At 37.1% G+C, this 64,425-nt stretch overlaps 5 protein-coding genes and 1 long non-coding RNA gene across 7 annotated transcripts; 1 reads left to right on the forward strand and 5 right to left on the reverse strand.

Moving 5' to 3' along the window:
* Positions 1 to 1,321: 1,321 nt before the first annotated feature.
* Positions 1,322 to 4,106, reverse strand: LOC126586071 ((3S,6E)-nerolidol synthase 1-like). Its single transcript, XM_050250772.1, has 7 exons — positions 3,890 to 4,106; positions 3,499 to 3,775; positions 3,011 to 3,389; positions 2,682 to 2,900; positions 2,457 to 2,595; positions 2,075 to 2,323; positions 1,322 to 1,856 (listed from the first exon to the last, which is right to left on the reverse strand). The coding sequence occupies exons 1-7, from the start codon at positions 4,049 to 4,051 to the stop codon at positions 1,578 to 1,580; spliced, it is 1,704 nt and encodes a 567-aa protein (XP_050106729.1). The 5' UTR covers positions 4,052 to 4,106; the 3' UTR covers positions 1,322 to 1,577.
* Positions 4,107 to 14,335: 10,229 nt separating this feature from the next.
* Positions 14,336 to 23,996, forward strand: LOC126586075 (uncharacterized). Its single transcript, XM_050250778.1, has 3 exons — positions 14,336 to 14,536; positions 15,025 to 15,142; positions 22,347 to 23,996. Exon 3 carries the CDS (start codon positions 22,604 to 22,606, stop codon positions 23,684 to 23,686), a length of 1,083 nt encoding a protein of 360 aa, XP_050106735.1. The 5' UTR covers positions 14,336 to 14,536; positions 15,025 to 15,142; positions 22,347 to 22,603; the 3' UTR covers positions 23,687 to 23,996.
* Positions 23,997 to 37,286: 13,290 nt separating this feature from the next.
* On the reverse strand, positions 37,287 to 40,556 carry LOC126586072 ((3S,6E)-nerolidol synthase 1-like). Of its 2 annotated transcripts, none has more exons than XM_050250773.1 (7): positions 40,410 to 40,556; positions 39,433 to 39,688; positions 38,879 to 39,239; positions 38,579 to 38,797; positions 38,249 to 38,414; positions 37,906 to 38,160; positions 37,287 to 37,807 (listed from the first exon to the last, which is right to left on the reverse strand). In XM_050250773.1, the coding sequence occupies exons 1-7, from the start codon at positions 40,458 to 40,460 to the stop codon at positions 37,484 to 37,486; spliced, it is 1,632 nt and encodes a 543-aa protein (XP_050106730.1). In that variant the 5' UTR covers positions 40,461 to 40,556; the 3' UTR covers positions 37,287 to 37,483. The 2 variants fall into 2 exon arrangements, with proteins under 2 accessions (XP_050106730.1, XP_050106731.1); XM_050250774.1 differs by having other exon boundaries at positions 37,528 to 37,807; positions 37,883 to 38,160.
* An 8,564-nt stretch (positions 40,557 to 49,120) lies between these two features.
* On the reverse strand, positions 49,121 to 54,187 carry LOC126586066 (uncharacterized). The gene is made up of 3 exons (XM_050250769.1): positions 53,813 to 54,187; positions 53,024 to 53,189; positions 49,121 to 52,932 (listed from the first exon to the last, which is right to left on the reverse strand). The coding sequence occupies exons 1-3, from the start codon at positions 53,924 to 53,926 to the stop codon at positions 49,412 to 49,414; spliced, it is 3,801 nt and encodes a 1,266-aa protein (XP_050106726.1). The 5' UTR covers positions 53,927 to 54,187; the 3' UTR covers positions 49,121 to 49,411.
* Positions 54,188 to 54,783: 596 nt separating this feature from the next.
* On the reverse strand, positions 54,784 to 58,914 carry LOC126586067 (uncharacterized). The gene is made up of 6 exons (XM_050250770.1): positions 58,488 to 58,914; positions 57,248 to 58,244; positions 56,959 to 57,146; positions 55,995 to 56,031; positions 55,825 to 55,892; positions 54,784 to 55,729 (listed from the first exon to the last, which is right to left on the reverse strand). The coding sequence occupies exons 1-6, from the start codon at positions 58,583 to 58,585 to the stop codon at positions 55,261 to 55,263; spliced, it is 1,857 nt and encodes a 618-aa protein (XP_050106727.1). The 5' UTR covers positions 58,586 to 58,914; the 3' UTR covers positions 54,784 to 55,260.
* A 3,349-nt stretch (positions 58,915 to 62,263) lies between these two features.
* LOC126586084 (uncharacterized) lies at positions 62,264 to 62,801 on the reverse strand. The gene is made up of 2 exons (XR_007610738.1): positions 62,683 to 62,801; positions 62,264 to 62,552 (listed from the first exon to the last, which is right to left on the reverse strand). It is a non-coding gene; the product is annotated as an uncharacterized LOC126586084 (long non-coding RNA).
* Positions 62,802 to 64,425: the final 1,624 nt, after the last annotated feature.

The raw sequence follows: 64,425 nt of genomic DNA on the forward strand, positions 1-64,425 counted from the left end.
ATATAGACATTGCCTCTTTTTTTGCAACGGCTAATAGTGTGGTTAATCATGTTGGAGCATCTTGTAAGCGGCGTGATTCACTTAGAGGGCAACTTCAAGAAGAGCTTGTGATAGCTTTTGAAAATGATTGTCTTATAACGGGGCGAGGCTTAAATCAAGAAACAAGTCTCAAACGTGCCGGTGACACACGATGAAACTCACACTATGGTACCTTGATTAGCATCATTTCTATGTTTTCATCTATGGTTCATGTGCTTCAAATGGTTATGGATGATAATCCCAATGACAGTGCGGCTGAAGCAAATAAGTTAATGAGAGTGATACTTACTTTTGAGTTTGTGTTTCACCTTTTCTTGATGAAAGTCATATTGGGACTCACAAATGATTTGTCACAAGCATTGCAAAGGAAAGATCAAGAAATTGTGAATGCAATGGCTTTGGTGAAATCATGCAAGGAAAAGCTATATTGGATGAGGAATAATGGGTTCGATGCATTGGTTGATGAAGTATCTTCTTTTTGTGAAAAACATCATATTGATGTTCCTAACATGGAAGAGGCATTTATACTTCCAGGGAGGTCAAGGCGTTATGCCCCAATAAAGACAAATCGTCATCATTATCGTGTGGAGCTCTTTATTTATGTCATTGATGAGCAAATTACGGAGTTAGAGGATCGCTTTAATGAGGTAAATACCGAGTTGCTTATTTGTATGGCATGTTTGAGTCCGAAAGATTCATTTGTAGCTTTTGATAAATCAAAGTTACTTCGTCTTGCTCAATTTTATCCTCAAGACTTTTCGGATGAAGATCGTTTGGCACTTGAAGATCAACTTGAGATTTATATTCATTATGTGTGTTCCAGTAGTGATTTCTCTCAATTGGAAGGGATTGGTGATCTTGCAAAAAAAATGGTGGAGACAAGGATGCATCAAGTATTCAATTATGTATATTTGCTCATTACATTGTCTTTAGTTTTACCAGTTGCAACTGCTTCAGTGGAGAGAGCATTTTCTGTCATGAATATTGTTAAGGGTCCACTTAGGAACAAAATGGGAGATCAATGGTTGAGTGATAGCTTGCTTGTTTATATTGAGAGAGATATTTTTGCTTGTATTGAAAATGAAGCTATAATGCTTCGTTTTCAAAATATGAAACCTCGTCGTGGACAATTATAGTTTGTAATATTATTTCCATTATGAATTATGAATGAAAGTACTATGATTTCATTTTCAATATGTTTTTCCATCCTAAATTTTTATTTGAACTTTTACACTGCGACCCCTTGGGGTAAGATTCCTGGATCCGCCACTGCACATAATAGTTTAGTTTGTAACAAGTTTAGCAAATCTCGGCCCTTCAACAACTAGGATATTTTTTTCTTTCAGAAAATAAAACAACTGAAGAGCATCAAATTAATCTCTTCATTTTGCATTCTCCCTTCCGGTAGCGATTCACATGCCTTGCACTTATGTTCTAGTTGTTTATTCCTTGCTCAGTAGGATATTAATGTATTATAAACTAGCTAGGGTAATTCTATTTGTACCCATTGCACGTAAGAAATCGAAATCAAACCAACTTCATGCATGAAGCATCGATTTCATGTACTCGTCAAGAGATGGAAGGCACTGGTTGTCGTCGTAGCTATACATCAATGGCACCATTCTTGCGAGATTTAGGGAAGCCTTTGTGAATGCCGCGGGAAGTGGATTAGGAGACACCAATTCTTTGTTCAGCTTCTTCCATTCTTCTGAAATCATATTTGTAACATGTTCTTGTGCTTCCTCCATGGTCTTGCCTTGATGTTCATTTAAATACAACTTTACATATGACCCGTCGTCCCCATCTTGATTCTCATCCTACAATCAGTACGACGATAAGAAAATCTGACGTGCTCTATGTGCGTATATATACATGCATGCTACAAATTTTGATGGACAAATATATATATAGCTTTTGTGTGATGGAGTCGGCCAAGACATCGACCACGCATGATATAGAACCTCATAAGCAGGGATGAATAGGCATTTAGTTACTAGGGTGCTTGATATAAATGATACTATAAATATGTAGTTACCTTGGCACTTCCCAAGTCGTCCCAAAGCCGAAGAATTGCTGCCGTTGAAGATATAATGGCTGGAGTGCCATTCAAGAACTCCACACTTTGATTGGTTATACCTTCACCCAACAGAAAGAAAATGTGGACCATCACCACATTCACCCCAGAAGAAATAATTCCATTCTTCAAGTACTCTTCAGCCATAGGCAAGTGCCCAGATTTGAACCATTTTGCTTCCACTAAAAATGCATTGCACAGACTAGCCCACTGCACGCAAACAAACAGAATGAATTAAGCTATAATTAAGCCTTTCTTAATATGCTAGTATATAATTTTCACGACATTAATCCAGTTAGATAGATATACTTAATAATAAGTCAATACTACAGTGTATATATACCGTCTTCTTTAGCGAATGCAATGGGTTCCATCCGTGCTTTTGATAGACCTTACAGCTGATTTCATTCGTCATATCGTAAAGAGCCTTGAAGCATATCTTCATGTAGTCCGGTAAGTGCTCTATAGAACCAATTTCCCATCTGTAGCATAACAATGTTCTTGTCAGTTCACTGTGAAAACTAGTGAAATTAATTAAGAAGTTACGGGATGTTTTAATTATTGCTACCTATTGACAACCTCCGTGAAAAGAGTGAGTTCATCAAGCGTCCCGTAAACGTCAAAAATGTCATCAATCAAATAGATAAATGAGATAGGTTTTGTGAGCTCAATCCTCTCATCTGACAAGTTTGGATTTGTTAGGCAAGCCATGGACCAAATGTACCATTTAATAGGTTGGTCTCTTGCAAACTTCAACTCCTTACACAATCCCAGCTCTTTCCACCATCTAATTAAGTTAATTGAAACAAATAAACATTGATTAGCAACTGGTTAATTTATTAAATATAGAGACAACAATTGAAGATTAAGGTGCTATTTTCCAATAAAGTTACTTACTTGGAAACTTGAGCAACTTCTTTCTGGTGAAGGGACTGGACCATATTTAAATCTGTTTTTGCTACAGTTTGTAATATATTTAGCCATCTATTATTTGTTCCTTGGAAGCTAGAGACAAAAAAGTTCTTGGCCATGAATGGGGCCAAGCTTTTGTGATGAGGATTTCTCAATGTGTTTCCAACAACTCTGGCCTGGTGATGATCGAGATGTGACAGTGATGAATTTAGGAAATGGCCACTAAACTTTCCAGCTTCTTCAAGTACAACTTCACCCTCTATACTTAGCTGTGAAGCTTCATACAAACTCATCAACCCCTTGATGTCTTCCCTTAACATTTGATTGAAATTTCCTTCTCTGTTCTTGAAGTTGTTAAACACATCTATATTCACACGATAAACACACTAGTTATCAAAATATCGAAATTGTATTGAGTCAATTTACTGGTACCGAATACCAATCTATATTACTGAATTATAGTTAACACTCACCATCAGAGACGAAGTAACCATGCTGCCTGAGTAGTCGAAAGCGGAGAGCGACTTCATGTAGGTCGGTGGGATGGTGAGCACCATGAGCAGTAGTACTAGATATTATATGTTGCTTTTGGAGAATTTGGTCAATTTCTTCTTCAAAGTGGTAGTCTAGACCTAGCCGTTGAACCGCATCGATCATGTCCAAACTTTCAACTGCTTCTCCTCCCACTTTTATCAATGCATGCCTTAAGTCGTCCAGTTTTTGTTCATTCTGGAAACAAATTATGCCATCCTGCGGACAAGGAATTGAAGAGAGTCGATTTTCAACCATGTATGTACATGTGTGTGTGTGTGTGTGTGTGAGAGAGAGAGAGAGAGAGAGAGAGAGAGAGATGATTTTTCTTACCTTAGATGAAGTATACTTCGTTTTGGAGTTAAGCGGTTTTAAGGGAGTAGAAAGCAAACTGTGATCTTCGGGGATGCTCCATTTTTGAGAACTAAGGTGTTCCGGAGCAGCTGGAGTAGAAGACGAGGTCGCAAAGGAGGACTGGGAAATAGAAAATTCCATATTTCTGTATGTGTAATCAACTCCCAGAGTAGTAGAAGGCGAATAGAGAAAATAAGATGTTTTTCGCTCTTCTTGATCTCTCAATTTATAATCGCCATGAAAATCGATTTTCGCTATACTTCGAGAGCTAGCACACTTTGCACGTTGATTTAGAGTTTTTTTATTCGCGCTTTTGTTTTTTGTTTTTTTTTGTTTTTTGGTTGAAAAATCAAACGTACTAGGAAGGGTCCAAGAAAGAATAAAAAGTATACCAAACGTGAAAGTTGTGCTGTTCGGCAACTGGAAAGCGGATTCCTATTATTATGAAACAACTTTTAATTCCTTAATACCTAGGTACTGGTCACTAGTGAATATTTTATGTACTCATTTTATTTATTTGGCTTAATAAAAAAATATTGCGTGGGTTTTGTTTTTCAAAATAAAATAAAAATAATAATGAACATATCATTATATTTTAATCACTAAAACAGTATACCCAAGTATTAACCAAGCATGTCTCAAACCCTATAAGGGCATCAATATTGATGGAAGCCTTCAAACACATTTTCCCATTATTAGTGACCACAAATAAATAAATGAATAATGCTCAGATCTAGAACCTTTTGGTTCGGCAAACTTGTGCGGATATCAACTCTATCTATCTTTTCTCTATGTTTTCAGGTAAAAAATTTCCAACAAACCAGAAAGCCTTAATGTCCTTGTGCAACATTGCGTAGTTTATTATAGGGGTATGATATTCACACACCCTATTTTACTTCTCACACATCTTTTTAATTTTCGGTCGTCGGATCGGATGAATTGAAGAAGATCAATGGACAGAAATTATCAAAAGGTGTGTGAGAAGTCAAATAAGGTATGTGGATAGCACATTTCTTATTATATAATATATACTATTTAGGGAACTCTTTTGGTTGAATATAATTTAGTGAGTTCGACGGACGCAAGTCAACAACACCTAATTATGACCAAACTATTGTTTATGACATTTTTTTGTCACGTGTCAATTGTCCTCTTGTAAAAAGAGTCTTGAAAGCATTTTATATTTTGCCAAACAAAAAGATTCAACAAATATTAGATGGCAAGTGAAGTAATTTTTGTATACCATTTTTTTCATACATTCTTTATTTCAGTTTCTTAAAATATACAGTGTCTCGTGTTTCATATGAGTTCACATTTGTGTGTGAGACATTACATTTTTTTTTCTTTCATACTTTGTTTTAGTTTTTTAAAACATACAATGTCTTGTGTTTCATATGAGTTTACATTTGTGTGTGAGACATTACATATTTTTTAGACGACGTGTTACATGTGCGATATAATTGATGTGTCGTGAATTCAAGGATAATTTTTAATAGAAATATTAGGAAAATCCAATTTTAGTTTACCACATTGTCCCACGTCTCTTCAATAAAAGTGTGATCTCGTGGTGTACCCTAGCATAAATATTTTCTTTTGGAACAAACGATATTGACTACATTAAGGGGGAGAGGGGGGAGGTGGGCTTAGCCTCACAATGGACTAGCGATAATGTGGTTCAAATTCTCCTTTGGCGAGAATCGAACCTAAGATCTCTCATTTACAAGTGAAGAGAAAAATCACTAAATTGCAGTATTAATTGGTTTCCTAGCATAAATTGTTAAGCATTAATGTAATGCACATAAATATGGTACCTCTAGCATCACTCGATCTCATTTTTGATCCACCAGTCGTAATAGTAAATGACATGATATAACTTGTATAACCCATATCCAATTGTGACCGTGGATAATACAAGTTTGGTTGATAATATTGAAATCAAGGTTTTTTTTCCCCAATGATTAGGTTAATAATGTTGAACAATGTAAAAAGTCTCATTTCGAAAACTTGATAAAATTAAATACAACTTGCATTGAGTGAAGATGTGAAATCCTGTCCCCATATTTCACTATTTAAAATTACGTATTTTGTATTCTTAGTTTTGACGCGTTTATAATTATGGCATGTAGTTTTTTTTTTTCAATAAGTAAAAGGACAAAAATGCCCTTAATGAACTAAACGTACCAATCAGGATGAGAAGAAATGAGGGAAATGAGGAAAAAAGAAGGAGGGAACCCAGACCCCCTTTCGACCCACGACCCAACTATTGACTGCCAACATGCAATCCGATGCCTTCTCCGGCCATTTTCTGGTGAATTGCGATGAGGCAACACTTGAGAACCCATCCATGATCTCTTCTTTTCCATTTTCACTTGAAATTGAAGGAATTTGGCCTCGGTTTCTTCTAAAACATGTTGACAGGCTCCGTGGGGTGCATAACAACAATCTGCCTTTCCTGCATGAATCACTGTCAAACACCACCATCAATTAACTCCTCTTGGGCCCAGGAACAAACCCCAAAAAAGTTTGGCGGCGGTGGAGCACCGGAGAAGACAAATCGAAGTGCACCCATTTCAGGGGTTTCAGGCGGATATAGGCGATTTCAAGCATCTTCCCGGCCGAATTGGACGTAGCCCAAACCTTAGGGTGAACCACGATACATCTTGTGTTATTTACTTTCTTGCAGATTTACGGTTGGATTTACGTTGTTCCAAGACCCCTTCGGTTTTGTGCATCAACATTTGGCGCCGTTTGTGGGAAACGACACAAAAAACTATGTCGGTTCTCTTTCATTTTTTCACCTCCATCGTGAATCTGCAAAATCTGCAAAAATCCAACAACCCAAAGCCTTCCAAAAAAAAAAACCCAAGGAACCAGTCCACGCTCACTGTCTTCCTTCCTCGTTTCACTTTCTCAAGGCAGGCAGAGTGGGCAACAGCAACCAACAAGTTAAACCAAAATGACTGATATTCCAACGCAGCAGTGGATAAAAAAAAGGCATATGTAACGATGGCCGGGACGATTAGTGCAGAGGAAGCTACCGTGAACCTCTCCTTACCCAACCGCAGCACCCCCATTCCTTCCGGCGATCAAGCCGTCTGGGCCGACGTCTCGCCCCTCCTCGACGCCGCCTGTAAAGATCTTCAAGATGGCCATTTTTTTAGAAGCTTCAAACCAGTTCCCGTTTCAAACCGTGAGGCAAGAGAAACAAGAAAAGCCGAGTTGACGATCGGAAAAATGCTGGTTTCGACGGTGGCTCTCTTGTGGGTCCTACTCCTCTTCGGCACTTTGGTCTTCATCCTAACTCGACTCGGTGACGACATAGCTCTTAACGAGCCGAATGTTGTCAAAAGCGAGCTCCGAAAGGATTTTCGAGCACTTTGCACATGGGAAAAATGAACTGGAATGAGTAGGAAGCATCTTCACTACAAAGGCAGTACATTTCATAGGATTATCCCCAGCTTTATGATAGAGGGAGGTGATTTCACTCTCGGTGATGGACGAGGTGGAGAATCAATATACGGTGATAAGTTTGCAGATGAAAACTTCAAAGTACAACACACCGGGCCAGTCTTCATCGTCCCTTCCTCTTCGACATCACTTATTGCCTGAAGAAGTTCCAACGGAGTAGCTGCAGGATCTAACTCCCGACAAGGCGACAACTCTTCTTCCAAAGTATCTCATGTCTCTTTGGATCCAAATGCGATCAAATATTGTCGTAAAGCTAGCCACTTTCACCAAGAGAGTTACAAGTACACCTTGGTCTTCACTGAAGTCTTCAATGGCGTCGACCATATCATATTTGTGTACAATGTCTTGGATTGTCAGTTCATTCCAATCGAGAGACCAAATCCTGAACAGTACCCAGACTTCTGCATTCCCTCGATGAGAGTAACTTACATAAACCTTGTACACTATCTGCCACATCCACCGGCCCAGCAAACTCTCTGCCATGTCCACAGGGTTACAGAGTGACAGAACGGACACAGGATGTTTGGTGTGAAGATGAGCAACCACAGGGAGTCCACCATCCCACTATCTCAAAAATCACTCATAAAGAAGAAAAGCAAAAACACTGACAAAAGCAATGTTATTGGCAGATTTATATCAAAATCCACTGCACCTACGCAGAAAAAGAAAAAGAAAGTGAAAAGAGAAAGCAAAAGCAAGTACATGTGAGTATGTCTGGAGGTGGAGAAACAGAGAGGCGCAGTGAAAATATAATATTTCAAAAGCAAAAAAGAAAAAAAAAAGAAAAAGAAAGGCTGCATGTGAGTATGTCTGCAGGTGAAAAGAAAAAGCATGCATTTATCCCCCAGCTCAACCACTCCCACAAAAGCAAAAGCAAAGCAGAAAGCAAAAGAAGATAAAAAGAAGCAGACATAATTGCAGTGATGATGGCATTATGGGCGTGACCCATTGAGCAAAGGGTCGAAACCTTTGTTTTGAATGATGTAATTTATTTTTCTTATCTTTTGGAGACATCTGTATAACCCCATCAGAGGGTAATCATAAAAAATAAAAAATAAAAATAAAATATAAAAAAAAACAGCAAGCCTAAAATAATGGGCCGCAATGTTATGTGGAGGGCGAAGGCCCATATGCCCAAAAGAGCCAGACCCTCTATTATCACCAACCAGGTGATCAAAAGTACGTCCAGTACTACAAAAAATTATTCGGCAGCCTGCCGCTATTACCACCAACTAGGTGATCAAAAGTACGTCCAGTACTCCAAAATTATTCGGCAGCCTGCCGCTATTATCACCAATCAAGTGATCAAAAGTACGCCCATTACTCCAAAATTAGTCGGCAGCCTGCCGCTATTATCACCAACCAAGTGATCAAAAGTACGCCTAGTAATCTAAAATTATTCGGCAGCCTACTGCTATTATCACCAACCAGGTGATCAAAAGTACGTCCAGTACTCCAAAATTATACATGAGCATTACTCATGTCAATCATACATAAACATTTCATGAGCATCACTCATGTCAATCATACATAAACATTCATGACCATCATTCATGTCAACATTCATGAGCATTACTCATGTCAACATTCATGAGCATCACTCATGTCAACATCCATGAGCATCACTCATGTCAACATCCATGAGCATCACTCATGTCAATCAACATAAACATTCATGAGCATTATTCATGTCAATCAGCTTCAAAAGCTTCATTTAAAGAGCTCTAGCTTCAAAAACTTCATTTACAAAGCTCTAGCTTCAAAAGCTTCATTTACAAAAGCTCCAGCTTCGAAAGCTTCATTTACAGAGCTCTAGCTTCAAAAACTTCATTTACAAAGCTGTAGCTTCAAAAGCTTCATTTACAGAGCTCTAGCTTCAAAGCTTCAACTTGCAAAGCTTCACTTACAAAGCTTCAGTGCATGGTATACAAATACCGTCTCCGAACAACCGCCAAAAGACTCTCTTGACCGAAGACTTGAGGGACTACATTATGTACCATATATTGGGCCTCAACAGGGCCTCATGAAAAATACTTGGGAGACTTAGCCCATTATTTATGTATTGAGGAGCGAGCCCTTATTCTATAAAAGGGACTCCCTCACTTTCATTAGAGAGCATCCATTATTCATGTACTGATGAGCGAGCCCTTATTTTATAAAAGGGACTCCCTCACCTTCATTAGAGAGCATCGCCGCCAACTGAGCAACCGCCTCGCCGCGAGCATCACTCATAACCCATCACTTATGTATTGAGGAGCGAGCCCTTATTCTATAAAAGGGACTCCCTCACCATCATTAGAGAGCATCGTCGCCTACTGAGCAACTGCCTTGCCGCGAGCATTAACTTTAGCCCATAATTTATGTATTGAGGAGCGAGCCCTTATTCTATAAAAAAGACTCCTTCACCTTCAACGCCACAAGCCGAGCCAACCAAGGCAACATAAACCACAAACAGAGCAGCCTCGCAACATGTGCTACTTCTAATTGAGCATCATTTCAGATTGGGCAACGCCTCATATTGAGTATCAGTTCTAGACGACATCTAGTTACTTCGACCCACACATGGATTGAATTTCAAGTCTCCAACCAAAAAACTATCTTGACTGAAAACTTGGGGAACTACTGTTTGTACCATACTTAGGGCCTCCGTATTTAGACCTCGTATAAATACTCGGGGGACTCAAATGTAATTATGTAATAAATTGAGGGGCAAATATGTAATAAGTGAAGAGCCCTTATTCTATAAAAGGACTCCTCACTCTCCTCATTAAAAGAGGCCATTTCTTAAGCCTCCTCACATCCCCTAAGCTTTAAGCTCTCCCAAAGTTCTCACTCTCATATGCAGAGCTCTCTCTACCTCATAAATACAATATCAGTGTGGACGTAGCCCAAACCTTGGGGTGAACCACGATACATCTTGTGTTATTTACTTTCTTGCAGATTTACGGTTGGATTTACGTTGTTCCAAGACCCCTCCGGTTTTGTGCATCAACAAAACTAATTGTTGACCGCCACCTAATTCTAACAATTGGCGGAGATCCGACCGTTGAATCGTTCCAAAATTTTAAGATATTGTTCTAGAAGATAAATGAGACTCTTTAGAAATTACAGATCGAAAATCTGTGAGTGGATATTTCGGATCGAATTACGTAGGGTTGTGGACCCCATCATTGACTGAGAGTTGACTTTGGGTCAACATGTCTCGAATCATTTTAAATACTAAAATTAGTACTATTAGAGACTAAGTGAAGTCTAGTGGGCTTACATTGGTTAGTGAGTGACTTTAATAAATGTGATATGGTTATTACCTTGGTTTCGTATTTAATATCCTTTGTGGATATAACTTGGTTTATTAAATGTGATTTCTATTAAAATGTTTTTTAATATTTGGCCATCGATCTATTGTTATGAAATGTAATTCGTGGATTGTAAATATTTGTGAAATGTGATTTGAAATACATGTTGAATTGTTTGTGAAATGCGAGGGTTAGTAATGGATCATTAACCCATTGTCATAGGGATTTGTTTGCTTCGATATTGTTTTATTTCTCGCTTCGTTGACCCATTCTAAATTTAGTACTTGTGCTTTGTTTCATTTCGTTAAGCCTTTGTAAATTGAGCAAATTGATTCATGTTTTGTTTCTTCGAGCCGTTGTTATGTTTCTTGGACTTCCGCTTGGTTCCGTTGAGTGGTCTAGAATTGGGTTTCACTGGGGTTCTGTTGAGTGGTCTGGTTCCTTGCTCCGTTTGGATTTCGTTGAGTGGTCCGGAATCCCTCGTGCTCCGCGATTCCGTTGAGTGGTTCGGAATCGTATCCTGCTTTGGATTTCGTTGAGTGGTTTGATATCCATTGTACTCCACAATTTCGCTGAGTGATTCGAAATCATATCCACTCGTATTCCGTTAAGAGGTTCGGAATCACTTCTACTCCGAAATTCCATTGAGTGGTCCGGAATTGTATCTTGGTTTGGACTCCTTAAAGTGGTCCGGAATCCCGGTTGGTATTTTGGTTCCATTGAGTGGTCTGAAACCCAATGTTGTTGGATTTCGTTGAGTGGTCTGAAATTACATTCTTCAGAGATGTAGGCTTCGACCGAACTATATCACTCTAGCCCTCATTTTGGTGTATTGGATGAGTTGAATTGACGTGATTGTAGAATGATATTGGAAGGCATATGTGTGTGTGAATGGCAAGATGACAACTCTTGTTTGGCTTATGGTTGATGTGTAGTGTGGTACCCTATGTTTTCTGCTAGGAAGTGTTTTATGAAAAGTTCAGAGTTTAACAAATGGTGAACTACGAATGGCTTGATCCCGTCGGAGGGTACTTAGGCAGTCTAACAAAAAGGTTAGATGCAGTCATAGAGTAAACGAAAAATCACTACACAATTCGAAGTTTGAGTTGTGCTTTGTTTGTACCCCAAAGGCGAGGTATGTTAAATATATGGGTACTTTGTGACGTCACATGTCGATCCTGGACGTACGTCGGGATCAAGGTGTGACAGAAGACAATATCAATAATAGTTCACTTATGTCATAGGAGTAATCTTATACTTGTGTCACATGGTCAGTGATAAGTGGACATGACAAAAATCATGTAAAGTGTAACAAAAATTAAATTTCGAGTTAAATGGAAAAATTTGACACTGAAGAAAAAAAATGTATTAAAATCAAATTTAAGGAGGCATAGAAACAATATGAATGTTTTAATATCCTTTAAAACTCAGTCAATACAGTTACACCATCATTTATCATTTTTCTTTTTTCTTCGTTCCGTAACTTCATTTCTACTGAGAAAATGCTCCATTTTCATGGCTCTTTTTTATCCTTTCTTTGTGTACTCTCCCTTACGTTTTATCTAGTTAAAGAGATTATTAAAGATGGAAGATCATTAGCACTTTAGTTAGCAAGTTATCAAGGGTGTTTGTTCATTAGCGGATTCCCCTTGTGTTCATTAGCAGAAAGGATAATATATAAGATGAATAATATATGAAAGTATATATACATCATGGAGGAATACTTAGAGTCAAATTGGATATAGAAGATGATAAATTAAGTGAGTTGAACTACACATAAATGCATGATCATTGAATTACATTTGTAGCCTTACTCTCCTCCGCTAAAGCGAGTAAAATGAAATTTCCTAATAGTTTACTTTAAAGTACTAAAGTTCTTGAGCAGCAGCATATAAACTGTTTAATTCGTGACCTTCATGAAAAAGGAAACGAAGGGTGCAAAGAAATATCGTGATCAAATATATACCATAAACGGATCTCGCAAGGTTGTTCTCTACATGGATTATTAAATATTTCGAAACAAACCAAATTCCAATTAATTATTGTAAAGTAGAAATTGAGATGATTGATTTCATAAACTACTTAAATTAAAAACGAATTAAATTAATACAAGTAAACTAATCTGCAATATTAAAGATGAAAGAAAAGGAACCAGTTTTGGAGAAATCAAATTAAGAAAGCACTAGGGTTCTACCATCACCTAGCAATCCTATGAACTTTTACCAATTACTTATGATCTACACATGCCATTTTGAAGGTTAGATTTTCCTAATTCATATTCTACTTGGAACCTCCAACATAGAACGTATATCTAACATGCAACCCGTTCGGACGTTCGGATCAAATATGAACATGAAAGATTCATTATGCTTTATGAAAACCCTTTGAAAAACCAAGCAACCCTTAAGACGTGGTATTCATCCTAAGTGAAATTACAATTATTAATCACAAGAAGCCATCGTCAATTTCAAGGAACCTTCCGACCAAAATTGCATCAAATTACTTTTCTAAATATCCTAATGGTGATCAAGCATTAAGACAATTAGATAGTTTTAATCATGGTGATTAATAATTCAAAGTGTGCATGCAATCAATCATAAGCAATTAAATAAAAATCACATATTCATACTAAGGCTCAAGGCTTCGCCCTAGCAAAAGGAATTAGTTACGCATATTCATAATTAAAATCATAGAAAATATTATTAAGAAAATGATTGATAACACCTTAAAGTAGAAAATCTCCAAGAACCCTAGCAAAGTTCTTTGTCTCTGAAAAACTGTAGACGGCAAAGCAATATATCTGCTAAGCCATCCACAAACCCTAAAACATAGGTCTCTTATTCCAATTAGGAAACTAAGAAAAATAATAAAATATCTTAGAAAATAAAACCCTAATTAAACTAGGAGAATCTACCAAGTACTTGTCTAACCACGTTTTAGCCTCATATCTCCTCCAAATCCAGCTCAAGATAGCTTCTTTTAAAGATCAAGACGTTCTGAACACATTTCTAGAAGGCCATGAAACCATCCGAGGTCATCTTGAGCTCCAAAAATGCAATTTAAGCCAGAAACGTCATTTTCAAGCACCGCGCATCGCTCCTTTATTTTATCACCAGAAAATAACCGTTTGGTGGAAAAATCCCAAATTTTGATATGATCAAGCTAAGTGACTCACGAACGTCCTCCAACTAGAATTGCTCCAAAATTAGTCCATTTGACCACGTTTTGCTCCAGAGGAAATCAAAAGTCCTATATTAGAAATACAATTCAAAATATCAAAATTCTTCCAAAATATTAACCAAAATATACTAAGAATATGGTTAAATTTATAATATAAAATCTACACATCAGTTACTACCAAACCTAGATTTGGAACTTTCACTACAAGAAAAATGGACAAGGAACACAATTGATTTGTTGTTGTAATATAATATATGGATGGTCGACATAAATAGTTCGCTGCTATTCATCCAAAGAAAAATCAGATGAATTATTATTCATATCAAGAAAAACGGATGAGTTACTATTCATGCATAGTATTTCACTATTTATTTGGCGAAAGTTTGTAAAGTGAATACGAAAGTTATCATCCAAAGAATAGTGTTATAGTAATTTTTTGCCTATAAGATGAGAGGAAACGAAGGAAGGAAGAAGTGAGGAGAAGAAGAAAGAGAAGAGAGAAAAACATACAAAGGAAAGAAAGAGGAGTTATGGAGAAAAATAAAGAGAAGACAGAAGAGGGATGTGGAAGAAATTACTAGTGAGTCAGGCTAGGGAGAAAAGAGAAAATAGTGAGAGTTATTTTGTACTCCTATTATTTCAGATAATGAAATAAAATATTATTGCTGCCCCAAGAACTTAGGTAAACTTGCTGAATCTCGTAAATATTATGTCTTATTTACTTTATTCCACTACACACTGTCAATTTTACAACATTTATATCCTTTTTTTAAATTTTATTGAACATTATACTATCTCAAATGTGCCCCCCTAAACAAAAAGTACATTAGTTAGTGCCCAAAAAGAAAAAAAATGATGTATTTGTGCCAACTAAAATTTGAGCACGGTAGTTCGCGCCGATATTTAAGGCACAAATATGCTGTCAATAGTGCCCTAATCTTTGCGAACAAAAGGCCATAGTGTATCTTATGACCAAAAAGCACGTTTATAAAGAGCACATAAAACATTTTAATTGCTACATTATTGCTATTGACATAAGGGCACATATGTTAGTGTCCTTAAGCCTCATGGCACAAATAACTTTTTGTGCTGACCATGTATTTTTGTAGTGTTTGATTATTTAGTACTGTTGGGAATGACACATCATATTCGTATATTTGTGATCTTCAGATATTATCACGATGAATGTGTACGAGACTCACGTGGAGCATAATTCTATGTGGCCACTTAGCCCCACTTTCCACACAGCCGGAAAATCGGCAAGACTTTCAACAAAAATGAGGGGACGGTACAACTTCTGTAACTTTCATTGTGTGTTTTTGTTTTTTTAATTGAATGGTTATGGACTACTTATCGTACGAAGAACAACAAACCTAAGCCTACTTTCTCACGTCACATTATATGGTGTACTAATATACTATAACAAACAAATAATTTATGTATGTACAATTCTCAATTCAATGAATCAAGTAATTAATGGTCCATCATAAAAAATAAAATAAAAAAAGAAGGATAATACTAGGAAGATTAAAATTTTAAATTAAATTTACAAATCAAATAATATGTCATAAATAAGAAATAAGCAAGTTAAATGACACTTAGCAATAATCCAATAATAAACTTTCACATAATTTGATTTACAAAATTTAGTTTAAAATTTTGATCTCACTAGCATTAATAAATATATATAAATTTTCAGAAAAATACTAAAAGTTGGGGTCATTGCATGATCGAGCCGGTTAATTGTACGTTGAGAGTTTGAATTTTATTCATTATCAATTTGCTTTTTCATCGACAAATCACATTCTAACATGATAATGACTAGGGTCAAATCATGGCCATTCAACATGTCACATCCCGACCCAGGGCGGATCACTTCACGGACCCGTTCCACCATCGTAGCACGATATTGTCCGCTTTGGGCTTACCATTCCTTCACCGTTTTGTTTTTTAGGAACTCACGAGCAACTTCCCAATGGGTCACCCATCCTGGGAGTGCTCTAGCCTCATTCTCACTTAACTTCGGAGTTCCTACGGAACCTGAAGCCAGTGAGCTCCCAAAAGGCCTCGTGCTAGGTAGGGATGAGAATATACATTTAAGGATCATTCCCCTGGGCGATGTGGGATGTTACAATCCACCCCTCTTAGGGGCCCGACGTCCTCGTCGACACACTTTCGACTAGGGATTGGCTCTGATACCATTTGTCACATCCCGTCCCGAGACGGATCACTTCCCGGGCTCATTCCACCACCGTAGCACGATATTGTCGCTTTGGGCTTACCATTCCCTCACGGTTTTGTTTTTGGGAACTCATGAGCAACTTCCCAGTGGGTCACCCATCCTGGGAGTGCACTGGCCTCATTCTCGTTTAACTTCGGAGTTCCTACGAAACCTGAAGCCAGTGAGCTCCCAAAAGGCCTCGTATTAGGTAGAGATGATAATATACATTTAAGGATCACTCCCCTAGGCGATATGGGATGTTACACAACAACTAAGATATTTTCGGATCGAATGGGGATCCTCTTTGGATGTTTTTTGTGAGAATTTCGAAAATCTTTCAATTATATCCATTCATCATAATTTGTGCGGTCAGTTTTCGTCAGGTATTGTTTATATTTAATTTTAAATAAAAAAATTTACAATAATTTCTAACTGCAAGATGTATAATGAACGAATATAATTAAAAGATCGGTAGAATCCTCACAAAGAGAATCCGAAGAAGTTGCTCATTCTTTCGGAATGGTGAAAAAATGAGGATACTTTATGGGTGTGTTTGTTGCACCGGACTAGCTCAGACTGGACTAGCTTCAAGGACTAAGCTGAACTATCTTTGTGAAGCGTTTGATGCAGTGTTGGACTAAAAAGCAGGATAATGAAAATAATAATTATTAATTTTTTTTTTCATTTTCATTTTCTGTTTCTTGTTCTAGAACACTCTCCCTGGACTAAGAAACCTCTCCCTTCCCTCAACCTTTTTTTCGTCCAAATTCCACAACTCTGGACTAAGAATCTATCTTCTCTCTCCTTTTTTCGTCCAAATTCCACAACTTTCTCCCTCCATTCCAATCAATAAAGCTTCCAAATCACAAAGCGCAACACAATCACGAAATTCAATTGAAATCGAAATCGAAATCGCAGCTGAATCTCCTGTATTCACGAAGGTGACGCTCTGATTCTGATCCCCACTCAAGTCTAGGTCGCGAACCAAGACCGACTAAACAAGAATCTCATCTCCTTGAGCTTGGAAATTACTAGGTCAGGTCAGTTTGTGCTTGGTCTGGTGGTGTGATTTCACAGGATAGAGGATAGAAGAGAAGACACGAGGGAAGAGGGAAAGGACGCGATTTTGGGATGCCAGCATCCATGGGAGAATGAGAGAAGTAGATAGAGGAGGTGAGAGCAGAGTAAGGCGTCTTAGCTAGTCCCATGGTTTTGGAGGGGACACACTTAGACTAGCTAGCCCCGTTGTTAGTTGAGGCGAGTCCTCGCTAGTACCACTAATGTTAGTCCCAAGAGCAAACAAACACGGATTGTATATCTTTAATCCAATCCAATCCAGTGAGAGCTAAAGAAGGCAAACAAATGCCCCCTATTTTTCTTGATCTTACCTTTTCTCTCTTCCGGTCCGGATCTAGTAGCAATTTGCATGCCTTGTACTTATGTTCTGGTTTTTTTTTTTCCTTCTTTATTCAACTAATCAATTATTATTGCGAATTTTAACGAAAAGCTTTCAGTATTGTTCACTTTAATGAAAAACCAAAATTTTATACTAAAAAATCAATTCTGATACTATTCATTTTATCCTTTATTTTGTTTTTATCGTTAAAACTTAAGATTTTCAAACATTTTTATTAGTTTTCCTATTATTATCTCTTCCCCTCCCCCTCTTTCTATATTTACACCCCCAATTAAAAGTAAAAGAGAGCAAAGTTATTTCCACACCATTATTCCTAAAATAGCCTCAACAGTCCAATATTGTTTTTTCCTTGAATCCACCCAGTAATCCCTTCGTTAAACTCAATATTGAAGAATTTATTGGTAAGTTCATCGCTTCTCAATTTCGCAACCTTTTGAATCAATAAACTAAGCCTTCAAGCATCTAATTAAAACAAACAAACAAAACCAGATACAATTAATCTTTTGCTCTTTGAAGACCAACTTTAGTAAGCTTTTTTATGGTTTATTAAACTCTTATCTAATTTTGTCGACCAAATCACAAAACCCATCTAAAGAGTACCTAAATTGGTATCCGTGCTATTGCCGACAAACCCAAAGTTTTAATTTGTTACACGTTTCTCACTATTTGCGTTTATATCATGAATCCCTTCTTAAATTCAAGAATTGTATAATATCTTTGCTCAATCGAATTTCTCTTTAATATTAATTGTGATGTGAGTTGCAAACACCTAAATGAAGCAGCAACTTAAATCCTAGATCTTTTGCTTGATTTTGAGTTGGGTTGTGAGAACCGGTGGTGCATCGGAGAGAGAGAGACGCAGAGCTGCCTACGTCACTCTAGTCCCCAAAAAAGCTCTTTCTTTATATTTTATTATGTCTCCTATAAAATTTTGCCATAAGGTAAACTTGTTATTGTTATTAAAACTTTCATTAAAACGTGTGTGGAATAATAGACAATGAGTGGCGGGATTGAGATCCTTGCAGGATGTCTTTTCTGCGGGTTTGACGGACCCTTAAATCCTGGTCGATCACGCAAATCAAACGGCCATAAATAAATCACGAAAACGACGTAGCACCACCCTTTTCTTCTATTCACTTATGCTCTCTCGTCTTTTTCTTTTTTTTTGGCCGGGGCGACCGCCGGGGGTGGGAATAGTATGCTCTCTTTCTATCTTTGTTCACTGCCTCCATCTCCAACCTTCTTCCTGGATTTTGTTATCATTAATTCCATGGAGTTCTTAATAGGAAAAAAAAATGCAAAAATAGTTCTTGGGGCTTTTTAAAAAAAAAAATTCAGAACCTAGACATGAAGAGAGGCAGGGAAAAATTCTAAAAGCATAGCAGTGGCAAATTGCAATCAAAGGGAAAAAAATAATAAAGAGAACAGAAAGAAAAACAGTGAGTTATGAGTCTTGATTACTAATATCCATGGCGATGGTGCTACGAATAGAGAGAAAGTGAGCATAAAACGGAACGGAAGGAAGAAACTAGAAAGGGGTGTGGCTATTAATTACATTAGGAAAGAATCAAAGAGCAATAAGGATTGTAGGAAAATGAAGAACTTGAGAGAGAAATAATTGAGAGAGAGAGAGAGAGAGAAAGAGAGAGAGTAAACTGTATGAAGTGTATTTCAGACTTGATGAAATGGATTCTCACAATTACAGAGCTTTTGTACACACATATATCTAGCTTAAAACTTCATTCTTACACTTCTATAAGACTAACTAATCTTTTTAATAGACATGATAGCCTCATTAACTAACTAATGTTAAGCTGCCATTTATTAACACTCATCAGAGGCAACATTGTTTCGTGCAAAAAAAAAAAATATATATATATATATATATTTCTAGTCGCTTGATTTGTGTGAACGACTAAGATTTAAGGATCTATCGGATCCGCATAATTAAAGAGACATGGAGATGATCTGAGTCCGGGGTGGGCATAATTATGATTATTTTATTTATAAAAAAAATTCAGATAATTTGACTACATTTGAACTTTCCAAGTCATCCCCTAGCCGTAGAATGGTTGCCGCCAAAATATTTCGCCTAAGGTAGTGTTGCACATGTTGAATGTTTGTTGGATAGAAAATAATACCTCTAGAATTTCATACAATTTTTTTTTGTTGAACGAACGATGTTATCTACTCTAAGGAGAGGAGATAGGCTTATTTACGAAATTGCCACCCCTTCAACCGTGCACGTGTCGACCATGTAAAAAGGGTGGGGATGGAAACGCACTACGTTTTTGTTTGCTTCCTGAAACCCGAAGCTCCGATTGCATCCTTAAGAGAGTTGGGGAACGAGTGTCCATTGCAGAGAGATGGTACTAGCTGAACAGAGTTTCTCTCTGCAACTCCTCTCCCATAGACCTGAACCTTAACTATGGAAACTCGCTTCTCTGTCTCAGATGCTTCTCTTCTTCTCCCCATTTAAAACCTTATCTCTCTTTCTCCTCTTCTTCTTCCTTGCTCTTCGAAAGATCCCATCTTCTGGGTTTAATCCCCATTTCTCTCTCATCCCTAACGTGTGCATGTCAGATATCCATCCCAAATCTTGGCCCAATAACACTTCAGAGGTAAAGTTCAACCTTCGTCCCGTTTAGTTCTTGTCCAAAATGCAGATTAGATAAAGATGAATAAGAAATGTCTCATATATGTCTATTCTCTATGTAAGGTACCTCGATTGACAACGATGATATCAAAGAGCGACTCAAGCTGAAAATGGACAAGGATTGTCTGCTCTCCACTTCCGGTGCCCTCTCTGTGCCCTCCTATTTTGTGTGATCACGGTTAAGCCATGTCAACATTTTATATTGTTTTTAATAGATATAATAAGACAAAAATGAATAGTAATATAAAATGTTGACGTGGCTTAACCGTGACCACACAAACAAGAGGGCACGGGGAGGGCAGCGGAAGTGGAGGGCAGACAATCCTTGTCCCTGAAAAATTGTGCGGATACCATGGTCCGAAATGCCGATAATATCGGCGATATATCGCCGATATTATCGGTTTTTAGGGGAACCGAAATTTTTTTCACTATCCAAATGGTTTTCGGGATAATATCGGAATGGGAATACTCGGAGAAGAACGCCAGAGCTGTAGAAGCTCCGACCGACTGTAAAACAGGACCCTAGACTCCGATCTAGGTATGAAAATGAAATAGAAGACGAGATGAACGTTTTTATATATGAAGTTTGCCGTGAAACGGTCAGAGGTGTTCGGAAAGTGAGTCGACACCCACGGCCTCGCCGGAGTTCGCCGAGTTGCAGAGACGAGAAGGAGAGGGAGAAAGACAAGGTTGCTGATGATGATGGGTGTGCGTGTGTGTATGTGGGTCTTGGACCCTTGGTGCAAAGAGAAAGGAGAGAGACCGCGGCGACGAAGAAGAAGCAGAAGCCGATCTGCCGATGTGGGTCTCTGTGCGTGTGTGTGGGAGAAGGATCGAGAGACCTTGGGTCTCTGTGCGTGTATGTGTGTGTGGGAGAAGGATCGAGAGACGTGGGAGATATGTGCTTGTTGTGGGAGAATGGAGAAGGGGGAGAAGGGAGCTCAGAGTCAGAGAAGAGAGAAGGTTCGAGAGTCTGAGAGATAGACTGTATGCGTGTGAGGTGAGTGTGCGTGTGTGGTGTCATGTCTGTGTGTGTGTGTGGTTGGGTCATCTCATCTGAGATCTGACTCACGCGGCCTGACTGATTTCACAATATGTCAATAACTTTCTGCAATTTCAGACCATGGACATCAAATAATACTGCTTTTATAATGAAACCGTGTGCCACTGTGAGTTCGTGATATTCTTTCACATGCAGAACAGTGTGCCATTGTCTATTATATTCTTTCACCTTATCAGAGGTGGAGTATCGGAGGCATTCAAAGCATTTTCGTTTCTTCTTCTTCCCTTACCATTTTCAAAACCATTCCAGATCCATTCCAAAGCTTGAACACAAAGGGTTCCATATTTAAGGTAAGTTTTACAAACTTATATTTATATTATTGTAATTTATACAACAACAAATAAATTTGTGTGGACTCATATGTTAATTTTTTTAAGTAATTAATACTGGCATGTTACTTTTTGTAAGTAATTAAGTAATGTTAACAATTACATGTTAATTTTTTTAAGTAATTAAGTAATGTTGTATAATTATTCCCTAGGTATTTTATTAATATTAGGTTTTATTATCAACTTGGATTATTATTGATTAATATTAGGGTTTTTTTATTATCAAATTGGATTATTATTCATTGGATTATTCTTCATTAAATTGGATTATTCATTAATTTGGATTATTATCAAATTGGATTATTCATTAAATTGGATTATTATTAAATTGGATTATTATCAAATTGGATTATTATTCATCACCATGTTTTATATTAGGATTATTTTTTTATCAAATTGGATTATTATTCATTAATATTAGGTTTTATTATCAAATTGGATTAATATTCATTAATATTAGGTTTTTTTTATTATCAAATTGGATTAATATTCATTAATATTAGGTTTTTTTTTATTATCAAATTGGATTATTATTCATTAAATTGGATTATTATCAAATTGGATTATTCATTAAATTGGATTATTATTCATCACCATGTTTTATATTAGGATTATTTTTTTATCAAATTGGATTATTTTTCATTAATATTAGGTTTTATTATTCCATATTATTTGTATAACTACTTCAATTTTTACAATCATTTTCTTTACTTCGTATTTAATTCTTCTGTAGAATAACTTTATTATTTAGGTTCTCTTATTTTATCAAAAAATAATTGTCTAATTTTCATGAAAAATAAATATAGGTACGTTTAAGATGTCCAGTGAAGTTACTAAACGTGATCCAGCTTGGGAACATGGAGACCCAATAGACGGAAACAAACATGGCACAATTTGCAAATATTGTGGTCGGGTAATGAAGAGTGGCGGAGTGACACGACTTAAGTACCATCTTAGTGGATTAGATCTAGCAAAAAATGTCCAATGATGTGATAATGTCCCCCCAGAAGTGAAGGCATTCATCAGCACATTATTAAAAAATAAAAAACAGCAGAAGGAAAAGATGACACATGGAATGGAAAATATTCGAGCTGGGCTACGAGGAGAAGTCATTGGCCAAGCGGTTGACAGTGATGATGATGACGATGAGGACGAATGTGATGATGACATGGGACCTGAAGAACGACGCAGTTTGAAACAAGCATTACGTGCCTCCAAACAGTCAGCATGGGAAAGAGAACACCTTCATAAAATTCCTAATAGAGCACAAGGTTCTGGGACAAGTGGTGGTGCACAACTGAGACAGGGAGGCAGTCTTAGAGAATCACAACCAACACCACCAATAGCCCCAAGTTTATATAAGTCATCCAAAGCACGTCAAAAGAGTGTTTGGAGTTATTTCACTGAAGGTAATGTGAAGGAGGGAATGGGGCGTCTAATTAGCAAGTTCTTTATCTATGAAAATGTCCCTGCTGAGAAAGTATCGTCACATCATTTCAAAAATATGGTAGTGGGATGTCAACAGGCCGGTGTTGGAGTACAACCTCCCACTCCCTATGAGATAAGAAACAAATATTTGGATATGGAGTATAAAGACGTTGGCGAGTATGTTAACAAGTTGAGGTCAAAATGGGAAACTAATGGTTGCACAATCATGTGTGACGGATGGACTGGCCCGACCAGATTGTCTATCATAAACTTCATGGTATACTCCAAGGGAAAGACAATTTTTTTGAAGTATGTTGATGCTTCAGACCATATAAAGAACTACAGGTATATTTACAAATTATTGAGGGATGTAATCATGGAGGTGGGAGAGCATAATGTTGTCCAAGTCGTGACCGACAACGGTTCTGCATTTGTCAAAGCTGGAAAAAAGTTAATGAAGCATTATAATGTGTTTTGGACATCATGTGCAGCACATTGTATTGATCTCATGTTTGAGGCAATGGGGAAGAGAGAGAATGTTGCTACTGTGGTCAAAAGAGCTAGAACGATCACAAATTATATTTACAATCACGGTTGGTTGTTGGCAAAGATGCGTGAATTTTGCAAAGGAGAAATTATTCGTCCATCTACCACTCGATTTGCCACCAACTATATTGCATTAGACAGCCTACTTAAGAAGAAAGCTGGGTTGAAGTAACTATTCACTAGTGACGATTGGGCCAACCACAATTTCAGCCGCTCAAATACAGGTCGTATGGTGGAAAGTATAGTGCTTGATCATGCTTTTTGGACTCAATCAGAACATGTGTGTCAAGTGTTTGAACCTCTTTACAAAGTTTTACGGATCGTTGACACATAAGTGTATCCTACTATGGGGGCAGTATATGAGTTGATGCGTGTAGTGAATGATGAATTGGAAAGAAAACATGGTGCAAGGTGGGTCATAAAGATAATTGAAGACCGATGGTATAAAACATTATACCACGATTTGCATGCAGCAGGTATAAATTATGTCATAATTTGCAATTCATTTCTTTAGTTGCATAAGTATTATTTCTCTTATTAGAGTATGTGTTTCTTTGAACAGCATATTATTTGAATCCTAGATACCAATACAGACCCGGTGTTGGAGATGATGGTACCCTTATACGTGCTGTACATAATGTATACTCTAAATTAAACTCTGCATCACCAACAGTTAGCCAATTTGGAAATGAGGTACACAATTACTTAAATTATAATAATTACTTTGTTGGATTAAACTAACACGATTTATTGAATTCAGCTAACATGGTTTAAAGATGCAATAAGAACTTTTGAAGAACCAACATCAATTGTTGCTGGAACAACAATGTCTCCTAGTGAGTGTAAACATATTTCACTATAAGTTTATAATAGAATTTGTTCGAGTTATTGGGCTTATCAACATTGTTTTTCATTGTAGCTGAATGGTGGATCATGTATGGGACCGATGCACCAACTGTGAGAAAGTTAACAATCAAAGTATTATCACAAACAGCTTCCTCATCTGCTTGTGAAAGAAATTGAAGCACATTTGCACTCATACACACAAAGCAAAGAAATAGGTTGGCTCATAGTAGGTTGGAAAAATTAGTTTATTGCTACTACAACATGAAGCTTCAAATTCGAGATAAGGAAGCAGAAATAGATCATGTCGACCGTGGTGACCCACTAGATGTATTTGATATTGTTGGTGAAGATGATGATACAGAGGGTAACCAACTTTATCAATGGATTAGACCTCTTCATTTAGATGATGATGAAGGCAACCCAGCTCCCAGAGTTGCTGAAGAAGCACGTAATGAAGGGATAAATGTAGAAAGAGTATTAGAGGAGGAGGTGGGATCTAGCAGCGCTGACTCTTTGGAAGAACTTTTGCGCCCAAGACCAAGAAACACTGGAATTCCACCTTTTTCCAATCCTACACAACCACAACATCATGCTGATACTAATGATAGCTCTAGTAGAAGATCAGGAGACTCACCTACCATCGGAGGTGGGAATGATGAAGGATACAGTGGAGCTGGAAGTAGTGGTGGTGGATATGGAAACTATTATGGACCACCTCCCGGATTTATGACCCCCTTCACTGGTGAGGCAAACTTCACGCATGCAACACAGGATGATGACTATGGCAGTAGGCGGGCAGGACCAGGAATTGGTGCCATAGGGAAGGACTATACTCGTAGAGAAAGAGGCAAGGGGATTTTGTCAAGTCAAGAAGATGACTCGTTATCTAGAACTTTGGACTCTGTTGGAGTGGGAAGTAGTAACTATGGTTATACTAATAACCAACCATTTCCCTACCCTTCATATCCCATTCTGTTGGGATGGAATCGAGCGACTCATGGAAACAATCACAGACTCAATCTTCAAATGATTTTGCTTATGGACAACCTCAACCAATCTCGGATCCATATGGGTGGCATGTTAACAATTACATGCAAAACTATTTTGGGGATTTATCATTTGATAACTACTCTTCACAATACACTCACTCTACACATAGAGATGATGAAGATAGTGAAAAATTTGAACCTCATAGGAACTCTATGTGGTACTACAGTGTAAAATATTATACTAATTCATTATATATAAATGATTATGGTGTGTTTAGACTTCTTTCATTAATTACTACATATTTTCTACACTCACAATGTTTGTCAGCTCGCTATATAATCAACTTGATAATGTTAAATCCATCATGCAATGCATTTCCTTCCAATTTTTTGTGATAAACTAATAGATAATTGACTAAATAAACATCCTGCAAAGTTTCAATAAAAATTTCCAAGTTTTTCTTACAATTTCCGTGGTTTCCATGTAATTTTTATCGATATCGATATTATCCCGATATTTCCATCGATATTTCCGTGTTTTCGGACTACCGATATTTCCGATATTACCGATATTTAATACCTTGGCGGATACCACGTGATTCTCAAATCCAAAAGGTAAGGTAAAAATGGAATTGGATCCTCTCCGAGGCAAAGCCTCAGGATCCTCCTAACCGGACAACACGGGCCGTTGGATTTTGATCTAACGGCTACAAACCAGAGGTCCCTCTAAAAGTTATAATAATTGTAGCCGTTTGATCAAAATCCAACGACCCGTATTGTCCGGTCAGGAGTATCCCGAGGCTTTGCCTGGTAGAGGATCTAATTCCGCAATCTGACACCTCCCAAAATGATTTGACAAGTACAATCTTATATATTAAGTTGTCTTCTCCCCAATTTTAAATATTTGGAAATGACCCAAGAAGGGTTAGGATTTCTCTAAGCTTCCTATGTAATAGTGTGCTGCATGCGTATGTAGATTTGATATATGATGTAAAGAACATGTTCTGGTCTGAAAACAAAATTTATTGTTGATATATACTTACAAACATTATAATGAAGAATGTGAATTATCAAGCAATAGATGCATACAGTTTACCATCTTTATTACTTTCGGATTTGAATTGCATTTTAAAGACACAAAAGATACAATTTGTAGTGTGTTTCATTCATATTTTAATTTCTACATTATAGTTGGAGTGCCAAAAGTTGAATTGGAATTTGTCAAAAACACTATATATGCCATCTGACTCTTTTTAGTGTTTGGGTTTGAAGGTGCCGTTTTCTATTGTTTGCGTTTGAAGGGGCCCTGTGAAATGCACCTTAGCAATTGGCTCTCAATCCATTTCATTTCAAGAGGATACGAAGAATCCCAATGCCATTGGTTGCTTGTGGTATTTTTGTCTCTATTTTTTGTCCTTTTTATCATACATTTTCGTGTAATTATTTTTAAAATATTTTGTATGTTCCGTATTTATTTTCCTTTTTGCAAGCAAAAATTGCAATTCATAAGTTAAAAAAGTAACCTCCACGGGCTGCAAAGTTTTCCCCTTGCAAAGCAAAATTGCTTCAGTTTGGATTTATTTCTAACTGAGTGAAGTTACATGTGTATTATGATCATAATCATTAATATAATCCTACATATGTTAGTGTCCTTAAGCCTCATGGCCCAAATAACTTTTTTGTGCTAGTCATATTTTTTTTTTTTGTAGTGTTTGAATATTTAGTACTGTAGGGAATGACACATCAAATTTATATATCTATGATCTTCAAACATTATCACGATGCATGTGTACGAGACTCACCTGGACCCTAATTCTATGTGGCCACTTAGCCCCACTTCCCACACAGCCAGAAAATCGGCAAGACTTTCAACAAAAACGAGTGGACAGTACAACTTCTGTAACTTTCATTGTGTGTTTTTTTTCTTCTTAAGAATGGTTAGTGACTACTTATCGTACGAAGAACAACAACCCTAAACCTTAATTTTGTGAACCTTTCATTGTTTTTGCTAAACACTAGGCTTCACATACGTGCTCACGTGAAGACATTTTTGGAATCACAATGTGTTATGCACAACTTACATGTTTTAAATGTATTTATATGCGTAAATTGACAAAAGGAAAATTAAATATTTGAAGTAAATGAATAATTTTAGATCATGCTAAAAGAAACCCTTCATAAACCAATTAAAGCAGCTGAATTCACATAATAAAATCAGTTTCTATAGAATTTACATTAAGAATAGAGAAAATAATATTTAATAAACAATTGATTGAATCACATTATTGCTAGCTCATTGTGAGGTTAAGCTCATCCCCTCCCCCTTAGTGTAGATAATATCGTTTGTTAAAAAAAATCATTTGACAATTAATTTAATCACATTATTATCCACGTGTGAAAGACCCTTTTTTATAAAGAAAATAATATTTAATAAACAATTGATTGAATCACATTATTACTAACTTATTGTAAGGTACTAATTAAAAAAAATTACTAATTTATCACCGGCACTACGCACCTCTTAAGATGTTTTGAACATAATATTCATCATTTTTCTTATTTTTTTACTATATTTTTCTTTCCCCTTCATGTGGGCACCATCAACTTTCACTTATCCTTTCATTTTTTTTATTTTTTTCTCTCTTCCAATATATGTTATGATGACCGAATTACCCCTACATTATTTGATATATTATATTGGGCTGCTTTTGAATTTTTTTGGTTGAGAGGCAATTTTGTCCTAATATTTTTGTCAAATGCGTGACCCCAAATTGGGGCTCTCGCTTTCTATTATATAGATTGATGACTACGACCCCCGTGAGTGAAAGCTACATTGATATTCCATTCCATGCATCTTCCTTTTTCACATACATACGTAGTACTTGTAAATTTTTCATCACCATACAGCTCTATAAAGCATCTCCAAAAAAACTAAACAAAATTCTAAGAGTGATTAGAGAAACCAAACTTTATAAGTTAGTTGTTGCATTATTGCTATTAACGTAAAGAGCACATTCATAAAGAACAAAGAACACGTTCATAAAGAGCACATAAAACATTTTAATTGCTGCATTATTGCTATTGACATAAGGGCACATATGTTAATGTCGTTAAACCTCAGATAGGACAAATAACTTTTTGTACTCAGTGACTATATTTTTTTTGTGGTGTTTGAACATTTAGTATTGTTGGGAATGACACATCATATCCATATATCTTTGATGTTCAGACATTATCACGATGCATGTGTACGACACTCACGTGGACCTTAATTCTATGTGGCCACTTAGCCCCACTTCCCACACAGCCGTAAACTCGGCAAGACTTTCAACAAAAACGAGTGGACAGCACAACTTCTGTAACTTTCATCGTGTTTTTTTTCTTAATTGAATGGTTAGTGACTACTTATCGTACGAAGAACAACAACCGTGAACCTTAACTTTGTGAAACTTTCATTGTTTTTGTTAAACATTGATGATTACGACCCCCGTGAATGATATTCCATTCCATGCATCTTCCTTTTTCACATTCGTACGTAGTACTTGCAGACTTTTCATCATCATACAGCTCTATAAAGCATCTCCAGAAAATTAAACAAAATTATACGAGTGATTAAAGAAACCAAACTTTACAAGTTATATGTGAACTATTTAATAGAAATAAAGCCCACCAATACAAGTAGATCCTGCCTGATCCACACGTTGTCTATAAAATATAGTATTCCAAGCATTTTTTAAATTTTAATCTAAATTTGTGCTTGGATTTCTGTTGTATCCATTTGGCTAGCCATTTGTCGTATTCCAAAAATTAAATCCCTCCAAGGAAATCCGGCCTCAGGTGGATCCGACCCACCATCGCGGGTCTAGTCGCACTAGAGGGTATAGCCCGGGTATGAGACGGAAACCCATGAAATCATGGGTTGTTGCTTGCAAAATGGTGAGGAGGATAGGAAAATATGGGCGCCGTCGGTTTACGCCAGAGAGAGGGAGAGGGAAAAGGAAAAAATAAATAAAAGAAATATGGGCACCGTCACATTATGTGGTGTACTAATGTACTATAACAAACAAATAATTTATGTATGTACAATTCTCAATTCAAAGAATCAAGTAATTAATGGTCCCTCATTAAAAAAAAAAGGAAGGACAATATTAGAGAGATTAAATTTACAAATCAAATGATGTGTCATCAATAGAAAATAAGCAAGTTAATTGACACTTAACAATAATCCAATAATAAGCCTTCACATCATTTGATTTACAAAACTTAATTTAAAAATTTGATCTCGCTATCATTAAATTTTAAAAAAAAAAACTAAAAGTTGGGGTCACTGCATGATCGAGCCGGCTAATTGTATGTTGGGAGTTTGAATTTATTCATTATCAACTTGCTTTTTCATTGACAAATCACATCCTAACATGATAATTAGGGGTGGGTTCAAAAAACCGAAAACCGAAAAAAACCGAAAACCAAACCGAACCGAGGCCGAAAAAAACCGAACAGAAAAAAAACCGAACCGAAACTGCCAAACCGAACCGAACCGAATCTGGTTGGTTTGGTTTCGGTTTTTGAGGTCCGGAAACCGAACCGGATCGAACCGAACCGAAAAAAAAATCATTTATAAAAAAAAAAATATGTTGGCCGCGTCAAGGTTTGAACCCCTGACCTGCGGGTTGGGGTAAGGTGCTGCTAGCCAACTTAACTGTAGGCTGTGTTGTTGTAATTGTACCAGTAATATATTTATAGGTTTCTTATGTTTAATGCTTTATAAAATTTCTTAACTTTACAAACCCTAGTCTCACTCCCATTTCATTTCAGATCTCACACTTCTTTCTTCCGTCCGCTGCTTCCTCAGTCTCTCTGTCTCCCTCTCCCTCTCCTTCCTCTTTTCCTCCAAATCACTTTCTCTCTAGTCTTCTCATGTCCTCCTCACGGATTCCTTCTTCCAAATCATGATTTTCACTCGCCCCTTTCGAGACCCGACGAAAAGAGGAACTGTTAGAGCTTGCGATGATCATGGCGATTTTGCTGCAGCAAAGGTTGTGGGTTTTATTTATTTGTCAGTTCATGGGTTTTTAATTTTATGATCATGGCGATTTTATGGTTACCCATTTGAAATTTATGCAATTTAAGGTGAAAAAGTTTGTATTTTTCTTTGAATATGTTTCGGAATTTTCTAGATCTATTGTGGACTTGACTATGAATTTGAATGTGGGCACTGGGCATGCGATATTGGAGTCCGATTATGACATTTAGACGAACTTATTTGCTTTTTTTTTGTGTTTCCATCTGCATCTTAATTTGTTGAATTATTTCATGATTTTGTAAATTTTAAATTTTTAGAATTTTGAATCCTGGCGATGTACTTGAAGAATATATGTTTCTGTATTTGCTTAAGTTTTGAAAATTTGAACTCGATCTACTTGATCATAAGTAGTTGAATTACTTGAATATATTCGGGATTTTGAGGTGAGAAAATGTATATGTTTGGTTAGTGAGAAAATGCATGAAGGTGAAAGGTTAGTACCTAAAATTGCTGAGTTCAAGTTTTTCGGTTTGTTGTAAAGTTTTAGCAAAGACCCATTGGGATTTTCATATGGTTCTTCCTCTGTGTAGTCTTAAAAAGGGAATTAAATTCTTTTGCGTCTCTTATTTTGTTTATGGCTTTGTATTTGTTTTCCATAGAGGAAAGGCTACTTTGAACAATGACCCAAATACTAGGCACTCTGTGAACCAAATAAAGAAATGGATGCTTGGCATATAACTCAAGTAATGTTGTGGTTGTTTTGCATTTTTTGGAGGAAAAAAAAAAAAAAAAAAAACCGAAAAAAAACCGAAACCGAACCGAAAAAAAATTGGGCCGAACCGAAATTTCGGTTTGGTTTCGGTTTTGGCAAAAAACCGAACCGATAAGAACCGAACCCAGCCCTAATGATAATGACTTTGGTCAAATCATGGCCATTCAACAACTAAGATATTTTCGGATCGAATGGGGATCCTCTTTGAATCTTTTTTATGAGAATTCTAGAAATTCTTTAATCACATTCGTTCATTATACATCGTACGATCAATTTTGGTCAAGTATTGTTTATATTTAATTTTAAATAAAAAAATTTACAATAATTTCTGACCATACGATATACGATAAACGAATATAATTAAAAAATCGATAGAACCCTCACAAAGAGAATCCAAATAAGATGCTCATTCTTTTGGAATCGTGAAAAAAAGGAGGATACTTTATTTTTCTTGATCTAACCTTTTCTCTCTTCCGGTCCGGATCTGGTAGCAATTTGCATGCCTTGTACTTATGTTCTAGTTTTTTTTTTTTTTTTCCTTCTTTATTCAACAACCATGATTATGATTACTTAACACTGTTACAATGTCCACCTTCTTATTTCTTACCCCCCCCCCCCCCCCCCCCCAAACTCTATATTTACACCCCCAATTAAAAGTAAAAAGAGAGCAAAGTTATTTCCACACTTACCATTATTCCTTAAATAGCCTAAACAGTCCAATATTGTTTTTTCCTTGAATCCAACCAGTAATCCCTTCGTTAAACTCAAAATTGAAGAATTTATTGGTAAGTTCATCGCTTCTCAATTTCGCAACCTTTTCAATCAATAAACTAAGCCTTCAAGCATCTAATTAAAACAAACAAACAAAACCAGATACAATTAATCTTTTGCTCTTTGAAGATCAACTTTAGTAAGCTTTTTTATGGTTTATTAAACTCTTATCTAATTTTGTCGACCAAATCACAAAAACCATGTAACGAATACCTAAATTGGTATCCGTGCTATTGCCGACAAACCCAAAGTTTTAATTTGTTACATGTTTTCCACTATTTGCGTTTATGCCATAAATCGATTCTTAAATTCAAGAATTGCATAATATATTTGCTCAATCGAATTTCTCTTCAATATTAATTGTGATGTGAATTTCAAACACCTAAATGAAGCAGCAACTTAAATCTTGGGTCTTTTGCTTGATTTTGAGTTGGGTTGTGAGGATCGGTGATGCATCGGATAGAGAGAGACGCGGAGTTGCCTACATCACTCTAGTCCCCAAAAAAAACACGTTCTTTATATTTTCTTATGTCTCCTTCTAAGAAATTTTGCAATAAGGTAAGCGTGTCATTAAAACTTTCATTAAAACGTGTGTGGAATAATAGACAATGAGTGGCGGGACTGAGATCCTCGCAGAATGTCTTTTCTGCGGGTTTGACAGACCCTTAAATCTTTCTATCTCTGTTCACTGCCTCCATCTCCAACCTTCTCTTGGATTTTGTTATCATTAATTTTATGGAGTTCTTAATAGGAAAAAAAAATGTAAATATAGTTCTTGGGTTTTTAAATTTTTTTTTTCTTTCAGAACCTAGACATGAAGAGGCGGGGAAAAAATATAATAGCGTATCGGTAGCAAATTGCAATCAAAGGGGAAAAAATAAAGAGATTAGAAAGAAAAACAGTGAGTTATGAGTCTTGATTATTAGTATCCATGGCGACGGTGTTACGAATAGAGAGAGAGAGAGAGAGAGAGAGAGAGAGAGGATAAAATGGGACGGAAGAAAGAAACTAGAAGGGAGTGAGGTTATTAACTACATTGAGAAAAAATCAAAGAACAATATGGAATGTAAGAAAATGAAAAACTTGAGAGAGAGAGAGAGAGAGAGAGAGAGTAAATTGTATGAAGTGTATTTCAGACTTAATGAAATGGATCATCACAATTACAGAATTTTTGTACACACATACATCTAGCTTAAAGCTTCATTCTTACACTACTAACGACTAACTAATCTTTTTAACAACTTAATTAACAGCTTTAGTATGACATGACAGCCTCATTAACTAACCAATGTTGAGCTGTCATTTATTAACACTCAACAAAGGCAACCTTGTTTCGTGTAAAAAATAAATAAAAAATTATTTCTGGTCGTTTGATCTGTGTGAACGGCCAAGATTCAAGGATCTGTCGTATCCTCATAATTAAAGAGATGTGGAGATGATCCGGGTTCGGGGTGGGCATAATTATGATTATTTGATTTATAAATAAAATAAAATAAATAAAATAAAAAAAGAGTTAATTTGACGGATTTGGATCCTCTCTGGATCCAAAGGATTTGAGCCTGCGGATCAAGTGATCTGGGCCGTCCAAATTTGATCAAACGACTACAATTATTATAACTTTTAGAAGGGCCCCCTGTTTGTAGCCGTTTGATCAAATTTTGACGGCCCAGATCACTTGATTCGCAAGCTCAGAACAAGTGGATCCGAAAAGGATCCAAATCCCAATTTGACCACCTTTGAACTTTCCAAGTCATCCCCTAGCCGTAGAATGGTTGCCGCCAAAATATTTCGCCTAAAGTAGTGTTGCACATGTTGAATATTTGTTGGATCGAAAATAATGCCTCTAGAATTTCATACATTTTTTTTTTTGTGTTGAACGATGTTATTTTCTCTAAGGGAAAGGGGATAAGCTTAATCTCACAATGAACTAGCAAGAATGTGGTTCAAATTAGCATTTGACAAGGATCAAACCTAAGACCTTTCACTTACAAGTGAAGAAAAATACTACTAAATTGTAGTAATAAATAGCTAAATTAAAAAAAATTTAAAAAAAAACCCTCAATTGCAGCTAATGTGTCATAAAAGTAGTTTTACAATTACTTTAGTTAAAATAAGGTTTTCAATTGCACTGTTCAAATGAACAGTTACTTGACGTGGATTTTGAGCAATTTACAAAATTGCCACCGCCTCTTCAGTTTCAGATTGGAAATTTCGGTTATTTACAAAATTGCCACCCCTTCAACTGTGCACGTATCGACCATCGTAGAAAGGGTGGGGATGGAACACACTTCGTTTTCGCTTGCTTCCTGAAACTCGAAGCTCCGATTGCATCCTTAGGAGAGTTGGGGAACGGGTGTCCGTTGCAGAGAGATGATGGTACTAGCTGAACAAAGTTTCTCTCTCATCCCTAACGTGTGCATGTCAGATCTCTATCCCAAATCCTGGCCCAATAACACTTTAGAGGTAAAGTTCAACCTTCGTCCCGTTTAGTTCTTGTCCAGAGCGTAGATTAGATAAAGATGAATCAGAAATGTCTCATGTATGTCTGTTCTCTGTGTAAGGTACCTCGATTGATGACGATGATATCGAAGAACAGCTCAAATCACAAATTCAAAGGCTGAAAATTCTGCGGATACCACATGATTCTCATATATCCAAAAGGTAAGGTAAAAATCTGACACCTCCTAAAATGATTTGACAAGTAAAATCTTATATATTAGGTTGTCTTCTCCCCCAATTTTAAAGGATTATGATTCTCTCATCTCCTCTTTCCATCACCTTCTATCTCATCCTCTCACATGCTCTTCTTTTGTCTTTCTCTTGCTATAAAAAAATTAATATAAGTTGTTGACGTGTTTTAACCGTGACCGTTCAATTAGGAGGGAAGGAAAGATAAGGGGAAAAAAAAGAGGGGAGAGAATCCTACTCTCAAGTAATAAATTAGTTATATCTTCTCTCCCCCTTCCATCCTATTCATTAAAGAAAAAGACTATTTACCCTATGCGATTTAGCCTCCATACTTCTTACTCAACAAAAGAAAAAGAATTTTCTTTTAGTTCACAATTAAATCCCTATCTCTACAATTCCTTACTTTTGGTTGTAATTTCCAATGAATGCAACTTTGATACGTTCTTAATCGCCCTATTTACTTATTCTTGGTTTATTTAGCATGTTAATTATTTATATGGTCCTGAAGTTATCAGTGAGGGTTATGATTTCAAGAATTGTTTATATTCTATTGTCGTTTTTTTTTATTGATTAAAAAGTAAACATATGATTTTATGATACTAATTTCAACTAGCCCACCCAAGAAAAAATCCTAACTCTACTATTGGTTGAGTTGTGAGGATCGGTGGTGCATCGGAGAGAGACAGAGAGACGCAGAGCTACCTACGTCACTCCAGTCCCCAAAAAAAACACTTTCTTTATATTTTATTATGTCTCCTTCTATGAAATTTTGTAATAAGGTAAGCTTGTCATTAAAACTTTCATTATAAAGAAAAAAGATCCGGCAACCGTTCATAGTACATCGGGCTGTCAGTTTTCGTTAAGTATATTTATATTTATTTTAAATTTTAAAATAATTTATGACCGTACGAAGTACGATAAACGGTCATAATCATAGGATCTCTAAGATCTCGCTGGATCCTTTTCCTATTATAAAGTGGGTGGAATAATAGACAATAAGCGGCGAGATCTCTTTTCTACGGTTTGACAGACCCTTAAATCCTGGTCGTTCACACAAATCGAATGACCATAAATAAATCAAGAAAACGACGCAGCACCACCATTTTCTTCTATTCACTTATGCTCTCTCCTTTTTTTTTTTTTTTAATTTTCTTTTGGGGCTAAGCATAGTTCACAAAATATTATGCTCTCTCCTCTTTCTATTTTTGTTCACTGCCTCCTTCTTCAACCTTCTTCCTGGATTTTGTTATCATTAATTCCATGGAGTTCTTATAAGAAAAAAAATGCAAAAATAGTTCTTGGTTTTTTTTATAAATTTTTTTTTTCAGAACCTAGACATGAAGAGAGGCAGGGAAAACTTCTAATAGCATATCGGTGGCAAATTGCAATCAAAGGGGAAAAATAAAGAGATTAGAAAGAAAAACAGTGAATTATGAGTCTTGATTACTGATGTCCATGGCGATGGTGCTATGAATAGAGAGAGAGAGAGAGAGAGAGAGAGAGAGAGAGAGAGTGAAGATAAAACGGAACGGAAGGAAGAAACTAGAAAGGGGTGGTTTACCCAAAAAAACTAGAAAGGGGTGAGGCTATTAACTACATTGAGAAAGAATCAAAGAGAAATAAGAAATGTAGGAAAATGGAGGACTTGAGAGAGAAACAATTGAGAGAGAGAGAGAGAGAGAGAGAGAGAGAGAGAGAGAGTAAATTGTATAAAGTGTATTTAAGACTTAATGAAATGGATCATCAAAATTACAGAGTTTTTGTACACACATATATCTAGATTAAGGATTCATTCTTACACTTCTAACTAATAACTAATTTTTTTAACAATCTAACCGCTTTAGTAAGACATGGCAATCTCACTAACTAATTAATGTTGAGCTGTCACGACACTCAATAGAGGCAATCTCGTTTGATGTGAATTTTTTTTTAATTTTATTTATGATCATTTGATCTGTGTGAACGATCAAGATTCAAGAATCCGTTGGATCCGCATAATTAAAGAGACCTGGAGATGATCTGAGTCCGGGGTGGGCATATTATGATTATTTTATTTATAAAAAAAAATTCATTTAATTTGACAACCTTTGAACTTTCCAAGTCGGGAACTTGCCGAAGAATGGTTGCCGCCATAATATTTCGCTAAGGTAGTGTTGCACATTTTGAATATTTGTTGCTGTAAGTTTGTAATTTTATTTCCTACTTGATGCAAAGGATTGTCACTCAAGTGAACAAATTCAGTGTTTTATGGATATAATTTGGTTCTTTTTATACATAATATTACCAAGGCCTAGAAATTTTTCTTGAAGGAATATGCAAATGTGTTTTCCACATCTTGGCCTGCAATTTATGTGAAGGGGTATTAATGTGTGTTATTTGCTTTGGTAAGATGTGTGTTATTTGCATTGGTGTTGGTAAGATATGTGTTATCTGCATTGGTACATTTGAGGGTGTGATTCACTTCTTACCTCCTTTTTAGTGCATATTTCTGTGCAAATTATTCATGCCTATTATGACTAATACATTCAATTCCCGCAACGAAGCATGCGCGGGTTTTCTAATGATTTCTAAAGTTGTTCACATCAATAATTAAAAACTGTGAGGGTTAACTTACTTTTTTTCCTTTCCAAAAAGTGGACTGTCTTTTTATGAAATCTTATTTGCACGACTTTATGATAAAAAATTTATGAGAATCATAAACTTCTATTCTTTATTTCATCGGAGGACAGCCAAACAAGGTAAAACACACCATCTCCCAAAACTAACAAGGAGAGCAAGAACAAAGGCGCTCCTGAATCCAAACTATAATTTGAGCATTGCGATTAAACAAACTTTGCATATGGTCTCTGGCGGCCTTTTGCCTTCTCCAGATTGATCAATCTATGCTTGGCTGCGCTGGTTGCTTAAGCCTTGCGCAAGAAAACTATCAGAAAGCATCGACTTCATATTCTCCTCGAGGCTTGGAAGGCTATGTTGAGAATTATAATCATACATCAATGGGACCATTCTAGCAACATTAAGAGCAAGTTTTGTAAAAGATGCTGAAAATGGATTTGATGCAGACAAACATTCTTTGTTGAGGAACTTCCATTCTTCCGAAATCCTATGGACAACGAATGCTCGTGCATCTTCGTCTGAACAACCTTGATTTTCATTCACGTAACACGCTATGTATGAACCATCATTTCCATCTTGGTCCTCATCCTGCAATTAATCCAGAAAATATCCTTACAATACTATATCTTTTATAAACAAGTGCTAAATGTAACTCAAACTAACCATATCAAAATACAAGTATGAACCTTGGCGCTTCCAAAGTCATCCCATAGCCGAAGAATTGTTGCGGTTGAAGATATAATGCTAGATATGTTGATGTTGTCCACAATACGTACGGTTTCCTTGCTTATACCTTGACCCAGTAAGAAGAATGCATGTGTTAGAACCACAGGCACCCCTGAACTGATGAACCCGTTGTTCAAGTACTCTTCACTGTTTGGCAAGTGCCCGCAACTAAACCATCGCGCTTCTAGTAGGAACGCTTTGCATAATGTTGCCCACTGCATGCATGCAGTACTATAATATTAACAATAATTCCAAATCTGAACTGCAATGGTTAAGTCATTGAATCGAAGTTAACTTATATACCGATTTTTTAAGGGACTCTAGAGGGTTCCATCCATGCCTTTTGTGCACAATGTAGCTGGTTTCATTGGTAATGTCATAAAGAGCCTTAAAACATATCTTCATGTAATTCGGTAGTTCACATATCTTCATGTAATTCGGTAGTTCACCAGTTGCATCAATATCCCATCTGCAAATAATTAAGTACATGCGTTATTGTCAGTGCAAGTGACTATGAATTAGACCGCTGATAGTCATGCATGATTCAAATTCACAATCTAGCAACATAATCAAATTTTATTTGCACACTAGTGTAACATGTAGGATATCATAAAACCACACAAGTACACGAACCTCTCAACTGCAGCTGTGAAGAGAATGAGTTCATCGAGGGTGCCCTGAACATCAAAAATATCGTCAATTATGTAGACAAGAGAGATCGATTTTGTGAGTTCAACCCTTTCCTCTGATAAGCTTGGATCTGCAAGGCATGCCATCGGCCACGTATACCATTTAATTGGCTGGTCTCTCACGAACTTCAACTCCTTAGTCAAGCCTAGTTCTTTCCACCACCTAATTATTACAATGAAAAATATTTTCATTAATTAAAATGGAGTACTAACTTAAAATCAGTGTCTTTTGATCTGAACTCACTTGGATACTTGTTGAACTTCATTTCGGATTAGAGATTCAACCATGTTGAACTCTAGTTTTGCTAGCTCCCGCAAAACATTGACCCATTTCTGCTTTCCTTCGAAATTATTTAAGAAGTTCTTAGCCCTGAATCTTGTCAAGCTCTTGTGATAAGGATGCTCTAATGAGTACGCGACTGCTGAAGCTTGATGATCATCGAGATTGTTTTTCATCCAATCTGTGAGAAGCTGGTGGCTTCGCCTTCCAGCTTCATCAAGTGTCTCTTCCACTGGGAAACTCAAATGAGACGCTTCATATAATCCCACTAGTCCGCTTATGTCGACTTTGAATTCCTCGTTGTTCTTGAACTTATTAAATGCATCTGTTAATCACAAGGAAAATTAATTACTTTGTAGTAATGGTAACATTAACTTCAGAGTAATATTAGACATACCAAATTTTTAAACCAAATTTGACATTTGTATCAGCAAACAAACAAATAAATGTTCACTTGGTCGTTTTAATAAAATAACATTTTGCAGTAAAGTTAGGACAAAAAGAGAATTGAGACCAACCTGTGGTTACATGATAACCTTGCTGTCTCAGTAGTCGAAAACGAAGTGAAACCACACCAAGTTCATCACTGCCTTCATCGCCAGAAGCTCTCGTACATTGCTTTTTTAAAATTGCTTCAATCTCCTCTTGGAAATGATAGTCAACGCCTAGGCGTTGCATGGCGTCAACCGCAATCAATTGTTCATTTTCTCCGATATTTGCGAGTGCCTCCTTCAATTCCTTCAATTTCTTTGCATGGCGAACCTGAAGGTCGCCCTAAAAGGGGAAACATTGAACTTAGCATGATAAGCAAACACCAGACTGAAATTACATGGTAAAAAAATAAAGGTGAATTGTTAATTTAGTCTCCGAATTATCATTTGAGTGAAAATTAGTCCATATACTAGTTTTTTTGAAAAATCAGTCTATGAATTATAAAAATCTGTCAATTACATCCTTAATATTAGATACGAAGCTACTATATTCAATTTTCCGTCAATTTAAGTCACGTTACTTGCATGTGATACACATTGGAGGGTAGATTGATAATTTTTCATAAAGAAATAGTGTATAGAGTTAACTTTGGAGGGTAAATTAGACGTTACATTCGCACCCTATATGAAATGTTAAGGGCTTATAGGCGAGAAAATAACAGTATTACACTCTAAAGTAACAAGTGACTTAAGTTGAATAAAAATTGGATAAAATAGCTTTGAATATAATAGTATGGATGATATTAGCAATTTTTAATCAATTTAGGGACTTATTTTACTGAAAAAATAATTCATGGACCTAATTTTCTTTAAGATGATAGTTCAGGGACTAAATTGGCACTTCATCCTAAAAGAAAAGGAGAGAGAAGATAGTGTGTGGAGTAATTAAGTTACCAAGTAGGGTTAGTTTTGGTACATGTGTAGTGGACTGTGGAGCAATTTGGACACTTAACATATGTGTATATAAAATATATATATGTTGGGTTATTATTTTTGGAACTTACAATAACTTGTCCCTTGGAGGAAGCAGAGTGAGCTTGAAGGAAGTGTGCCATTTTCTACAAGAAAGAAATTAAGAAATTCCAGTTCTGGATGAGAGAATATACTTGTTGGGAGTGAACTGAGGTGATCAGCTCATGGTGATTCCTAGTGAATTTATAGGGCAATATCTCTTGGCATCCAATGCAATGACGAAAGCATGAGGAACGTTTTGCACACTTTAGTGGTGGGATCAATATGCACGATGATGAAGTTGAGTACTTGAGCTCGATTGATGCATATTTTTATCTTAACAGTACACAACGTTTTGCACACTTTATTGTTGAAGAAATAAGATAGTTTAATTCGTCTCAGCATATTTTAGACCGTTGATTTACTTTTTGAGAATTTTCTATAGGAAACTGTTATTAACAATCTAAAATTTCATTCTACACTTCTTACAAGTGTATTTTTCTTTTTAATTATAAAAAGTTTGGAGTGCAAAATGAGATTTTTAGAATGCCAATAACAATTTCCTTTTCTATATACTAAAACTCGGTTCAAAAAACATTGTTCACCAACCGTAAAATGACAAAATGGCCCTCCACCAGCTCTCCATTGCCCGTTCTTTTTCCTCCTTAGCATAGTGGAATGACGCCTTTGTCCACACTGCCCACGTGTCGATCATCATCCAATGCTCCGCTTCGACTACATCTTCTTGACACTTCCTTCCATTTTCACTTCTTCGTGTCTATTTTTTGACATTTGCTGTAGCATTTAGCCAACAACCTAAGTTATATGCTTAACCATTGTAGCTCCCATTTTTAACCGTACTTATGGGAGGGGGCTCATCAGATTTTGGTGGGCAACAATGCATCTAACCTCCCTGACCGCCCCTGAAATTCCATTTCAATCTCACTTTTGTCTTTTGAAACTCAAATTTCGCCCACTCCTTTTCAAAAGAGTAGCAAAAAATAAGCCTAGAAATGTTTAAGACTTCACTAAACTCTTCTCCTTCTAGCGGACGATAGCCACATAAAACCAAAACCTATCCACACCAACAATTCTTAGATATACACATAAGCACATGAAATTAACTGTAATTTTACATATTTCAGCTATTTAAAGCTGTTGGGACTTTATTTCAGAAAAAAAGATGGCCAGTGGATGAAGATTGAAGAAGCCTCCTCTTCTTTTTTTTCCTTCTTTTTTTTTTCAATATATGTGGCACCATTTGGTTGGATGTGTTGATCTTATACTTATGTCATGTCTATGATGAGTGAGTTTCATTCATATCACATAAGTAAACTTAACGAATATGTAACAGACATGATAAAAATCAAGCAAAAATGGAACGAAATTTAGTTCCAAGGTATTAAATAGAAAAATTTGAATTCAATGGGAAAATAAGATTAAAATCAAGTTTTAGGTGGCATAGGAAAAATAAAAATGTTGTTGTTTCATTTAAAACTCGGTCAATAGGTAATACAGTTACACATCAATGGCAGGGATGAGCATTGGACAAACATAGTGGGATTGGAGTTGGGCAATCCATGTCCATTAAACAAACGATGAATGAGGACCATTACCCAAAAAATCCATTTATACATTTAATGGAGACCCGTCGTCATTCCTACACAACCCATTCCCACCGAGAGGAGATGAGCGAGACAGACCACAAATGCTACTCAAGTATGATTTTTTATGGACTCTTTAATTTTCGTGTTATCATTATAAAACGTTATCTCAACATTGTAAAACATTTGTCTCACTTTTAAGACCAAACTCAATCCTGGGCTAAATGCTAATTTGTAGGTTTTATTCCCCCCTCAAACTCAACCCAACCCATGTTAAATATGTGGGTTAAAAGTTAAAAGTCAAACAAAGCCAAATTCCTTCTAGGATTTAGCCCAGAAAATGGTGTGGACCACCAGAAGGACCCCACCCACATGGACATGTCTCCCATGATTTATTGAATCCAACAGTTGAGATCGAATATAATCAAATATAACGGTAAAAAAAAAAGATCTAATGACCCAAATTTAAATCTAACGGTAAAATAATTAAAAAGATTATTTAACTCAAAATTCACCCAAATTTAGTGATTTTTCAATATTTATCGGAATTTAAATATTTTTAGGTTAAAATGTTTATAAAATTAAATTATGTTAGTGTAAATAATTTAATTTTTTTAAAATTACTTTAAAAGAAAAAATTAGCTTAAATTTATTCTTTAATAATCTCGGGCTAAAAAATTTAGGCCAGAAGGGTTGAAGCAGAAAAACTGTTTCTGAGCTAAAACCTAAATTTTATGGGCTAAAAATTTTAAGTTTTAGCCCAAGGGTTGGAGATGGTCTAAGAGAGTCCCTTAACATTTCTCTAGAAAAAAACACCCATGGATATAAGCCAAGGGACAAAATGACCATCCCTAATCAATTGTCATTCTCTTTCTTTCTTCTTATAGTTCCCTAATATTCTACTGAGAAAAAAGTTTTAATGCTCCATTTTGATGACTCTTCTTTTCTTCCTTTTGTTTATATGTACTCTCCCTTACGTTTTGTCTTGTTAAAAGAGATTATTAAAGACGGAAGATCATTAGCACTTTAGTTAGCAAGTTAGCTAGGGTGGTTGTTCATTAGTGGATTCCCTTTTTCGTTTTTTTTTTTCAGCTGAAAGCATATATACACTCAGTCATGGTAGCAATACTGAAAATCGAATTGGATAGAAGATGATGAATTAGGCGAACTGAACTACACATAAAAGCATAATCGTTGAACGACATTTGTACTCTTACTCTCTTCCGCTAAAGCGAGTAGAACGAAATTTCTTAGCAATTTACTCTAAACTACACAAGTTTCATGAGCAGCAACAAATGAACTGTTTAATTTGTGTCTTGTGACTGGCGTGACCTTCATTAAAAAGGAAAATAAGGTGTGAAGAAATATCATGATCAAATATATACCACAATTCTTTATTAAGTACTACCAAAACAAAATTTGGAACTTCGAATATTTATTACTGTTGGGAATCACACATCATATTCATTTCATACTTGTGGTCCTCAGATATGAGAGAGGATCCTCGCCGGATCCTCCAATCACATTCATTCATCGTACATCGTGCGATCAGTTTTCATCAAGTTTTGTTTATATTCAATTTTAAATATAAAAAATTACAAAGATTTCTGACCGCAGTACAATGAACGAATATGATTAGAGGATTCTCAGAATCCTTACAAAGAGGATCCTCATTCCTTAGATATTATCACGATGCATGTGTACGAGATTCACGTGGAACCCTAATTCTATGTGGCCACTTCTTTTGCCATTTTGTATGCCGCGGGAAACTCGGCAAGACTTTCAACAAAAACGAGTGGATCACAGTACAACTTCTGTAACTTTCGTTGTTTTTTTCTTAATTGAATGACTAGTGAGTTGTGACTACTTACCAAGAACTACAACCCTAGACCTTTACTCTGTGAAACTTTCATTGTTTTTGTTCAACATTCATTACGACCCCCGACAGTGAAATTACATTGATATTCCATTGCATGCATCTTCTTTCTTCACGTATAGCCGTTGAATTATAAGTAAACATAAATAAAAAGATTGAAATAAGACTATAATTAGCCACAGAGTTGTTGGCTCTATTATGTAGTGGTTGACATGCTTGTCCGCATGAACCTCGCCAGGCTTATGTCTGGCATGTGGGGAATCTGTTTGGGGCATGGGGCTTCAGTCGCACAGCCTACACACATTGTTCGGTCCATAACGAATTAATCCGGGGTTAATTTTTGGAGAGTATTTGAGTCAAAGAATTTTTTTTCCCAAAGCTTGTTTTAACCCAGTAATTAAAAATGGTTTGGATGAGATTTAAAGTTTAAACTTTAAACTTTATCCTAACCATTGCAAATGGTCTTAGTGATGTTATTAGTCTAAAAGCAGGTTTCTTTTATTTCTATGACATATGTTACTAGCTAGACTTCATGCACAGAGTAGGAATGAAAATTATGAAGTCAAGAAATTGAATGGAGAACAAATTCAAGATGATGCTGAATTGCTGACAGATGCGTTGTATACACGGGGTGGGTTGGGTTGAGTCTGTGCTATCAATTTTGATTGGGTTGAATTTGGGTCTTTAGGCGTTCCTTAGATGATCATCGTTGTAACTGCAGCTTCTTAAAATAAAAATAAAAAGAAGACTATCGTTTTGAAGCAAATATAACAAAAAATTGAATGAATATAATATGCTATTTGAAGCTGTTCGAACCATTAAATGAGGTTGGAAAATAGTTTTTAAAACTAAAAATGGATACACTAATCCAAAATTCAAGCCAGAACATTACCAAAATATCCTATATGAACTTTAATTAGACATTTACAATGTGGCGAAAATTTGCTAAACCCATTAAAAATCATGTGTTATTTTATTTATTTTTTAGGAAAACTAATGAAAAATACTTGAAAACTTTGAGTTTTAACAATAAAGACAAAATAAAGGATAAAGTGAATAGTATTATAATTGACTTTTTAATATAAAAATAAGATTTTTCGTTAAAGTGAACAGTATCGGAATTTTTTTTTTTTAAGTTCCCTTATATTTTTTGGTTAAAATTTGATAATTTTTTGCGACATCTTTCCCTTTGAGGTTTTGGGGCCTGAGGATAGTAAACCATGATGCTTTTGGCTAGAAGAAGGGATGTCTCCTTACTGTAATGATTGGATTGGCTCTGCTCGCCAGTTGTCTTTTGTGCGGCACCGGACACCTCACTTGAAGTAGTTTGGGACTGAGGACTATCTTCATCAAGACGCTTCTCCGACAAATTTGCCTGCCGAAGTTCCTCTCGAGCTTCTGTTACTTTACCTTCTCTCTTTAAAGCTAATGAACTCCTCTTAAAAGCCAGGATTTCTTGCCGAATGGCACTTTGGTTGCTCTGAGAAGTAGATTTTTGTCACCTTATGTTTTTGACATAGGCCCTGTTTGGCACACCGTATAAGGCACCGGATAGTACTAATAATACGGTGTACGGTGTTTGGTGGCTGTTTGGATTAAATAGGCACCGGATTAAATAATCCGGGCCCACCATTTTAATACACTCCGCACCCGCTTTGCTATCCTCTCCAATAGGTTGGTATAATTAGTCGGGTTCATGCTCCTTCTCTCCGACCCTCTCTGCTCCTGCCCAACGCGAACTCTCTCCACCAAGGTATTGCTGCTCTGTCTCTCCCTCCTTCCCAACTGCCAACAGAGGCTCCGGCGACGGAGGAGCCCAAGAAGGAAGAAAAGGTAGCTAGGCAGACGAAACTCAGGTTTTCAATTTTTTGCTTCTGGGTTTTCATCTTCTCCATCTTTTTGCTTCTGGATTTTCAATTATGGTGCTCGAATTCAAGATTTCTGGTCACGTTCTTCAACTTTTGCATATGGAGGAAGACTCTGGTGTGCAGCTAAAAAGTTATTGATTTGAGTTGGCTTGTTGAGGGTGAACATTTCTGATTTGCTTCGGAAAAGGAGACCTAGTTGCCGTCTTCTCCTATTTGGTGTATCATGTGTGAAAGGAAAGGAGATGATGGAGATCATTTGTTGTCCACTGTCTAGGAGCTTTAAATTTGTGATTCTTATTATTTGGACAGGCTGTAATGAGTTGGGTAAATTTCAGAAGGGTTCCAATCACTGATTAGTAAAAGTCTGGATGCTTTTGGTAGAGGTAATAAGGCTAGACTGCTGAGGGGCTGCTGCAGAATGGCTGTTTTGTGGGGTTTACGGGTGGAGAGGAACATGAGGATTTTTGACATTTTAAGGGGGGTGGGGTAGAAGAGCCTTCACAATGGGTGAGGTTTTTGTTGTCTCTTTGCACTGGTGTCATCAGAGTTCTGGAGGATTAACATGTTCTTCTCTTTTGCTCAATTGGAAAGTTGCTATGAGATAACTTGATTGTTGTACCTTTTGATTTGTTTTCTTCCCTTTTCTTATCCGGTTCAGTACCAAACACAGTATAAATAATACGATCATTAGTCCGATACTGCACCAAACGCCTGACTAATTTAGTCAGTACTATCCGGTGGCTATTTATCCTATCCGACAGAAATAGTCAGTACTATCCGGTGCCAAATGTTTTATAAATAGTGACATGAGAATTGACGTTAATTGTGAGGCGACAGAGAGTATATGAGGGATTCCACTTTTGAGAGAGTCCCGTTAACATTTCTCTGGATGGATATATAACCCATGGGGCAAAATGACCTTCCTAATCAATTGTCATTCTCTTTCTTTCTTCTTATAGTTCCTAACTTCCTACTGAGAAAAACGATTCAATGCTCCATTTGGATGACTCTTCTTTTCTCCCTTTGTTTATGTTACTCTCCCATACGTTTTGCCTAGTTAAAAGAGATTATTAAGACGGAAGATCATTATCACTTTAGTTAGCAAGTTAACTAGGGTGGTTCATTAGCAGATCCCCTTTCATTTTTTAAGTAAATTATAGTAATGATCCGTCAACATTAATTAAATTGGAACAATGGTCCATCAACTAAAAATTCATTACCATTGGTCCCTCAACTCATCAAAATATGTAACTATGGTCATTTTCATTAACTTCGTCAGAATTTTGTCGAAATGAATTTGTTGGAAGGATAATTGCTACAATTGGAGTTCCTCAACTCACCAAAACGTGTAGACTTCTTCAGAATTTTATCAAAAAGAGTTATGTTAGAAGGATCATTGCTACAATTAGGTTAAAGTTGATGGACCATTGCTCCAATTGGGTTAAAATTGATGGACTATTTCTTCAATTGGATTAAAGTTGAGGGAACAATGGTAATGAATTTTTAATTGAGGGACCATAGCTGCACGTTTTAATGAATTGATAGATCAATGGTAATAAATTTTTAGTTGAGAGACCATTGCTCCAATTGAGTTAAAGTTAAGAGATCATTGCTCAATTTACTCTTGTTTTTTTTAAGATGAAAGGATAATATATGAGATGAATAATATATGAAAGCACATATATACTTAGTCATGGTAGGAATATTGGACATCAAACTGGATAAAAGATGACGAATTAAACGAACTAAACTACACATAAACGCATACTCATTGAACTTCATGAAAAATGAACGAAGGTGTGAAGAAATATCATGATCAAGTATTACCACAACTTTGTTAAGTACTACCATACCTAAATTTGGGACTTTGAATATTTAGTACTGTTGGGAATCACACATTATATTCGTTTCATATATGACTGCATGTGATCCTCTTATAATTGCGGTACTCAAACATTATCACCATGCATGGGTACGAGACACGTGGAACCCTATTCTTTGTGGCACTTTATCCCCCACTTCTTGTGTGTTTTCGTACGCTGCGGGAAACTAGGCAAGACTGTCAACAAAAACGAGTGGACACTACAACTTCTGTGACTTCCGTTGGCTTTTCCTTATAATTGAAAGACTTGTGAGTTGTGACTACATCCTAAGAAGAACACCGACACTAAACTTTAATTTTGTGAAACTTTCATTGTTTCAATAAACATTGATTATGACCCTCGACAGTGAAAGCTACACAAATATTCCATATAAACAAAATAAAAATTGACATATGACTGTGAAATCAACCACTCATATTATTTTGAATCGTTGATTAGTCAAAGAGTCGGTGGCTCTATTATATAATGGTTGACAAGCCTGTTCCCATGGGACTCGCCATACTTCTGCCTGACGTATGACGAGTCTGTTTGGGATTGGGGCTTTAGTCGCGCACCCCATGAACATTGGTGGGTCCATAACGAATTAATCCAAGCTTAATTCTTGGGGAGAATCTAGCCTAAAAAATTATTTTCTTCCTAAGGGTTATTTTAACCCAATATTGAAAATGGTTTGAAGGAAGTTTAAAGCTTAAACTTCAACCTTTATTCCAACCATTGCAAATGGTGTTAGAGATGCTATTAGTCTAAAAGCACGTTTCTTTTATTTCTAAATGCTACTAGCTAGAATTCATGCACAGAGCAGGCATGAAAATTATGAAGTCAAGAAACTGAATGGAGAACAAATTAAGGATGATGCTGAATTGCTGACAGATGGGTTGTATACACTTGGGTTGGGTTTGGGCTAGCAATTTTGATTGTGTTGAAAATCGGGTCTTTAAGCGTCCCCTAGATGGTCATCGCTGTAACTGCAGCTTCTTAAAATAAAAATAAAAACAGGACTATCATTTTGAAGCAAATACAACAAAAAATTGAATAAATATAATATGCTATATGAAGCTGTTCAAACCATTAAATGAGGTCCGAATGTAGTTTTTTAAACTAAAAATGGATAACTTAATCCAAAATTCTAGCCAGAATATTACCAAAATATCCTATACGAACTTTAATTAGACATTTACGATGTGGCGAAATTTTGTTAAACCAATTAAAAATCATGTGTTATTTTTATTTTTTTGTTAAAATTTGGTAATTTTTTGCGACATCTTTCCCCTGAGCTTTAAAGAAATACTTGTATGGTCCATAACATATTCCTAAACAGAGTTACGTCGGCCAGAACATTCCTTGAATGTTTTACATGAATTTTAAGATGCTTAGAAGCTTACGGTCCTATAAAAAAAATAATGCAAAAGTAGGTTCTAAAATAAGATCAGATGGTAACTTCGTCACAACAGTCCACCATTCTAGAGAGCAGAAAGACTCACACCGTGTCAGTGAAAGACTCACACTTTTTTGTGTAAAATGAGACCTTTGGAGTTATGCGAAATCTTTTCCGTCGGAAATGAGGTAAATGTTACAAGTCATATACCATTTATTGACATATAGGAATGGTGCAGGAAGGAAAGGTGCCTTTACAATACAGATGATACATTTTCGGTTACGATCCAATGAGTGCAAACTAGCATAACGACACTCGTCTTGCATAAATCGTGCATCCTGCTTCGTGGTGAATTCTGCGTACCAACAACATTTACAGACCTATCGAGCTTCATGGTTCGTAAGCAATATAAGATCTTCTAACTTACCAAGGTGATGTTTTTATTTTGTTTACTTTGAAGACGGAGAATTCAGCTTCTTTTCGAGTAGCTTGGCCTTTCGAAGAGCATCCAAGGCCTCCCCTTGTTTTCCAGCACGTTTCAAATTTACCGCCTTTACCTTCTCTGCCTTGATCTGTTCTTCCAGCTGACTTCTATCTTGGATTGTGTTATTGCTCTTACCAACATTAACTTTTGCAGGCTCTGGTCTTTCGGGGCCTTGCGATAAATTACTAGCATTTTCGATTCCAATTTCTTTCAAGGCAGCCAGTAGTTGAGGATCAAGACCCTCAACAGAGACATCATCCATTGATTCTCCTTTGTCAACGGTTGCAGAATCATGAGCAGCTGATAGATCCAACTGATTCTCAAGTGCCTTGGCTAATTCAAACTCGGCTTCTGCTTCTTCCATCCGACCCTCCCTCCGCAACTTCATAGCCTGACGTTTGTGGCCAAGAGACTCCTGTTGCAACTTGAAGCGATCACGACTGGACAAAGGTTTTGGGTCCGAAGATGGTGAACCGTGATGCTTTTGGCTAGAAGAAGGGATGTCTCGTGACTGTAATGATTGGGATTGGCTCTGCTCTCCAGTTGTATTTTGTACGGCACTGGACACCTCACTTGAAGCAGTTTTGGACTGAGGACTATCTTCGTCAAGACGCTTCTCCAATAACTTTGCCTGACGAAGTTCCTCTCGAGCTTCTGTCAGTTTCCCTTCTCTCTTTAAAGCTAATGCCCTCCTCTTAAAAGCTAGGATTTCTTGCCGAATGGCACTTTGGCTGCTCTGAGAAGCAGCTTCCTGAACTGAATTTGCTACATTAACATCTCGCTTATCTTCCTGTTTATCAATTTTATCATCTTGGCTTCCCAGATATACATTCGAACAGGTCTGGGATCCCAACTGCACAGGAGGACTGGCGGTAAAGGAACCAACAGAAACAAACTTTAGGCCATCATCTTGTTTTTCAGCTGGCCTTTGATAACTTCTCCAGTCATCCCCTGTCAACAAATCAACTAAGTTTCCAGATTGGACAGGTGTAGATATCTGACTAAAGCCTTCCGCTATTTTTTGGTCATCCGGAAAATAAGTTTCACACAAAGCACCCAATTCCACTGGAAATGGTTGGCTTCCTTTAGCTAGCTGTGTGGTTAGAGGAACAAACTCAGAATTCTTTGCTGACAACTTAACAACATCGTCAATTGGACCCATTGCTGCCTCAGTAAACCTTCTAACATCTGTATCATCCTTCAAATTCCCTGGCTTTTCGGTGTTAATTAGATATCCGAAACTCTCAGATTTCTCTTCCTTTGAATCATCATGCAGACTCAAATCCCTTGGGGCTTCCATCTCTTCAATTTGAATCTCTAGCACCTTTGCCATCCTCAACACTTCCTCAGCTTCTTTGGTTTCTCCCTTCTGTCTAAAGGCAAGAGCCTTTCTCTTCAAATCCAAAAGTTCCCTTTGGATTGCACCTTTATTTCTAGGTGCAGAAACGGCTGGTTTGTATGAGTAAGTTCCCTCTGAGATAAGTGCTGGGTCCGGCATACTACTTTCTGTTACATCACCTCCATCACGTTCCTCCTCAGCACTATTAAGAGGAGGTTCAATGATATTTTCCTTGGGTGCTTCCATTTCCAACATCTGGCCCTCTAGTGCTTTTGCCTTTTTTAAAAGTTCTTCTGCATCCTCAGTCTCTCCTTGGCACCTCAGAGCAAGAGCTTTCCTTTTCAAACCTAAGAGTTCCATCTGAATTTCACCTTTGCTTCTCCTTGATCCTCCAGCCGGGACATTAACCGCGGCTTGAGTTACAGCGGGTTCACTGACCTTCATTGAGAGACTATCCATTCGCTTAGAAGTTTCCAAAGACGAGTTGGTCCCTTCATTTTCTTCATCATTCCAACCCAAATTCTTTAACATAGAAAGGTATGCTGGATCATGCATATCTTGATCTGTTACATTTTCTCCTTCCTCATCTGCAACTGGCAGACCTGCAGAAACATTGGGAAGCTCATGTGCCAAAACTGGGACTTTACTGCCAACAGTCCCAGGCATTTCCTTCCGCATAGAACCATTCTCTAGCTCTTCAAGCTCCTGCTCAAGTACCATTCCTTTCTTCAATTCTTCTTCAGCCTCATTTAGTCGTCCTTCCCTTCTCAGAGCAAGGGCTTTCTTTTTCAAGCCCAGAAGCTCTTTCTGAATCATTAATTTAGTCTTCCTTGCAGGTTTGGAGTCCGTAGGTTCCATTGTATGAATATCACCCACCATAGGTGACTGCAATGATTTATCAGCAGCTTGTTTATGAATTCTCGCAGGATCATTTGCAACATTGCCCTCTTGAGACTCAAGGCTTTCAAGGTCCCGTTCAAGTAGTTTTGCCTTCTTTAGCAGTGTCATTGCCTGTTGCACATTACCTGCCCGTTTATGATTAAGTGCCTCTCTTTTCAATGATTGAATTTCGCTTAATAGAGCTTCCCTGTCAACGGAAGGTATCTGGGGAGAAGTTTCCGGATTATTAGAATCTTGAGACCATCCTAAAGATTGTAAGGCAGCACTTATTTCTGGGTCCTCCATATCTTCATCTGTCACTTCAAAATTACCATCCAGATCATCAGCAGCACTAATAAGATGATCAAAATTGAAGCCATCCTCCTGCTCGTATTGAATTGAAAATTCTTCCTGTTTGTCATCATCCATACTACGAATCAACGCAGATAGCTCATCATCAGAATCTTCAGCCTCAGCCAAGAATTCCTGTTCCTCGAGTTCCTTCTCTAGAATTTTAGCTCTTTTTAGTTCCTCCTTAGCTTCTGTAAGTTTACCCTCACGCTTCAGCATGAGAGCCTTCTTTTTAAGTGCAACAACCTGGGTTTTGTCAATGGCACCAGTACCTTTGTTTTTATTGGTCTTTTGTGAGACCTCCCCCAGAAGAGAAGAAAGTTCGCCCTCCAAACTCAGACTTGCTTGTTTTTTGTTTTCATCAAGGAGATCCATATCCGACCATCCTAGTTCTTTAAGCTCAGTAGAAAGGTCATCCTTTTCTTTACCAACTGGAGGAGTGACCTTATTTCTTCTTCCAGATTCAGAAGGCCCATCTTTAATCTGGCTCTCCACCACATTGGCAGAAAGTAAAACCTTTCTACGCTCTTTTCTCAAAGATGTTTCCAATGTGTCAGCCTGTCTCTCAAGCTCCTTCCCTCTCTTAAAGGCTCTTAATGCTTCCGCAGACTTCCCTTCTCCTTTAAGAACTTTATACTTCTTTTTCTCTTCCAAAGCTTGCTGGCGCAATTCATCAGGAGAAGCAGATCCACCACCACTCTGTAAATTAGGCTCATCAACGGAAAGACTTCTATGTATTTCTCCTACCCCATCGTGGCTGGAATTTTGTTGACTACTTGAAGATGACGCACTACTAGCGGCTCTCTGCATACTGGAAACCATATTACTGTTCGACTCTTGTCCTAATTCCTTTCTGTCACTACCGAGAATCTCGTCCAAAACTTCATCATCATGATTTGATGTCAACTTTGAACTGCCTGCACAGAAGGTAAAATTATAGGGCAGAGTAATTAAACAAAAAGCATGTGGCAGAAGCACAAACCGTGTTTGAACAGACAAAAATGATACCTCTCCCGGCTCTACTCTTGTGTCCATATCTCTCAAAGCGTGCTGCTTCTTCTAGCTTTTTACAAGGGTCACAAATACGCACAGGCGAATCACCTTGCCCGCGTAAGAGCATTCTTTGCTGGGTGCAACTGTTGCAAAACAAGCCGCCACACCTCCTGCAATGGTGCTGAAATCCCACAATGTGCATTGTCAAGAATCGGGAACAAACCAACAGATAAATAGACAAGAAAGAAATGTCAAATTTAATCCTATCACAGCATTAAGTTTATACCATTAGGCAAAGAGGTTTAAGGGCGTGTTTGGAACTGCTTCTGTAAGGGCTAACAGCGCTTTCTAACAACCAAAAGCGCTTATGAACTTTAGGAAGCACTTCCAATAGGTTTTTAAAGAAGCACTCGAAATTTCAATGTGTTTCTAACAAAAGAACTTCTAGAAAAAGCGCCTATGAGCAGAAGTGCTTTCATAGGAAGCAGTCACAGACGGTCCCTAAGTGTACATCATTAAACCCATTCTTAGCACAACGCAAACTATGAATCTCCAATGCAATCTTAAACTAAACAATCACCATTCTTTCCAAAACATTAAAAAATAGACAACCTATGATTTCTACAACGTTAAAAATAGAAAGCCAAGATCTAAGTATCCTAATCTTGATCGAATCCACATAATAAAACAAAAAAAAGCATCAATCTTTCGGCACCCAAAAATCGAAGACTGAAGAAATACAAAAATTAGTAAAGAATTAAAAGATGGGTCATTGGATCGAGAGGGACAGAAGAAGAAGCGAACCTTGCGATTGATGAAGGTGAACTGAGAAGAACATCCCTGGCAGTGAGAGCAGTCAACCACCCAAGTATTCCCTCTCAGTGACGGCTTCGCCGGCAGCCCGATCTTCTCCAACATCTTTCCGCTCCGATTACGCCGAATCAATCAAATTAATCCCCCAAAAAATCATTAAAACAAATCGAATTTCTCTGATTTTTCAGCTCTTATTTACCCTCTCGGATCATTAAGCTTTGATACTCGCAAAAAACGATTAATTAAATAATATCTGATGGATTTGATGAATCGAGAAGGAAAGGGAAAACGTGAAGGGGAAAATTAGTTGTGACTTGTTCTATGTCCAACGATTAATTCACGCTGGGTTAGAAGACGCCTCGAAACAGCGTCGTTTTGCAACGAGGGGAGTCGGACAGCGACATTTGAGGACTCGACGACGACGAGGAGATCGTGGGAGTCGGACAAGTTTTCAAGATTTTTAGTGAAACGACGTCGGAGAGAGACTCGGGGCAAATATAACAGCCCAAATCTTTGGGTATAATTGGGCTTTAATGTAGCCCATTATGTATTTTTTGGTTTAACATTTATTTGAGGCCCATGGTGAGAACACAAAGCCCAGCAACATATCTAGGTCCATGGAGGGTTTTACACTGGCATATATTAATACTAGTCTATCTGCATGCGCTGTCGTGCGTGAAAGCGCATCATTCTCGTCAACAACGAAAGCGCATCTGCTGCAATCTTAAACTAACCATCATCCGGTAATTTGCGTATGAGTGACCTTTCAAGATAGTAGTACGTCACAGTCACGTTCACGACCACGAGAAAACAACTTTTAAATTACTTGATGAGCGAGATAGAGACAAGCGTGCGTGCAAGAGGGGAGATCGCAGATTGTCCCCGAGGGTGAAGCTATCAGTTAACGAGTTCTTTAATATCGATTTGTACTTTAAATCGGGACTACAATCAGGAGAACATGCTAACACAGTAACTTTCTGAAAATTATCAAACAAAAGAGAGTCGATGAACACTTCTCCGAACCTTTTTTAAGGGAAAAGGAAGGGAAGGAATGAAATTAAAACAACACTCACTTAAAACAAGAATCTGTAGCGTAACTCTTGCTACAACTGGCCTCATAGGCAACAGAACACTCTTTTTCCACCTATGGGGAGGAGAATACAGTTTTTCAATGGTGCCAACGGAACCGCGAAAAAGGAAAGACAAATAGAAAACACAATACCATGAGGGTTGTAGAGATAAGACACCTCTCGGGCTAGACGATTGCAATCAATTTTGTGTGGCAATAACCATTCTGCGGAAACTGGAAAATTCTTGTGGAGGCAGGCACTCACAATTGAATGTGACTTGGTCGGCCTGCTTGTAATCCCAGCTACTGCAAACGAACAAGTTCGCCAGCAAAACTCTGAATCTCTATACCACCAAGTGATCTCGGACATTTAGTAACCATTTATCTGAGGCCTTGGGGTCGGGCCCATCAGCCGTGAAAAGGGCATTTGGGCCCGGCCAGGAATGCCCCTTGGGCCAGAAAACCGATCAGCTAATTTTGGATCGGATACTGATCTGGAAAATGCTTGCGCAAGCTCAAGAGCTGAAGCCGCTTTCCCGTGCTGCAGGCCAACAGCGTCAGGGGAAGATGGTTTAGGTTGTTCAGGCTTCCGCCAGGTCTCTGGTGATGGTGGCCTCTCTGACTGTTGCTGCAGTCTCTCAGGCTCTCTGATGCTCCTCCTACTGTCATTACGCCAGTTCTTCTGCATGTCAATTCTCTCACCATCTACCCGATTATCCCTCCTTTCGAATTTCTTTCCAGTCCTCTGATCAAAAGGATGATTCTCAGCTTTCTCACTGTGGCGAGAAGGATTTGCGGACGCAGGAACTCTATCAGGCCTGGCAACTTGATGTTTAACCCTTCAAACAACAGTTATTTGTTCGTAAGTTAAAAAAAACCCCAAATTTCCAAACTTAAATAATAGAAATTTTTGAGATATAAAATAAGTCACTACTTGTCAGAATGCTGAGCTGTGTCAGGATTGGTGATCACAACATCGTCAACCCCTCGCTCCTTCAGAACCTGACATACAAACAGAAAAGGTTTCATAAAGGGGACATGAAGCCACTCAATGCTCATGAACAAATGGAACTTAAATGTCAAACCGTGGATAAAAAAACTCACCAGTTCTCGTGGGCGAGCACCACCAAATAATACAACCCTGCATAATTCACGGATCTCATCAGATGTTACTCGCAACCATCAATGTAGAGACCCAATATTAAGAACAAGAAGCACATATTCTTTTGTGAATGCCACCAAGAAGTAACAGTGGAAGGGTAACATTCTGTCATGGACTCATGGTACAAATTCAATCAATGCTTCTCGAATAACTGCTGGACTCCAAACCCAAATTTTGCCTTAAGCGGTATAGTGTACAGGAGGAAGTGGGATCAGGAGTAGCATATTTAGGTTCAAATATTCATGTAAGCAAAAAACAAAACAACTTACTAGACTCTGAGAACAACTATAGTGGCACAGCTTCATCCAGAAGTCAGGAAAATAATAAATCAGACAAAAATTGAAGTCATTTGCTAATTCTGTGGAACAAAAGTGGAAGACAAGATTTTAAAATTTTTCCATCAATAACAATATATACACACAACACAATAAAACATTACTTATGATGTATTCGAAAATTGTTCGTAACATAACCAACCCATGGGATTGGTTCAATGGCCTAAAGAGCTCTAAAAATCAATCATTATGGCCTCAAATCAGGCCAACCTTATTTTTGGGCAACAACCGTGAGAAAACATTCTTCAATTTAAAAGATTTCTCCAGAAGCTTTTAGAGAAGCCCATTGCTACAAAAAGAATATTACTTCTATGAAGCAAAAAGTGTAATCGAAGTAGAGTATATGAAAGAGGAGTGGTGGCAAAGGATAACAACAAAAGAAGCAAATTGAAACAATTTCACGTTTTAATCTGGCCGAGAATTTCATTTATTTTTTAATTGTTGGGCTGAATATCATAATTTCCATAGAACAAAACCACAAAGGCCCTGGCCTAATACCAGAAGAACATGGCAAGTACGACCAGATAGAAGGCCCAAAGTCGAGAAAACCACAGTCAAAAGCATTGCATACCTGTCTCTTTTGGCATTTACTTCCAAGTGTTGGAGAGGCTGAGATCGGGGAATTAAATTCAATTTTGGACGCTCCACCGCCTGTTTCCCACCATCAGAGCCTGCTGAACCAGGTTTTGGAGCATTAGTACTTCCATACGCTTCATTGACAGTTTCGACATGGACGGACTCAGTCACCCTCTGGTACTTCTATAATCAACCAAACAATAAGAATTTAGTGCATTCAGTGCAAGGTAGAACCCCATAGATTTGATTATCTCTATAATACACTTTAATAACCTTGTCAATACCTGTGCATTAACAACAACTGTAGCTTCCAAACCCTCCACTGGCTTTGTTCTTGGAAGTAACTTCAACTTGGGTCGCTCTACAGGCTCTGAAGACGCTACGGGATGCAATTCAGCCAGACCAAATTTGCCATCAGATGGAGCAGGTTGAACCCTGTTGTTATAAACAGTTGGCTTCCTATCTCTAAGCTCTGAATTAATAGGAGCCCTAGAACTCTCGTGATCAGGTAGCTGAACACCATCATCAATTTGAAGACCCCTTTCAGCCTGCCTTGCCAAGGCTGCATCCCTTTCAACCATTACATCTGTCCTCTTGTATGTATCACTACCATAACCCTTGGAATGCAAGCCACTCTCAGTTTCGGGAGATCTAACGACCTCGATATTTGTCTGATAATTGATTGAAGGCTTTGATTGCCATCTACCTGAAGACACCTTATCGAGTGCACTGGCATGGGCCAGCTTTTGAACAGCACTTTGTCCAGACCAAGCAGATTGCACTGGCTCAGATATACCCGCCATCTCCTTCCTCATTGCCCATGCATTCGGACAAGCCCCATCAACACCACGCCCGCCATTGCCACCTATGCTATGAGAATTCCCTCCAACATGGGATGTCTCGCTAACCCTCTCCAAGTAAGAACTCACTGCCCCACTCGGGGAGAGTGGTGCTTGAGCCCGCGCCTGCATGCTAGATGGCACACCGGATGACACACCTGCAGATACAAACGCCTGCTTGGGTTCGGCAAGGGTCAGGGGAACCCGAATGCTATCATCGCCGATGGTCCGGCGCGGCATCGACCCACCATCGAGTGGCTTGCGCTCGTCCTCATCAAAGTTCCGGCCAATGTGCACGGAGTGAGTGAGAAATGGAGTCTTGTCATCGAAATGCCTCGTGGCAGGAGACGTGTGGGGCCGAGAGCGATGGTCCGCCCGCCCCATAGGGTTTCCCCAAGCGGTGGGACGGTCATAAGCCGAACGATCCGTAGGCCTAACAACTCTGCAGAACAAAAAAGAATCCAAAATTAAAGAATCCAAAATTGGTGCAAAAATCAACGAGGGTTTTTCAATCTCTCGCTCTAGGGCAACGAAAATCAAAGCAATTACAAAAACCAGATCTAAAAATCGGAGCTTTACAGATATGAATCAAAAGCAATAGGGTTTTTCAATCTCGTAATTTCCCATAGCAATAAAAATACACAGAAAATATATAAAGATTAAGAAAAGGGTAAACGGGACTTACACACCAGGAGCAGAAGGAAGAGAGAGATCAGAGGGAATCGAACCGCCATGGAAGTCCTTGAGCGTCATGGTATTCCCACTCACTTTCTTCTTCGACATTTTTCTCTCCCCCTCCTCTCTCTCTCTCTCTCCCTACTTTCTCTGTCAAGATCTTCCCTTTTATTCAATTTGTAGATTTTGTTAGGAGATTGGGATTGAAGAGGACAGAGATTGGATGGACGGAGAAGAAGCAGAGGGAAAAAGCTTCGGAACCTTGAAAGATCGCCTCTCTGCTTCCCTCGCTTATTGGAACTCCACCACTGCGTTCTTTCTTTCTTTCTTTCCCGTCCGTACTGCTCGCTGGGCTTTCTATTTTGATGAAGATAGCGTCTTTCACCTCATGATGATCCTGGCCGTCCGATCATTGACCGACCCTTGCAATCTACATTTTTTTTTAAATCTACATATCAAACTTAAATACAACAATATTTTCTTCAAAAGCAACCATAAAAGTTTATATCACTTAAATCTTCTTCAAAAACGTAGAATTTAGCGGTACAAAAAATGAATGATTGAAATTAAAAATAGAAGAAATAACAGTTGATGAAATTAAATATAATTGTTAAAACACTTGCAGCATTGAATGTTACACAGCATTGAAAAGTCATAATGAATGCTACAATCACTAATCCACGACCCAATGTACCTCGCCATCAAACGCACAATACGTGGCCTCGAGAGGATTTTAAACATCAAACATAGTTTTTTTTTTTTTTGAACAATCGATATTATCTACATTAAGGGGAGAGGGTGACCTTAGCCTTACAATAGGCTAGCAATAAATTGGTGCAAATTTGCCTTTGGCGAGATTTGAACCTAAGACCTCTCACTTATCAGTGAAGAAAAATACTACTAGACCTTATTACTAGTAACAACATCAAACATAGTTGAGTGAACACGTTTTTCATCAATCTAACTTCAGATTATAGCTATAATAGGGACCCCAAATAAAAGAACAATGGCTAGAAAGAAGAAACTGCAAAATAACAACAATCAAATTTATTTTAGTTGTTTTTTGTGATGAAAGTACGTAAAGTGATGTGTAGAAGTAAGCTATGTCAAGAGTTTAAAACCCTTCAATATAATTATTTTTTTTCCTTTTAAAAAGAAAAAATATTTTTTTTTTTTGCCGAAAATGTCCTTTATTTCATTTTTGTTGGACTGTAGATCGAGACCATGATTTTTGCACAACAAAGCCGAAGTCAGGCCCAAAACTGAAAAATCTTCGAAGACCGAACAAATCGAAGTCCATCCAACTCGTCCAATATATTGCTCAAATTTCACGGCCCATTCTTTTAACCCTCAATAAATAAAAACAAATGAGAAATTTTATTTGAAACAATATAAATTCATTCTACATTTAATAACAATAAAATCAAAATTTATCAATAAACTAACATCCAATAATCAAACAACTACTATCGGATTATTACACTAACACTCCATAAGGTTTATTGAATTTACACGATACCCTTTCACATTTAAGACATTATACTAAAATCTCTTTAGATTTTTTTATCAAGAAAAACAATTTATTAAACCCTCGAGTCAAAAATCTGTTTATAAATTTACTAATTTACCTTTATAATTAAGAAAAGGCTTTATTTTTTTGTTGAATAAGAAAATCTTTGTATATATTTAGCAAAATAATATCAAATTAAAACATTATGCATTAAAAAAAAACAAAAATTAAAGATCAAAACGTTAGCAAGAGAGACTGGTAGAGCCGTTGATCCCGCCAAGGCCAACCCACCAGGAGTTCGTTACTAATTTTGAAGCTCAATGAATAACCTTGTCTTCCTCGCAGGAATAGCAACAGTATTCAACTTTTTAAAAACCTTTGTCTTTGAGAACCCATATGTCACTGTACACAGTGATGAATTCAGAATTTGAACCTTGAGTGGTTCCAGTGTTAAATACAAGTTTTTTATATAGGAATACAGCACAAAGTGCGTAAAAGAAAATCAATTTATTCATTTGGTAGGCTTGTTGTGCACATGTTAATAGATATCACATATGTTGAACCAATCTGATGAGTGATATAGGGAGAATTTGTCGAGTGTTATTGACGCAACATGTCGAGGTATGCCTAACATGCATTACAACAAACATTTATTAGGCACAAAAGAGATCATACTAAACATTCAGAGGGTACTCGAAAGACATTCACATGTATATTTTTGGGACTCAGACCACCTTAGTGCCTATTTCCCTCCGCCCCCCCAACTGTGCGTAGTACATTCCAACACCTATATTGGATTGCAACAAGCAAATTGATCCCTTGTACTCTGCAATATTTTGTGTTTTAAGTTGTAAACCTCAAGTTACTGCAAGGCTCCCCTCACAATGGAAATCGAGAGACTAAACGCTCACTTTCTTTATTTTACACAATAATCAAACCCTTACCATCTCACAATCTTTATTATACGTTCTATTATGACTAAAACCCTAGCTGCTTTCATAGAGAAAAACAAGTTCCTTTTTACTAATAAATGGTCTATTTTGAAGATTTAGAGTCAAAAACTTGCTATGAAGATAAAGTATTAGGGGTGTGTAGATCAATTTAAGCAACTTCGAATGTTAAAAAATGTAGCCACTAATAATATTATGGCTCTTGAAGATGATTATAAATGCTTTGATAGATACGTTGATATTTCTTTTTCTTTAAAAATATATTTGTCGATCTATTTTTCTATTTATATTTGCTTATTATTCTCCTATGTAATCAACGACTTCAATGAACTGGAAGACTTCAGATAAAACAAAAACTTCTTTTTCTTTCTGTTTGTTTGTTAAGATTTTTTTTTCTATTTGCATTCGCTTATTATTTTTCTATGTATTCATCGACTTCAATGAATTGGAAGACTTCGGATAAAACAAAAAGTTCCTTTTCCTTCTGTTTGTTTGTTTCTTAAGCTTTTCTTATATGCATGTATGTGATAAGTGGCAATAAGCATCAGAAAGATAATAACTTTAATTCAAAGAAATAACTTTGATTTTAAAGGTAATATCTTTATTTCAAACCGCATGAGTACTTGCTAGTTTACAAGAGGTTCGAATAGTAAAGACAGGAGATGGGTCCGAGTCCCTTTCTCTTGGTCACCAAATCCATCTCCATCTTGGTAAAGGCTGTGCGCCACTCGAGCCATATTTGTGGCAGTGTTGCTGAACGATGACAGAAAAGGCACTTGGTTTGTTGTGAAGCATTTTCCATTTATTTTCTTCCATGCCTTGTCTATCATGCCCTTAATGTTCTTCCTAGCATTTTCACTTCTCTCATGTAACATAGGATTGATGAAGGAGAATCCCCTCTCTCTTGCTCGGCCTGTTAATCATTTCGTTAATTATGTCATGATTAGGATTTTTGCTTAATTTCTTCCTATTGTAAAGAATGAATGAAGATAGAAGAAGAATACCGCGGAAGTTCCCAAATCATTGGTGAGGCGAACGATGAGAGAGATATTATACAAAAGATCTTCGTTCTTGGGGAGAAAATCAGCCATCTCTCTGGTTCCCTCATGAATTGTAGAGAAAACTGTGTGAACCAAAAGCTCTGAAACTGATGATGAAATGCACCCATTTCTTAGGTACTCTTCAAGGATAGGTGTCTGGCTCTTATTGTACCACTCTGCCTCCACCAATAATGCTTTACAAAAATCTGCCCACTTAGAAACAGAAATAATTTTTTTAACTATAAATATATACATAAAATTCAAAGCAAACAAGAAAGAAGAAATGTTATGGCAATCTAAAAATGTTATCTGCAATTAACCCATATAAAAATATGCAAAGAATTTACATTTCGGAAAGTACAGGATGACCTTTTCAAAGTGAAAATAACAGTTAAAAAAACAAAACAAAACCGGGTTAGGTTGAGTACCACTTTGGTCAAGTGAGGTAATCTATTATCCAATCTTTCTCCTCCTCAAGTTCATGAGCAATTTCACAAGTAGTGTTGCAGAGTACTTTAAACACATCTTCATCCGCGAAATGGTGGTTCTCTAATGTGCCCTTTTCATCCATGAATCTACCAAATATATTTGTGTTTCACACCACACATAATCAGTTAAACAATAAGACTTGTTTAATTATAAGATAAATTTATGGAAATGATTTAGAAGTGCTTAGGTCTAAACGCATGGCTACGAATTATTTACCTTGTGAAACTTTATTGCCATGCTGCCTGAGGATCTTGAAGTGTAATGCAGTAGTTGATTTCCTTTTCGAAGTGGTTCGCGATGCCTAGTTTTTGGATGCTGTCAATCAGCTGTAAGTTCTATTTGAGAGCAAACACTTTGTGATTTGTACAAAGTCTTTTGGGACGATAAGGAGATTAACTTTATCACATGTGGCAGACTTATAAGGAGTTGTATTACTTAGGTATACAAGTCAGAAACATTCTTAGATAAACTAGAACTCTTCTAGCTGATTTATGCACAAGTAATCTTCGGTGATAAAGTTCATCTTTGATAGGGTTTACTTAATGGGAGGACTCCTAATCAAAGACCATCACCTATAGTATATAACTGAGGTCCCTGTGCTCTCACTAAATACCTGCAAGTATACAGAAATCCTCAAGCCCCATTGAGTGAGCCTTGCTTCCGGACAGTGCAGAGACACAGAAGAGCCTCAGTTCTTTATCCTATTTCTGAGACGATGTCTTCATCAGGTTAGTGGTTAGATTGGTATATGAGTCAGTCGTTATATATGTATATAACCTAAAGAATTAACTTACATTTGGTATCAGAGCCCTCACATATCATCTGACCCTATGTGAAAGGCATCAAGAAATTTCATTCTGTCTTGCAGGTTATGGAACTGGAACTGTATCATCAAGGAAAAATATATACAACACGTTCAAGGACGACTAAAGTTATCCTTGATCATAAGGATATTATGTTTTTCAATCGATACATGTACCAGTGATGGTGCTTAAAATTCAAGACATGATTATTGATCATCTAAAGATGATTTTTCTTTCATGCTTCGAATTTGAGCAGCATATCATTTTATATATATATATTTGAATCAAATTAATATTGTCAAACCACAAAGGCTTGTGATTTTAATTACAGAAATTCAAATGTTGACTATAAAAGTGATATGATTAAAGAAAGTTTTCACATATTCATCAATCTAAAGATGTTGAAGATGTGATTTATGGTTTGGGGTTAAAGATTAATACTCTTTACATCATGAACGTTTCCTTTTCAGTGAATCCCAGCTCTTTGAATCTCAATACAGTTGAGCCTCTTACTGGTGTCAACTACAGAAAGTGGAAACAAGATCTCGAAATCGTTTTGGGAGTTATGGACTGGGATTTGGCACTGAGAACTGAAGAACCTCCGGCACTCACTGATGACAGCACTGCAAATCAGAAATCCAAGTATGAAAAATGGCACAAATCCAACAGAATTGCCCTATTGATCATCAAAAGGAGCATGACAGATGTGGTGAGAGGTGGCTTTCCTGATGAAGCAAATGCAAAAGATTTTTTGAAGTCCATTGAGGCAAAGTATAGGGAATCACCAAAAACTGAGACAGGTAATCTCATGAATGCTCTCACTACCATGAGATATGATGGGGTTCAAAGTGTGCGAGAATACATATTGAAAATGGTGGACGTTGCTGGAAAACTCAATGCACTCGAGGTACCAATTTCTGATACTTTTCTGGTACATGTCATTATGAATTCTCTGCCTGAAAGTTATACACAACTCAAAGTTTATTATAATGGTCTACGTGAGAAATGGGATGTGAATGAATTGATAGCTATTTGTGTGAGTGAAGAAGAAAGGATGAAGAAAGAAAGGTTTGAGAAAGAGAGAATTGAGTCTGTGAACCTTGTCCAAAGTGTCACTAGGGCCACTAAATTTCATGTTCCCGATACTGCCAAAAAG

This window comes from Malus sylvestris, chromosome 10, assembly GCF_916048215.2.
Source record: "Malus sylvestris chromosome 10, drMalSylv7.2, whole genome shotgun sequence".
Taxonomy (NCBI): Eukaryota; Viridiplantae; Streptophyta; class Magnoliopsida; order Rosales; family Rosaceae; genus Malus; species Malus sylvestris.

Excerpts from the sequence above, each read along its gene's own strand:
- LOC126586075 (XM_050250778.1), top strand. The coding sequence starts at position 22,604 with ATGACACATGGAATGGAAAATATTCGAGCTGGGCTACGAGGAGAAGTC.
- LOC126586071 (XM_050250772.1), bottom strand. The coding sequence starts at position 4,051 with ATGGAATTTTCTATTTCCCAGTCCTCCTTTGCGACCTCGTCTTCTACT. Across the intron at positions 3,390-3,498 it reads TGGTTACTTCGTCTCTGATG|ATGTGTTTAACAACTTCAAG; the intron begins GTGAGTGTTAAC and ends GTGTGAATATAG. Across the intron at positions 2,324-2,456 it reads TGCATTCGCTAAAGAAGACG|TGGGCTAGTCTGTGCAATGC; the intron begins GTATATATACAC and ends GTTTGCGTGCAG.
- LOC126586072 (XM_050250773.1), bottom strand. The coding sequence starts at position 40,460 with ATGGCACACTTCCTTCAAGCTCACTCTGCTTCCTCCAAGGGACAAGTT. Across the intron at positions 39,240-39,432 it reads AGGTTATCATGTAACCACAG|ATGCATTTAATAAGTTCAAG; the intron begins GTTGGTCTCAAT and ends TGTGATTAACAG. Across the intron at positions 38,415-38,578 it reads TTCACAGCTGCAGTTGAGAG|ATGGGATATTGATGCAACTG; the intron begins GTTCGTGTACTT and ends AATTATTTGCAG.
- LOC126586067 (XM_050250770.1), bottom strand. The coding sequence starts at position 58,585 with ATGTCGAAGAAGAAAGTGAGTGGGAATACCATGACGCTCAAGGACTTC. Across the intron at positions 58,245-58,487 it reads CTTCCTTCTGCTCCTGGTGT|AGTTGTTAGGCCTACGGATC; the intron begins GTAAGTCCCGTT and ends TTTGTTCTGCAG. Across the intron at positions 56,032-56,958 it reads GTAAATGCCAAAAGAGACAG|GGTTGTATTATTTGGTGGTG; the intron begins GTATGCAATGCT and ends TGAATTATGCAG.
- LOC126586066 (XM_050250769.1), bottom strand. The coding sequence starts at position 53,926 with ATGTTGGAGAAGATCGGGCTGCCGGCGAAGCCGTCACTGAGAGGGAAT. Across the intron at positions 53,190-53,812 it reads TCACCTTCATCAATCGCAAG|CACCATTGCAGGAGGTGTGG; the intron begins GTTCGCTTCTTC and ends GTGGGATTTCAG. Across the intron at positions 52,933-53,023 it reads CAAGAGTAGAGCCGGGAGAG|GCAGTTCAAAGTTGACATCA; the intron begins GTATCATTTTTG and ends CCTTCTGTGCAG.